Raw genomic sequence first — 72,089 nt, 5'->3', positions numbered from 1 at the left:
CCCAATTTATTCTCTTCCACAGGCAACAAAATCCTGTGACACTGCAATGAATTAAACTTTTCCTATAGCTCCTGGCACTAAAGCAGTATGTGGTACTTAATTACACTCTCAGAAATGCCAGTGTGCTGTGGTTCTCGTCACATGTGGCACTTTTGTGTATGTGTGTGTGTGTGTATAAAGAACCACCGGCTCAGGCGGCCATGCAGCCTGAGGCCCGCAGCAGGCCCCAGTACAGATCTGCAGGTACTTCAACTGATCTTCCTCTTATTTGTGCACATTACAAACATTCCAGAGGAGCAGAGGGAGGATCATCTCCATGGACACGCACACGCACGCAGCAATTTCCCCGACAGGAAAATGAAACAGGAACCAGCTGTGTACACAGACTTTCTTTAATGTTGAAGGTTTGAACCCTGATCATTTTTCATCTCACGTTTTATTACTCCCGCCAAAATGTGATGATTGATTTTGATAACAGTTTTTTTTAACATTAATAATTACCAGCCTAACAGTATCTCAGGCATAAAAAAAATTAAACAAAAAGGACAGGTGAAAGAACGTGTTGGTGTTTTGCTATTAAATAAGTGACTAACTCAGGGTCCCCCCCCCCCAAAGTGGGCTCGCCATGTGTGAGTGGATAGACATAACTGGCATTCTTTCGAGGCTACATCGTGCAGGGGACTTCCTGCGCATGGCTGAATGATTTCATTATAAAACACAGCACATAGGAGGAGAGTCACTTAGTCACAGCTGAGTGGATACCGTCCATAAAGGGTCAATCGTGGGGGGTTGGGGCAACGACTGGAGGGGCTTTCACATTGTGGGCCGGACATTCAGGGGCTGGTGTGCCGAGAGAGCTGGCACAAAGCCTGACTGTGTTCAAACCAGGGGTACAAACATAAGGTCAGGGCCTTTGGGTTTGTTCCTCAAGAAAGAACAAAGTTGTAGTCAGTCAGGGAACAGAACAACACATTCCTTATCCGAACCCACCCACCCCTCAAAAAAAACAACCTTATATCTGAATTACAAATACGTGCCTGTCGTCTGTTGTCGTTTTATATCTGGAAACATTTCGGGTCCACATTTCATTACATCTAGAAAGTTTAAGACTGAGGTTGGAGAAGGACACACACAGATGTATTCATCAAATGCAAGAGCAGATTTATCGTTTTGTATTTTCTGCAGGTCACCAAGCAAAAGGAAAATGATTAAAGAATGCTGTGTAGGTGCAAAAACGGCTGTTGTCCAATATTTCAGTCATGCCAAGATTGCAGATTAAGGAAAAAGATTACTCCCTACTTATCATTCTTTCTTATATGAATGTTTTTTTTGTTATATCACATTTAAATAGGACTCCAAATTTCGTTTTTTTTTGTTTTTTTTTTAATTTGACAAGCAGCAAAGATGATGACTGATATTTCAACTCAATATAATCTTGCAGTATGTACAACTTGAATAAGTCAGCAATGTCACAAAAAGACTTGTTATTACCTCATTTGAGATTCTCTCTTTTATCCTCCATAATACGATCTACTTAATGGTAGTCTTTGCACAAAAATAAATCCTGATTAATTTCCACTTATAATTCCATCCTATTTGTTATGCTTCACGCTCTAAAGGCTGTCACCAAAATGTCTTTCAGATAGTATTTCTTTTTATTTATTTGGACGTAAACATTAAAACTCCTTCACACAGAGGAAATAATATCACAATATAAAATCAATTTTTACGCACAGTAAACGCCCTATAATTCTATAATGAATTAACTGGATTTATTCCCACGAGCACAAACACTGGGGATGCAAAAACCCTTTCAATGAGCACTTCATGAAAATTGTGAGTTTTGCTATTGTCACCTTATAAAACAGTTTCCACATATCCTTATCGGCAATCTCTGACATTCATGGTTCTAAATGAACAAATGGTAAATAGCTGTAGCATACTTGACATCCACTCTTTTTGAAATTGGGTGCAGTTCGATTCGATGAGGGCTACTGTGGACCAGAGTCGGGAGTGATAAGTGAGCCCCGGTAAATATTTCACTCATCGACATTTTTTTTTTCATTTAGCAATTATTTTCTTGTAAGCGGCAGCATGGTGGACGACTGGTTAACGCATCTGCAGGTTCAGGGTCCGAATACGAGCACTGGCCTTCCTGTGTGGAGTTTGCATGTTCTCATGTGCCTGTGCGGGTTTTTTTTTCCGGGTACTCTGGTTTCCTCCCCGATTCAAAAAACGTGCATGGTAGGTTAATTGAACACTCCAAATTGTCCCAAGGTGTGTTTGAGAGTGTGAATGTTTTTTAGGCTATGTGTGCCCTGCGATTGGCTGGCAACCAGGGTGTACCCCGCCTACTGCCCGAAGACCGTTGGGATAGGCTCCAGCGACCCTCGTGCAGATAAGCGGCTTGGATAATGGATGGATGGATGGACTTTCTTGTAATTTCACACTTGGTGGGTGAAGCAATTATTTCAATAAAATTCTAAAAATTCCCCCAAAACGCACACGCAACCACTGTCAATACAAAAAAAGGGAGTATGTTGTCACAAAATACTTTTGCTTTTTATTGTTGTTTATTTTGTTTAGTGCTTGTTTGTGTCATCCATAAAGTGCGAAATTTGTTTATTCATAAGAATATTTGTGTATGGTTAGAGCAAGTTTTTCACTTCATGAGATTTGATTGACATGCTTTGGTGTTGATATTTCCATGTTATGCTGCATAGCTGCAGCAAGGGTGTCACTTTCTAGAGCATGCTCATTTGCATGAGGTTCATCTCTATGTAAATGAGAATTAGTGTGCTTATGGAAATGACTCTTGAGTTTTCTTTTTCACTCTAGTTTTTCAAAAACATTCCACTGTGGATTTTGTGTAAAGACCGGCACCTGCCCATTTCTGAATGAGCATGATGCTGTTATCTCCGAGCAAATATGAATACTGTAGAGCACAAATGTCAAACTCAACACCCGGGGGGCAAATCCGGCGCACCACGAGCATTGACTTCACGCATCTTGCTAAAATACCTAAATTACAAATTGTCTTCACTTTTAGAAACATTGAGATACTGCAAGTATGTTTTGTTACCAATCCTCTTTTTAAAATCTATTTGAACAAGCAGTTTTTATTTGCCTCTGTTTTATAAACTAGTCATTCAGAAAATAATGAAAATTATTTTTGATTTTGAATTGGTTACTCACGTAAAATAAAATATTATGATGTAATGAAATAACATTCAGGGATTTAAAATAGGCTCTGTGTTACTTTGAAAGCTTGAAAGGGTAAGTTATGACAAACACCAAATGCAAAAAAAAAAAAAATGGTATCAAAGTGGCACAGTAAATAATGAACACGCCCCAAACTTGAATGTATACATACAATAATACTATGACAAAACATGTCCCAGCTAAGGCATGATTTGCACCAATATCTTGTTTCTCTATCGCTGTTTCAAGAAGGCATGGCAGCATCTATACTTGGATACTTGGATCATGCCTCTTTCAAATAAGATACTGATTAGAATAGAATAGAATAGAATAGAAATCCCTTTATTGTCATTGTACTCAAGTGTGCAACGAGATTAGAGGGCTCCCCTCTCCAGTGCAATACAACAATAATACAGACAAATATATAAATTAGATAAATTAGAGACGAAATGTACAATATCTACCAAAAGAATTCACATCATAAACAGATTGATTAGCCATAAATGAAAGTGAATTTTACTGGACCATCCCCAAAAAATCAGATTTAGGCACGAAATTCGAATTCGGCCCTGAGACTTGCAGAGCAAATTGGCCTTAAAGGGCTAGTTTAGTTTTCAGGTTTTGCGCTTTGCTCAGTTTGCTGTGACAAAGTCATACAGGCTTTGTGCCAGACATGCCTGAAGTGCAGCGAGAATCAATACGTAGAAGGGCAAGAGGACGTGTGATGACAAAATTCTTCGACCCTGCTGAAAAAGCACATTCCCCCGGGCTGACTTGATCCCTTGCTGCTTCTCTTGCTCTGCCGGCTTCAGAGTGTAACCTATCCAAGGTGGTGCTCTTGAATTATAGCGTCCATTGACAGTGCGGGAACTCTGTAATTTGGTCATTTGTATGTAAATTGTGTGTTTGTGACACCATCATAGTCTGTTGTACTGCAGCTTTCCGTGCTTTACTTCCACACGGGAATGACGGAAGCTGTGAGAAGATGTCAGAAGAGTCAATCAGTCAGTAGATGGTTGACAAAGAGTATACAGAGAGAGAGAAGCGGAGAGCACTCAAGCATCCAGGGATGAGGACAGGCATTAAAGGTAGCTGCTATTTTGGGTTGGATCCAGGTGCTAGCCTCTCTCCCGCAGTATCAGTGGGAAAATGCGACCGCTCACCCGAGGCAAACAATAAGGGGCTTATGGCTGACTCTGTAGTTTCATTGTCATTTGAATAAGATTTGACATGCCTTGCTGATGGTGAGATGAGACCACCGAGTGAAGAATACACAAGACTGGGGGCAATCTGTCATAATTGTGGCATGATAATACAAATATAGCTTCATGAAGGTGATGTGAGTTGATGGATATTCAGTTTTGGCCTGAGTGCAAAAAGAGACCATAAACCAGAGTGGCTGAAGCCTACCAGTCTGGAGGGGAAAACAACGGAGACACTTTGTTTGTAAAGGTCAACAAGTTGGCTAGAAAATCCGATTCGTTCTCAAGTGATTCATTACCGCAGTAAATATCACGGTTAAAATGTCCCTTTGAAAATGATTTTCCCATTTTGAGTCAGAGAAAATAAAACACTGGGTGTTGTCTCTGAACCTTGAACAACAACTTTTTGGAAACTGCATCGTGTCCTTGATACCTCGGGCAGCTCCAACTTTCACTCCTCACCACTTTTGGTACAACATAAAAAGAAAGTGGTGACAGCAAAATGCCAAAGTCAAGGCTTCAAAGCACGCCCGCAGAGCAATAAATAACGTCACAGAAGCTGAATCCTATTCTTTTATGCACTCTATGGCCATTTGGAAGCTTCCATTTTCATCATTTCTCTGACCCAACAAACATGATTATGGAATACTTTTAGTTTTCGCACAGGTTCACTGTGTCAATGCATGGTGATTCTTTGAAATTTTTTTTTTTAGATACAAGCATCGTATGATGACTGAACTCAACTACTTCACAACGAGCCGCAGTTATGCTCGTAGTGCACGATTCTTCTTCTTCAAAAAAAAAGATGCTTGAGGATGTTCAATGCCACTCCCATTTGATGTTCACTGTCAAACTAAACACAACACAAAGAGAATTACATGTTGTGTATCTAACTCATTGGATTTGTCTTGCCCTCTTAGCGGAATGCTAACAAATAATGCAAAACTTCAAAGAAGCACTAATAAATACCACTGCCATGCTTTAATGGTGCAGTTTAAATTTGTCAAGGTGCTAGCGAGATTCAAGTGTGGCCTCATTTAAGTCTGGAACATATTTTATAGGTATTTCCATTCATACTATGGGGAAAAATAACTTCAGATTCAAGATTATTTAAGTTACATGTGTGGTCGTGGAACAAATTAAATGTGTATGTTCATAAGTTTCGAATGTTCTATAAAGCGCTTTGTTATAGCTGCAGCTGTTTTGAACGTGCTATATAAATAAAGATGCATTGTATTGTCTTGTTGGGCTAACGTTTTAGTGACCAGTCATGTTGTGATAGTAAAACAATCAAGAGTAGACTGATGGTATTAATGGTATTTGTGGGCGGGTGCGGGGATCTGGGTGCAAAAGCCAATTTCCTCTCTATTTTTTTAAGGGTGCTTGGAAGAGCGAGATAAATGACAATTTCAGCTATGGGACTGAAGCATTAGTCCAGGCCGACTTCTTTTTATTGTTATTTACGGTGATGCTCATTGCTTTTGGATAGGAACTTTGACCTGGATTGTATACCAAGCCTAGGAAGCCTAAAAAAAAAAACAACAACAACAATAAAAAAATGATAGGACCGGTTAAGATGAGCCTCACCAAGAGAGATTCTTCTTGCCCCACAGCATTAGCAAAGCGACAAAGAACTGGTTCATTTTATTGGAGAGGTCATAGCAGTGGTCATGTGAATTGAGACACACTTGGTCCTTTGTGAAGTCTTTTTCCATCCACAATACTGTAGTCTTATGACTTCCCCCACTTGACGAGCGAAGCACATAGTTGTTGTCACACGCTTTACTGACTTGTCTCAAAAAGGAAGTCTTCCGGCCTCTCTCACAGACAGACCCAGCTATTATGTCACACCTGCAGGGCAAGTCTAGTGTTTTACCACAACCTAGCAGTACCTCAAACAAAAGAAAACCAGAGTAGGTATAGCGACGCATTTCCTGACCTAAATCCTTGCGGCGACTCTACAGCCTTTGAGTACACAAAGAGCAAATCTAAATCCTTTCAACTTGTGTGCCTTCAACAAGGCAACACTGTGTCGCGTCTTAATTTAAGTTTCCACTATTTTTAACAATTTTATTTGGTCACATCTGATTTTCCTGTGTAAATATTTACTATATAATGCGCAGGAGGTAGGGGCTCAACCTTTAGGCAAGCTCCAATGACATCGACAAAATCAGTTTTGTTCGGAGACAAATGTTTTTATTTTGTCATTTCTAAAAGTGTCTTTGTAATGCAGCAGTTTCTTCAACTAGGCAATCATTTTTATCTGCTGTCCTTTTTTGCAATTTGAAACTGCCTCATATATTATCATTTATCTTTAAAAGGGGCTAAGACAGAGTTTTATTGAACACCTGGGGTGTGAAATATATGTCACTCGAAATGGCAAAATTCATTGCCATCCAGTGGGAAATGAAAAACTGCATTTACTGACTGTGTGCGTGTGTGTGTGTATTGGAAGGCAATGCCGAAAAAGTACAGCATGTTGACAAATAACTCTGATGGGCACTTCGCTTTTCATTTAATAGCATAGACCTTGTCATCTGCATGGCTTCATTCCAGACATTTTCATCTAGAAATGCGGTTAGCATTGAATGCTTTTTGCTATGTAAATGGTTGGGATACAACTTATTTACATCAATTAATTAAACAAATCAGTTGCTGGTAAAGATCCAGTACTTCTTGAAATGTCTTTTGCCCAGCATGACTGTGATGTAGAAAGTTATGCTTCAATGAATTTGGTGTGGAAGCGACAGCGAGGCCTGCCACTCATTGTGAATTGGTTCAGCTGGGTTTCTTTCCTTTCTTTAAGCAAAGAATCTAAATAAGGAGGAAAAACATGTTTGCCTTGTGCTATGTTAGTATCTTGGAAGTATAAGGAGGAATACTAGGCAAAGAATATGGTAAGTTGAAAAAGTTGAAGGATTAGACAAGGCCAAATAACTACAAGGAGATGTACATAGTTACAACAACACACTATGTCCTTCCAAAATAAACAAGGGTGCGCTTTTCTTTTAAGTGTCATAATGTGTTGATTTGACCTTGATGAACGAAACCAAGGAAGGCGACAAAATACCAACTGGCCTCAAACTGAGTCATGATTCAGTATAAGAGGGTTGTTTTCTTTCTAAAGTGCTGTTGGGACTTCAAACATAAGAGTGCATGTGATCTAATATTGGCTCCATATGAAAGCACCTGAATAAATTCTATTGTGATTTGGCGTCGCATACAGTCATGACAAGTATTAGGCCACCATTAAATTTGTTGTTTTTGCAATGCAATAATGACTCTCGATGGCTGCGGACGAGCTACATGAGAATTGCAGTTGATTGGTGGAGAAATATTTTTCTGTTCCTTGAACACAGTTGATGTGCTCTTGAGCAAGTCAGAGGGACTGGTGAACCTTTTTAGCCTTAGCAATGTGGGCGGTGTGGCATCATTAATGTTCAGAATATGCAATACTTTAATTAATTGAACTCATTTGAACATTTTTTCAATTCAACAAAAATATATTAGCTTCTAGTTAACTGTGAGAATGTTATCAGGTTTGAAGATCAGTATGTTATTCCTAAATGATGTCAGAAACTCTTCGAAAGGATTACCTATGTGTTAAAGGGCGAAAAGGATACGTTTGAACTGATCTGGAGACCTTTTATTTCATCCATCCATCCATCACTCAGCAGAGTCAAGGGACACATTATCAACACGTGCATGACATAGTGAAAGAGAACCATGAATGTGTCCCTCAGTGACGGAAACAAACGCAATGTTGTCACAACATACAGTTACAGACAGGGGCGGCATCTTGGGTGACTTTGGGCATGCTGATCATGTTGTGTAAAACTGAAAAAGTCAGGTCAGACACTGACCCCAGCCATGTTGTGTTTTTATGACCCCCTAGCCTTTTAAAACAAACTCCCTCCCAAGCACCAGCCTTAAATTCTCTGCACTTTTTTATTTTCCATACCTTGCTGCTACGTGCAGCCAACCACGCATCTTGTAATCTGTGTTTCCAATTTTAATTAGAAGTTCTAGGATAGTTCATCTCTGACTAATCCGTCTGACGAGCTGGATGTCAGCACGTTGCTTTTCATAGGTTTAAAGATGCCCAGCAACACCTCCCTTTTCACTTGTGCTGCAGCCCTTTATGCTTTCCAGGTGTTCCCATAATTCACAGCGCCCCAAATACCATAAGGACATTCCTGAACTTCAGAGGCACACCAGCAGATGAGGGTGTAGATTTATGGCGTGCTGATGGACAGTGCAAGGGGGAGTGCAGCATGGGTGAGAAAGAGCAAAGGGACACTTCAAAGATCAGGAAGGGTTGCTGCTGTTCTCCCCAATGCTTCTTTCAAAGATATATTCACAATTCTCACGCGCTCGGTGCCTTTGACAGCTGCAGTGTTCAATGAATCACTACTTTGCACACTTTCAATATCGGTTTCATTTTTTATCCACCATGACAAGCGCAGCAGGCAGCTCAAACGGTGCCCCATTTAAGATGTTTCTATCTTCCTCAAACACACGTAATTATCAAAGACAAGGTTTAGCTTTTCATTTCTCATGATTTCAAAGGTGACCCGTTGTGGATTGCCTCCAATTGTCTTTTATTGCACCTGGTTACAATATTCTCCCCACTTTGAAATGCCACCTCCTTCTTGAGATAGCCGGTGACTTTGATGGTAAAATCCAAGGTCATGTAGAAATGTGCATCTGGTTCCGTATGTGAGTAGATTTGCATTTGCATGTGTGCTGAGCATAACCCTGTGCGCTCAACATGCTCGTTTTATACTGCAGCAGCTCTTGCTTTGTGACAGTGATCGCTGTGCAGGGCCTGTCTTTTTTTTTCTGAGGTCTGCTTCTGATTTGGGTTGTATTGGTGTGACAAAAAACGACATATTTCATGGAATTGTGCTTAACAATGCCAGATAACACAAAAGCAGCGTAGATAGCACAAATATTATGGACACGAACACCTTGGTTGTTTTCAGCTCTGTCAAGCATTTCTTTCTGCGAGTAAGATGTGTGATGAATACCAAAATAAACATGATAAGACTTCAGTTTTGCTTTATTTTCCCATTGGTTGTCATCATTAAAGGGGCCATCCTGTTCCAATTCTGGAAGTTATTTCCAGGAACTAGGGCGAGCCAAAAGGCACTGTTTGATCATTTTCACTGCTCTCACCGAGGTTTAGCCTCCCAACTTGGCCAGTCAGTCATGAAAGCAAAAAGTATGTATTTTGTGTCACCTGCAACAATGACTTTTATAATCAATAGATGTACAATTATGATTGACCATATACTAATAGGATATTATATAGCATATGCATTTGGGAATCTTTTGACAGTTCACGGTAAAGCCTTGTTAGAACTTTTTTTTTGTTGTTGTTGTTGATTCTTCCTCTTCTTCTTCTAGGCAGTCATTGTGAAGCGGCGCGAAAGTGCAAAAGCCCAATTCCGGACCTGTGTGCTTGCCCTGGCGTGACACACAGGGAGTATAAATAGAGGCGGCCCACATATCATTGTGCCAGACAGAATGTGACATCTGCTGTGCAAAGTGTCTGAGAACCTCCTAACTCTTCTCCATTTCTCTTCCCTCCCCCCTCGCACCTTTTATTCTTCCCAGTGATCCCATTCCTGCTCTCCCCTTTCGCCCATTTGTCTCTTTTTGTTTTTCTAGTATTTCCTGCTCTTTCTCTCCATCTCATTCCATTCGTCTGCCTCCTTCTAATTGCCCCTTTTGCCCTCCCCCTTCACACTTACTGCCACACATCTGTTGCCATGTGTTGAGCGCAGTGGAAGGGACTCAATTCTTTTTCGGGCAACGAGGTCTTATTTCAAAACATACAGTGGGAAATAAAGAGGCAAGGGAGATGGAGGAATATGAATTGAGGGGGGGAAAAGGGTTGAGGTTAGTTGGTTAGTTGAAAGGATGCTATTGGGCTCGCCTCCAATGATTGAAATCCTGATTTCATATTTACATTTGTTAACAAATTCTTCCTCAGGGAGCCACACATGCATGCAAATACAAGTTAATCCCTTGGGATTAAGCCGTGTATTTGCGAGGCAATTTTGAAAAGGATTGCAACTCTGCGAGAGATAAAAGCAGTCATTGTGATTCTCTGCAGGTTATTCCTCAACCAAAGCCCATGCTAATGATTCCGCGCTACAATTCTCTGCTCTCACTCATCCTGTGCAAAATCAGGTTAACCTTTCTTTTCCTATTTTGTCTTATATTACTTCACTCAGTTGCATGACCTATTGCTTTTACACGGTGCATCCATACATAGGAACGACACCGAATGGATCGGTTAGGGCATTCTTCCATTTGCTACATACATTCAACCACTGCACTAGCTTTTGTTTTTCCCAGAAGCACACCACTTAATCTCATAATCTGCTTTCACTGTGACTCGTTTTGAATTCATTCAGAAGCAAGGGACAAAGAGTGGCAGACTGCAAGGCATGTACACAAGCACACCACATGCTCATGCACACTGCCTGAGTCACGATGGCAGCCAAATTAATGAGCATCTTAACAGTTATTACATTTTTTTTAATGATTCATCCTTCCTTCGTTCTTCATCTCTCCTTTCCTTTTCATCCTATGCTTTTCATAGCCCCCCCCCCCACTTCCTTTGACAGGTAGTTTTCCATTAATGTTTGCTGACACAGCGCTGTGTTCGTCCTCTGGCAGGCCAATCATTACTTTAAGAGTTGACAGTGAAGATTCACAGTAGGATAGTGTGCGAGAGGGAGGGGCTGTAGGAAGATGGCAGCCTGTCCAACTGTCAATCGGAGAAACGCCGCAGGTTATCTTTTCATCCTTTTGTTTGCTTGCAGACTGCTTTGCCGTCTGTGAAGATGAAATTCTATCTTCATCCTTTCACTCAGTGCCTTCCTGACTCGTCCATCCAACCCTTTTGCAAAACCTGTTCTTTCCTTATTCCTCTTCAAAGCTGTTCTTACGTTTTTCTTCTCTTCCATTTTTTCCTTGTCTTCACTCCCCCATGTGGCGATATAACAGCACATAAGCCAAAGATTCTCCTTTTTTGTCGGGAAAGGTTGATCGAGTGATCATTGAGTAAATGTCACCCACCTTTAAATCTCTAATTACCTCAGCGATGGAGCCAAATGCATTTGCAGTCACTCATCTTCCTCCAGCTCCAAGCTTAGGAGAGAAATAAGGGATACATTGCCCACTTTTAACTGGCAGGTGCAGTGGTACCTTGAGTCCAGTGCTAGACTTTAGACCATGGGACATGTTATGTTATTGTCAATGCTAAAATAAAGGGTGATTGATTTCAAAATTTCTTTGGGGACTGCGTTTCACATTTCTTTTCTAAACACAGCATTATCATGTATTTTTACGTTTTACTGGGTAGGCACTCAATGTTTTAAACGCCAACAAGCGCCATATAGACAAAAATAGAGTTACAATTATAGCAGTTTACCCATGTGTGCTGTCACATCTCTTAACCCTGCCGAACCAAACAACTACATTGTACTCTAAGACTAAACAAAAATTTGTTTTGCAGAATCGAACAAGTATGATTCACATTTTACTGCAGTGACCATATTCTCAATTGAAGCCAATCACAAGCTCATTCCGATGTCATCACAAACTTGACACTTATGTCCTCAAACATGTCTCTGCCCGTTGTTTCTTGTTAACTTGCAGCTAATATAGCTTTTAGCGGGCTTAAATGTGAGAATAAATTATAATAATGTATGAAAGAGTCCAACAGAAATAATGACATGAATAGCATCGTGACATCAACATGCATGTGTCTTGTCCTGTCCTACAATAGTCCACCAACACACAAGAAATATTTCCCCTTTGTTATGGTTTATTTTTTTGTAGCATTGTGTATGTGAACTATTAAAGTAATTCAAATGATTTATGTTTGGTGTATTGTTTTTTTTTTTTTTTTTTAGATTACTAATTAATTTCATCCATACATAATTTGGGTAAGAAATTCATTAAAGCTACCAAAAATTTGTGGGACCACTGGGGAGCCCAAAAAAAGTATTTTTAAGAGCGGAAGATGAGAAGGAAAGAAGCTGCTCTTGAAAAAGAACCAAAACTGTTACCAAAATCGGTACATCGGTGGCATTGTTGTTTATTATCAGGTCTGCAGATTCTACAAGAACACCTTCGCTGATGTCGGTCAACCAGAACTGGAGGATAGCGGCGACGAAGAAGATAACTAACTCTGTACACTTGATATGATTTGTCTCTCCCTTTGAAAGGTTGGGGACATGTGTTAAATTAAATTGCGATCAAGGGGTTGTTTAAATGATTGTCTGAAATGATCACTCACAGCTAACCACCGTCCACTGTGTCGCCATATCAACGTAGACTATCCTAAATAGAAAACATTAGCTATAACTTGGAACAAGAAATGAAACTGGAAAAAACATCTCACTTATTTCACAAAAAATGGAGATAGCTGCTGTTGCATTTGAAGTCATTATTTCTTCCTGACAAAGAAAAGAATAATATACACACATGCCTCAACCAGTTCATTTATACCTCTAATTTAGTTGTCCTTTTCTGCAACTGTGAGTATGATGAGTCCCAGACAACGAAGATTATGCCCCACAGGGACATCAGGGATTCAAACCCAGCTGACTTGAGTTTCCATCCTGTGAATGTTTCAAATCCACACCAGTGCCAGGATGCCAGACATCAGGGAGCATAGAGGAATATTGACCACATTTAGCGCGCTGCTGGGAGGGATCACGGGGGAAACACTGAATGTCATTACTCTAAAACACAAATGTCCTGTCTTGTGTCCTCAGCCATCCATAATGACTGGGCAGGAGTTCAGTCGAGGCAGAGAGTGCATGACAGTTGAAAAAAAATGACTTTGTGCATTTTTTTTTGCATATAACCTATTTTATGTTAACATGATTATTCGAATACTTATTTATATGAGTTTGGTTTGAATCTTTGCTATATAACGATCCATCCATCCACGTTTCTTTGCAAGGGAGCTTGAGACTATGTCAGCTGACTGGCTGAGACACACAGATCTCTTCAAGCTGGGCAGCACAGCACAAGTCTATTCCACGGCAGCCCCATCAATTTGCTTACTGTCACGATGCCAAATACCACAGTACCCCATCTGGAGTCCATGCCTCAGTGGGCTCAAACTATTTTGGCACCAATGGGCTGACCTACGCAATATTAGACAGGTGGTTATGATGATCCAGACCAGTGAATTCTACTTAAATGTCATTTTATTTCATCTTAAAACCCGGAGGACCACAGATAAGAGTCCCACTACCATCTTTAATCACTTCCACTAATCATGTAGGGTGATCCCCAGACACTCAATTTCTGCCTCTCTAAGAGAAGAGTCAACCATGAAAGCAACAGAAAACTGCTCGTTGTGAATCACTGCCCTACAATTAGTGGTGTAAGAGAGTTACCCTGATCACAGAGTGAGTAGAAGAGGAAGTTGGGATCAAACAAAATAGCCAGGGATGGTGCAATAAACGCCAAGACACTAAAGCAGTACAGAACATGAAAAGGAAGTGCAACTACAACAAAAGAATATATTTTTTTTGGGGGCCAATTACTTAAGTACGAATGTATCAGAAGATCAGATTCCAAGAAAAAAAGTTACAAAAAACGATTTAGAATATTTGGAAAAAAAGAAAGAAAAAAAATGATCTCATATGCGAATTTGCTTTTGCCTAACTGTAAATAATCATCGACTGCAGTTTTAAGTTGTAATATCACAATTCCCCACTAAATAGCAGACAAGGCTTAGTTGTGCTGCGTTATCTTCTTCCACCTTATACTACAACATGAGCGACCGAAGCCTAATAATTTTGGCGAATGTGGACGATATGTAGGACGTAGTACATCAGTAACATTCAAATTTTGATTGAATTGATTTTTGTGAAAAAATGCACACAATTAGTTCCTGCACTATAGTTGGTTTCTTGTTCAGCAATTTGGTACCTTCCTTGAACTGTAATTCTTATGCAAGAGAGCCCTTTGCACTGGGAAAAAAACAAATCACATTGTGTGGTTATTCTCCCAGTTCAGGGTGTCGCCTGCCTACTGCCCGAAGACAGCTGGGATAGGCTCCAGCGCCCCTGTGACCCTAGTGAGGAGAAGCGGTACAGATAATGGATGGATGGATGGTTAATATCTTATTTGCTTCAAACCCTTAGCTGTCGTGTTAGCATATCTGATTTTTAATACATGCATTGAAAAATGTATTATGAAAAATGAATGAGATGGAACACGTATTTTGTAAATATGCATATATTTTATCCATATTTAAAATGTAATTTTTGTCATACATCTGGTGAAGGAAGTCCGTAGTCCTGTGTGGACCCCGAGTAGCGCTGATGGAGAATTGTGATTCCCTTCAGCGTTTAACTTGCCCATCCCTTATTTACAGTATCACTGGAGAGGTAGGTGAGCTCCAAGACAGTAATGAGTTGATTTGCATGGAGCATGTGAAAACATCTCAGATGTATTCACACAGTAGGATGGATTGCGAAATAGGGCATGTGGAATAAATTTGAAATCAGACATTAAAGTTGCTTATAAAACATTATATCTAAGAACTCTAAAGCAAAGTTTTTTTTAATCGGCAGACTTTTTTAAGAATACTCAAAAGGGAATGAATAGATATTTTCTTTGGCATTCCTGTAAACTTTGGCACTATAAAGTTTTTGTACATATATGGATCTTTTTGACAGTTGTTGAGTTCACCGTTTTATAACTAGCCTACTGCATAAAAAGTAAGCTCATGTGTGTTTGGTAAACCATTTATTTGTGAAATAAACATTTTACTCTTGGAAAGTCTTTTCATTTCTCTGCTAATGTCAAGGACTTTATTATGCTGTTGCTCTTGACTGTTGTTTGGTGTTTAGTGGGTTGTATAATTTATTTATTTATTTTCTTAGAAACAAAGCATGATGACAATTTAACAATGTATTCATTTAACAATCAAGAGTCTCCGTGGCATGTGGAGGCAGCATAAACAGCCACAAAAGCCTGGCACCTCCTCCTCATGCAGGTCAGCAGCTTGGTCACACACTGCCGTGGAATCACAGCCCATGATTCCACCATTTCTCGTAAGTCAGCCGACATGGTTGTGTTAGTCACTCCGACATAAACAGCAGCACAAGTGGTAATTGGGGTTGAGATCAGGTCAATCCAGACCGACCACTCCCAAATTGTGGAGGTAAAGAGTTACTGTAGGTCTCCAAACTGTGGAGCTGTGAGATTGCCAATGGTCTTAGAATCTCGTCTCGACATCATTCTGCATAAAAAAAAAAAATTGTCTCCCAAGATGACAAGCCAGCATTTTTCCAGTGAGGGTGGTGCTACCTCACACTCCCTTCATCAAAAGATGTTCTTGAAGGTCTAAAACTTCTCTCTTCAAATATCGCAAAAATATTGATATTGCGATGTGCAACACCCATATTGCATCTTGCATGTTTTTCCAATGCAGCCCTACTTTAAATAAATCAGAGTTATCATGTATGGCATCTTTGAGTATCAATCCAGAATCTGGAGGCCGAGCCGAATATCCTCTTTTTTTGTAAATCATAATATGGTGACCCTATGCTACCAAATCAAAATGATGCAAATTTATCGATCAGGACATAATGGAGGAGTTTTCGATTCATCAGCACTGAGGGATAAGAGATTGATGACTAAGATAATAGATCGGAGAAATTGCATTGCCACTCAAATTGTGGAACAAGGTAACACCTCAAAATCATTTGACGAATGCAATGCAAGTTTTGAGGTGGTGAGCATTTGACATCATATTGTCATTTTTCTAAGACGGGGGTTGTGAATAGTTTTTAGAGTTCGAGGGGATAATATGGATTAGAGAAGGCGGATTCCTACAAACCAGACATTATATTGAGGGGTTTAGGAAGAAGAGCACACAACAACAATGGATTATTTTGTTAATAATCTTTATTGATCCATATGCTTTGGGTCCTATCCAAAAAAAAAATCTGTCTGCCTGCAACAAACGAATGGAGTCTCACTCCATTTAAAAGTGAAATGGGAGAAAAAGGCTTATGGTTCTGAGTGTTGAAGATTGGCAACAGATATGTGAGTTACAATGAAAGACTTCTAATTCTGCTCCATGGAGAGTGTTCTGCTGGAAACTTCTTGTTAGATTTTTTTTGTCACGCCAGCTCAAAAAACAAAAACAATCTCAAAACAAATCCATCTGCATGTTGGAGACAGTGTGGATGCACAGAGGCTCATGCAACAAATCATTTTCACATATTTTGGTCTTGCTCAGTATTGTTACCTTTTTGGCAGGAGGTCTATCATATTTTGCAACACACATTCCCAACAGAGTTTCCATTTAACTTTGTTTCTTATACTTAGGGGCTTTGCCACCAACATTTTTTTTTCTCCGATGATAAATCTGTTTCAAAACCTCTGTGCTGCCTGTGGGAAGGCCATGACAAGGAGATAGTTTAAATTAGAAAGGGTGACGATAGATGAATGGATTAACATCGTTTATGACATTTTAAAATGGAAAGGCTTACTTTTGCAATAAAATTACAACAAACTGTTTTTTTAAGAAAAAGGGAAGATGGATCAGGTTTATTACGCAGGTATGACCCTCTGTTGGTTAATGTTAGATTGACACTCGTTTATGTATTCATGTGTTCTTGTTTGAGGGAGTTTGAATTACTAAAACGTATCATTTTTGTAAAATTGGGGAAGGAATATTCATAGCTGTAAAGCAAGCTGTATTTAGATATTGTGAGTAACAAATGTGTGGACATGACTGCACTGTGCGGAGAGGTAGGGATGGTCATGGTGTAATGCAAAATGGTGGACGCGATGCATGGAAATGTTTAAGAAAGAGAATTGAAAGGAAAAAAAAACAGACAAAGAAAATAAGCAGGTTGTCTGGAAAATTGTGGTTGACCGTCGTGCACTCTGAGGCAGCCATGGCAAATTTTCACACCCTTGAGGAAAATGCTTCCTCTTATTTTTCGGATTTAGACTGACCAGCGCAAAACTGGTTCTTAGTTTCATGTTAATTTTTTTAAATCTACCTGCATGACACTCTGCAAGCTTGCGGCAACCCAAAGAGCATGCTTAAAGCGCACTGACCCATGTTTGTGTGTGGCTCTAGGTATGACGTAAAACCTGGTAATGTGTTTTAGCATATGTTAGCGTTCAGACGTCATCCGCCACAAAATGCGTCTGAACACATAAAACAATTCTGGTTCCAAAATGCTTTGGCGTTAGTCCAGAAATAGAAGCAGTTTATTGCACAACTCTGAGGTTGACAGATATGCAAGTTTTAGCTTTGCACAAAACACTATCGCATTGACACCACTCAAACCTGATCAGTCGGTGTGTAGCAACCATGAAGTTGGAAGATACTTGAATAATGAGAGTCAAATCTATCTGAAAATGACTCCAAATTCAGTCTGTGTGTTTTGATGGCCTTTGCCTTTCAAGGCATTTGCATGCAAATAACAAACCACATGAATGTTATACTTAAATCACATCACGGACTCATTTTGATCTGTTATGCAAAAAAAATAAAATAAAAATAAATTTAAAAAAAAACGTGGGGGAAAAAATATTACAATGGCATGCGATCGAACACTCTTTAAAAAGACCTTATCTTTTAGATTCAGTCGTTCTTATAATTATAAATATACTATCACTACAATATTTATAAATCCGTAGTACCTGTTTCTTTCACCTGATTTAAAAACAAACAAAATAAAAAAAAACTGATTTGAGATGCCAACTTTAAATTGCCTTTTGTCCTTGTGGTGATGAAGTACAGAAATGTGAAGAAAAAAATAATATAATAATAAAAGCATTACAGTTGAAAACTGACAAGTTGTGAAAAAACCCACAGCATCCACAAAGTGCTGATGAGAAAAAGCAGGAGCCAGGAAACTAACGTAGGTAATTGCAATTGGGGACAAAATAAAGAAACTAAATCACCCCAAGATAAATCCCATTATAAGACAAACAACGGCGCAAGAAGCAGTAAAACAAGTAAAAAATTATCCAGGTTTTGCATCTACTCTCCTTGCCAAATCTCACACTTCCAACTTTCATGTTTGTATTATTACACTGTTTCATGCTTCCTTGTGTGGTTTATATGTAAATGCAAGCAAGCGTGTGCCTCCTTTTGCCAAATGTCAGTTGAACTCAGATCAATTAATAGAGGAGTGTAAATAGTGCATGGATGGGTGCATGGATGGATACATCCAACAATTGGCTACTGTTTATTCTCCCAGCCATAAAGTATTTTATATATTGGTATACAGTTTCAATTTATCTCAACCACAATGAAATGGTTCGCCAGTGAGTTATGTGATTTTGCTATATTAAGATTAAATTTTACCCAACTATGATTCTTTGATACAACAACTCAAAGATGCATGAACTTGGGTCGCCATAGTGATGAAAATATTTACAGGCAATCATTAAATCGCTGTGACAAAGTTTCAGTGTATAAATTCACATGGCTTAGCAGTGTCAAATGTTGAGAGATATTTGATTTTTGTGGTGAAATATATTTTCGTTCAACCGCCATAAAAACATGACTTGTAGCTACCTCTCTTTGGAAGCAATCCTCTTCTCTTTGACAAGAATAGCAGCATTCTCCTCTCGGAGACTCTAATCTTCTTGGAACATTATTTATTGTTTTTCATGGCATGTCATTTAAATCAGAGCGAGGACAACAATTATTGGCCAAATATTGCTTGTGTGCAGATAGCAGTCTCTTCGGTGCGCTGCACATAGGACAGCTATATTGCCCATTTTTTTTTTTTTTTTTTTATGTCAGTGTTGGCTTCTAATGCTTTTCCATTGTCTCTTAGTGCTGCTTTATGAAGAGAAAGGGACAGAAGGCAAAAGCAGATCATATTGGGAAACTTTACATCATACATATCTTTAAAATGCACATTTACCAATCCAACCAAAAATAATTCTAGCTTCGGTAACCCATATATTTCTAGGCTTTGTAATGAGTAACGCATGTTGTTTGAATGTAATACAATTGTTATATCACAACTTGCCAAATTACCATGGGACACACCCTCTCTTTTTTTTTACATGTCTTAGTCACTTCTGTTTTGATGGGACTGATGAAAGTCACATAAACATCTTGACTTGACCTCATGCAGCAGACTGCTGTGCAATACTCACAAAGTGACTGAATTAGAATGACTGGTGTAATTATAAAACAAATTAGAAAAAAAAAAAAAAAAGATTGACCAACAAGGGTGAATTCAATTCACGCTCTTAAGAGAGATGACAGAATGAAGACTCGTGAGCTAACCTCTCTCCAACCAGTCCCAATGCCCAAATTCAAGCAAACTGATAATAATAATAATAATAATAATAATAATAATAATAATAAAAACAATAATAAAAATAAATATATAGATATGGAATTTCTTTCATTTTACTTGGTATAGCGAATAATTAGCACCGTTAATTAAATATAAATAAAGTTGTATTGTTTTTTATTAATAGTATCACTACATGTTTTTGTATATTCCATAAATTGAATAAAGTACGTTTTTTTATGCCACGTGATTATAATAACATGCTCAACTTGAAACTGATTTCGTTAGAAATCGATTTAAATTCACGCTATTACGATATGTTTAAACATATTTTTAATAACGCACGCGTACGTGTGTGACGTCTTACCGGAAGTTGGAAAACAAGGAAGTAAACTCTGCTCCCTCTGTAACCATCTTGCAATGTAAACTAGAAGTTTATTAGGCAGGTCAGTAATAGAATCTGAAGCACGTCGCCTAATCTTACCGGGGTCGATCTATAGCAAATACCTCAGCTGACTTATCTTAAACAAGCCCTTGTCAGAAAAGCCGAGGTGCCAGGTGGGGGCACGAAAACACCGATCGGTGAGTAAACTTAAAACTCTCGAGGAACGTGCGTGTTCGTGTAAGGAAGCACCCTGTTTGCAAATGTCACACATAATATCGTAATGGTATAAACGCTGGTAAAACAGAGACGACTTTCCTCCCATTCCAAAACATGTGTGCATATGTTGCCAGTTGAACGGCACCCTGAGTCAAACCCCAGTTTGGAACTATCACCCTCCCTCGTACAGGGACTTACATTGGCAGACGGGGAAAAAAAAAAAAAAAAAAAAAATATATATATATATATATATATATATATATATATATATATATATATATTAAATCATGAAAATAGCAACAGCAAAGAATATTCGTATTTATGGAAACAGAGAATTAAAAGAACTCACATCTTGCAATGAACAAATGGGAGGGAAATTTGCCATATATGATTGCAAAAGATTCTGAGCGTTGTGCATCGAGGTCGATGACCAGTGGCAGAAGATTCTCTGGGGGTGGCATGGCTCATTGGTAGAGTAGATCATAGTAGAGTGGTCGTTTCCCAACTGAGAGGTTGCGGGATCGATCCCTGCCATTGTGACTATGTCAAAGTATCCTCTTGAGCGAAATACTGAACCCCCAGCTGCTCCTGATGATATGCCATCAGCAGGTAGATGTGACAGCAGTGTGCTTTGAGAGCCTTAAAAGGTGGAACGGCGCTATACAAGTGAAAGACCATTTGCCGTAATATATAGGAGCAGTGCTTCTGATGTTGCAAACCACTAAAATATTATTTTATATGAAACATGCATGATTGAGCATGTACATTATTTTGGTGCATGTTATTAATTTGAATGGTCATCTGGTTAGCACGGCTGTCTCAGAGTTCAGAGGTGCTGGGTTTGATTCTGGCTCTGGCCTTCCTGTGTGGAGTTTGCATCTTCTCCCCGTGCCTGCGTGGGTTTTCTCCAGGTACTCTGGTTTCCTCCCACATTCCCAAAACATTAATGTTATGTTAATTGAACGTTCTAAATTGTCTCCAGGTGTGGTTGTGAGTGTGAATATTTGCTCATCTTTGTGTGTCCTGCGATTGGCTGGCAACTAGTCCAGGGTGTACCCCGCTTACTGCCCAAAAACATCTGGGATGGGTTCCAGCACACCCGCGACTCTCATGAGGAGAAGCGGTTTAGATAATGGATGGATGGATGTTAATTTGAGCGTGAATTCAGATATAGCTGTAACACAGAGGGTCCATTCCATTGTACATAGAACACTTGTACTATTAAACATTCGGTACGTACACACTAACATATTGCTTCATATAATTAATTTGAACCAAAATATAATAAAAATATATCAAAATAAATATATAATATATATAAAAATATAATACTGATCATCTTAACATTTTTATTATTATTATTATTTTTTAATCTGTCGTTAGTTTATTTGAAGCCCAAAAAAAACAACCAATAGTTGCAAGGAGCAACTTTCAATCACTAGTGTCAGTGTCACATTGTTATTAGCCTCTAGCTATGATGCTAGCTCCCTTTTTTTTTTTAAATGCTTGTTTTTAAGCAACACTGCCAGATGTCATAAAGCACAATGCATATTAAGTAGGGTTGAACGATTAATCAGCCAATTTTGGCCAATCGGCCAATATTTGCCGATTTTATTTAATTTTATGTGCTCTAACTTTACCTTTATGTTCTCTAACCATTTACAGCAGGTGTACTCAAGTGGCACTGATCTCATTGTTTGTTACATATAAAGCTATATAACCTTGAATCCCAAGATATAAAATTACTGAAATTTCGGTCATTCTATGGACCTGTCATTCAAAACAAAGCAAATCCTTATTCTTATGAGCAATGCTTAGGTTAGCAATGCAATTTGTGGTAGCAATTGACCGGAATGTCACTATTTTACACACAACTTAAAGTGACGGATTATTGAAAAAACAAGAAACAAAAATAAAGTGCAACATAAATCAAACAACTATAATATAATAAGGCTTAGGACAGATGGGTTGCAGGAGAGAAAACCACGCAGCATTATAAGGCTTTCTGATCATTTTGCTTTCCTATGTAGCTACAAGCAGCTTTTTATTTGAAGTATTTGCTTTGCTTGTCTTGCTTGATGTTCTCTGCAAATCATAACCGCACTGATAAAAATATTGAGAAATAAATACCTTGTGTATTTCTAAACACAGCATTGCAATATTTGTCAAGACAGAATGCTTTATGCTTCTCTTATACTGCAAACAATGTGTTGACTCTATTAGTGTGGGTTCTGGGATCAGCCTACTCAGCCAGCACTTAGTGTGAGTCAGTAAACAAAGCGTGTGTGTTTGCGCTCAAATTTTGTGACCTCCGATTTCCCTTCCTGTTTGCTGCCTTTGTAATATCATGTTTTTTGGTCACGTTTGTTTCTATTTCTGTTGGCTAATTCCATCCAGGTGATTCTGTTTCAGGAACACTATATATAAGGGAATTAGTCCTCTGTGTCTTGATATTTCCACTGGTGCAAATAATAAATCCACTCTTGAAGGTCATGGTTATTATCCTGTCATTTACCCAGTGTATCATCTCTAAGATGTTGTGATCTGTCACACCAGGTATACTGGCAGCATTCAGGGACCACCAAGGAGTCATGAGTCTGGAGGAGCTCCCACAGATGGATGGAACATGTGATGCATGTGAGCCTGACGAGGCTCAACCGGCCACACAAATGTGCCACACCTGCAGCTTTGCCTTCTGCTCTTTGCACGCTGACAGACACAGCTCCAGTACACATCATCAGCTCACTCCCTTTAACCAGGAGGGGACACACGGAAGTGGACACAACTCAGATGCATATTCCGCATCTGGAAGTGGGACCAAGAAGGAGGCGATGATGGGGTTGCCAAATGAACAGGATTTGATGAGGCAATCGGCGCTTGTGGATGAGACTGGCAATGATAGGAATGGCCGTGAATCCAAGAATCCGCCGCTGCAGCAGGGAGCCGAGTTAGGAGCCGAGGCTTCACAAGATGGGCAGAAGGACACATCTGCAACTGAGGCAGGGAAGAGAGACAATGTGTCAGTAGTTAGGCTCCGTTGCAAGGAGCATGGGCAGGAAGGCTCCCTCTACTGTAAACCTCATGAAAAGATCATCTGTGTCGTGTGTGCTATGCAGGGTGAGCACCAGGGACACGAGATAATCACCCTGTATGACGCTTACATCTGGCAGAAGGTGAGCCATGCACATGAGACATTACTGCTTAGAATGCAAGCGATAGCTGTTTCGGGTGAAACATCTCAATCTAAGTCACTGTCAGGAGCATCTTTCACATGATAGCCGGATGCCAAAATAGCCACAACACAGCAGTAACAGAATACCTCGCATTTAGCCGCGGGATCTAATTTTTATGACATTCGGCTTGTCCTGTCAGGGGTCACTCACGTGATTTGTTTGACACATGACCCGGGATATTGCGGCATCTTAGTGTGCTTTCACACTGCAATATGGCATCTCTCAAGCAATTAAGATCCATGCGACGACTGTGCCAGCATCTGGTGTGATGTATGAAGTGCTTATTGGAAAGCGAAATTTGTTTTCAATAAAATAAGTGACAAACCCGAGTGCACTGTCAGTGTTTCTCAGCATTACCGTCTTCTATTGTTGAATTCTGACTTTTTCACTGTGTCTTTCTAAAGTACCTCTGTACCGATAAAGAAATGATACCATGACAAATCCCGAAAACATTAGAAAAAAAATAAAGTAGTAATTGATGCCAAAACAAAACTTCCAACTTATAATTTTCATTGATTCAAAAAATATTGTGCATTAACAGAATATTAAAAAAATATCTGCATCATTCATTATTTTAATGAACTGCTATACTGTCTTCACATTATATTTTCCTAAATAATTCAATCAGTATAATTCGACCATAGCGTATTGTGGATTTCACTTTTTTTTCCACAGCTGTTGCTGGTGTTGTCTTTCTAGCCTTGCGCTACTGTTGTTGTGCGGAGCCAGAGGCTGATTAAAGTACGCTGCAGTTTACTGCAGTGAGCTCGGATGACCTTAGTTTTTTCCACATTCAAATACTGTGCATATTTTACAGGTTGACTAATAAATATATCAATGAAAGTGCACTTAATCCCTTTTTGGAGAGCTGTCCGCTACCTCCCGAACTGTGCACAAGTTTCTAAAACTGAAAGCATGTGGTATCATTTTGTTTTGTTTTTTTTGTGTATAGAGTTTGGTAATTTTTTAGCACTGGTATGTAACCATACAGTCTTGCCATACACACAGCCCACTTCTGTGTTCTCACCGCCAAAGGTTGAATATTCTCAGGAGCACACTGTGTCCTACATTTCTTAGTGGCATTTACACAGAACAGAACATTTGGGGAGGGGGGGACCTGTCCACTACAACAGAACTCCTAAAGGGGAAACCAACCCCAAAAAGTCTTTGCTATAATATGTTCTATGTGTCAGCGCTAGCACAATCATGGCATTCTGATAAACATTGTGATTGTGGAATACAAGTTGAGCAGCAAAATCCACCCGTGTTCAGTCAACTGAGTGTGCGTTTTGTCACTTTCTGTCGACTGAAAATTACATCACAGTTGCTCAGGTGAAGACCAATCATGGCTCACCTGTTTTCTGAAGCTGAGCTATGATTGGTCATTACCTGATTTAATTTTGTCAACAGCAAGTGGCAAAATGGCTTCCAGTGAGATGGGCAAAAACAGGTGGATTTTACTGCTTAACTTATGTTCCACAAATGCAATATTAACCAGAATGCCGTGTTTTGACTAGTGGGACTTCATAAAACGTATTTTTGTAAAGATTTTTTGGGCTTGACTTCCCCTTTAAAGTCACACATATTCATTGTAAAACACTGGTCGAGATCATAGTTTTTACTTTTTTTATTCATATATATACAGTTGAAGTCAAGTGAACCAAAATTGGTAGATGAACCAATATTATCAGAAATGAAATGCCTTAAAAGTCAAACCAACTAGATCCATCCAGTAATCTCCATTAAACATTTCTTGTTAAAAATGGCCCAGTGAGAGCAACGACACCTTTTAACAGGAAACTATACAGTCTAACACAGGAGCAGTCGGTGACCATCATGAAGAGTTATCGTATTGCTGCAAAATCGGTGTTGTCCTCTGGCCTGCGGGTAAGCCTCTGAAAAACTAAGTAGCTCACATTAGCTGCAGCACTTTCTCTTCCATCAGGGCCACATATGGATTGGCGCGAGACAAAGCGGGTCACTCACAGCCCAAGGCTGTATTATTTATGCTAAAACCTTTCAATCTTTTTATTCTCTTTCTTTGTATTTCTGTGAGAGAACCGCGGGAGTGGTTGTATGGAGTCCCTTTGCTTTGAGTTTTTGAATCTTTGCCCCTCAAGCATCACCGTACTTGCCACATTATACTGCTAAAACTATGCTCAAAACCATTCCAGCCGTTTGAACCTGAGTGATTACTTAATTGAGCTTCACATCATCTTAGTCTATGCTGATTGATAATAACGGCCATTTTTTTTTCTGTATATGCTGTAGAATCGGCAGGGATTTGACCTGCTAGACTGTACACGACAGATGGAAGAAAAGATCTCAAACAAGCAGTTGAATTCAGAGGTGAGTCCAAAGATCTCAATTAACAAAGTGACGACAAAAAAAGTTCTCTCTGGAGGATTTGCAGGTTGTGAACCTACTGTATTATTTCCTTTCAACATGCTGTTGCAATATGATGGCTAAGCGACATCATGCACGATAATGCTTTGGTCTGTTTTAACAACAAGAAAAATTTAAAAAAATTTTTTAGAGAATCATACTTAACGCGGGACACTGCACACATTTTTCTAGCACTATTTTGTGCGTACGCAGCATTGATAAGTACCGCTGCTGCACACTCAATCATCATTGCACTTTTTCCCTTCAAGCATTTTTTTTTTAATAGGTCATATACTTTGCACTGGAAGTTGCGTATGCATCTTTCAGACCCCGTTTTGTACGCATACCGCATTGATAAGTGAGACCCCAGAACTTGCCCGGACTCAGTTCATGCAGATATAGTTGCATCAGAGGCTTATTATGTGACTACTAACTTCAGCCTTCACTCGATGTCACTCTTTGACATTCACGATAAGGATAATTCTGACATTGTCTTCCTTAAAATTGAGAAGGACACGTCTAACCAGATTTCCTTTAGCTGTGGCTTAAACCCTTGTGGACCAAAATCAGTTAATTGAATCAAGGATTTAGTGCGGCGCGTGTTATGTATTTCAAATAGTGTTAAATACTTGCAGAACATTTCAAATAAATAATACATGGGATGCATGGACTAAACTTTTTGATATATTGCAGTGCCATGCTACACAAATAACATTATGAGTAATTACCACTGGGACAATTTACATATTTATTAATTACAACACAGCTATAAGGTATTCCTTGTCTCTTATTGGTCCCCGTCTAATAGTGATAGTGCTTCAACTGTTAGTGTCCCATTCTTATCGATATTTAATCTCATCAGAAAATAGAGAGAGGGCTCCCTTAGAGCAATTTATTGTTGCTTGTCAAGGTGATCGGTTCAGATTTTCTGACTTATCATAGGTGCTCAACTGATCGTTGTAGTGACGAATGCAATCTAAATACGAGTGGGATAGATCAACTGTGAGCAGAAAACGCCCCTGTCATGGAGCAATATCCTTGTTTTAAATTTGGTTATGCAACGTGGTTGTGGTTGCAGCTTTCAAAACCTGGAGCGTTGATAATGCTGCACCTTTCCCCTTCTGCACTCAATGTCCTTAAATGAGAACTTTACGGGAGTGGTATGGTTATAAAGCAGCGTGCTGTGTTTCTCAAGCTTGTTCTCCACTGCGTACCATTTTTTATTTGGCCATCATAAATCTGATAACCCTGATCAAGTGTTGTACATTCAGCCTGTTAATGAGCTACCCAGGTTATTTTGTGTTGCATTGCTTTTTGGTACCTCACCACCATAGACGGTAACACTATGATTTTTATTGTGGTACACATTTCATTAGTCAGCCATAGGAGATAATGTTGTGGAAAGAGGTCATAGTTTTAAAAAAACAACCACAACTTTGCAAAACGTGTTGTCATTATGATCACGGGACATATTTTGCAAATAAAAATTGACTGCCCGGGTAGTGAAATGCACAATGTCAAAGTGAGTGTCAAGGACAGGTATGGCTACCGTAGTCTCGAGCTGTCATCCATCATTGAGAGCATCTGTATCCCCGCCTCCTGCGGTACGTAGCGCCACGTTAACTGGGTCTGACCTCAGTGGAAGGAATGACGACACAGGAGCATTGTTAAGTGCCTGCAGAGATATGACCCAAAACAGTAGCATATTGTCGAAGGTTAATGTGAGGAACTGGCAGCTGGCACCATATCTGAATTTGCATCTTATCATACTGAAATATCAATTCTGCCCCTGAGACTGCCTTTACGTTAATCAGTCATCTGCTGTTCCCGTATGGGGGTGCAGTGACCACTTTCCTGCTTCCTCACGGGGCAATGCTAGAGATTTGTCAGCGTGTCCTCTCTGCACTCCCAAATGTCAGCGCTTGCATTATTATGCATGGCAGGCAAGCATCAGAGTGACGGCTTCTGGTTAAGGAAAGGTCTCTGTGTGAGAGAGCTAGTAAAAGAGCGACATAAGTTCCACAAGTTGTATTGTATTTAATGGCTTTCAGAGTTTGAGGAGGAAAAGAGGTGTCCGGGTTGAGATTAAATGACCATTGACTCTTTCAGACTTAACCTTGCTTAATTATCCACATAAAAGGGAATTTCACTTCTCAAAACACTTTTCAGCACATGCAAAGATGTGATGAATCGGGTTAATTGGTACAAAGATCTGTGTAGCCCTCTGTTTGTGTGCATTGGCTAAATGTGTCTTCTCTGCCTTGTAAAACCTTCAAGATCAGCAGACTTATAAAAGCTTGTCTTCTGGAGAAAAGGCTAGGACACAACCAGGACAGACCTGGAAAAAAAAATGGACTGTTTCTTTTTACATCAGTTGTTTGTAGTTTTTCCTCTCGTCTACTTTGTCCTTTCCTTTCCCCTCCCACTTTTCCTCTCTGCCCCCTTTTCCCATTGCGTCGTAAGTCTGTAGCCATGCCTCTGCTCACAGAATTTTAATTGGCTGACTCAGTATCATTCCCAAAGAGGGTGGCTTAGCTTGCTACTTGGGCTTCTGTCAAAAACAGTTCGAAAGTGTCAGCAAAAACTTTTTTCCGGGTAATCTGTCAGTTATTTTATTTATTTAATCGATGAATTGGATAAAAGAAAACATGTTTTAATTTCTACCCATTTATTGAAAAATAGGACATTATTTCAAATTGACAGCGCAGAAGATTCTCAAGATGAATCAGTTATGATTCACCTACTCGTTTGGGCCGTAACGTGTCAGAAAATGGACAAAAATATTCTTTGTTTTCCAATGTAAACACAAAAGATAGTCATTCTGCTTTCATGGAGAATTAGAGAAATTGGATAATATTTAGTGTTAACAGGATGAATTTCTGAGGGTTTGGACAATTTGAAATTAAACTATGGAGAGCAAATATGCAAATGATTAATCTCTTATTACAAATTTGCAATTAAATGATTAATTGTTGCACCTCCGGTTAATTTTATGTCCTGCAAAATTTCTTTAAAAATGCTCTTGTGATTTTATATTTCAACTGTATGACATATCTGAAAAACGGTAAGATTTGTTTTAAGTTGAAGTCGCAAAGTGTATTCTTACAAAAATTAAAAAGAAAAAAAAGTCGCAAAGTGTATTCTAACAAAAATTAAAAAGAAAAAAAACTTTAAAATAGTTTGGTGCTTTTATTATAAAAATATTTGATTGCAAAAATAGAAAAATAATGATTGTGAAACCCCAGGTCCAATGATAAATTATGAAAGAATAAAGTGCGTCTTTTGTTTTTTCTGCCATGTTTGTGGAGTGCATCACTGATTTTTTTTTTTTCTTTCCTGATTTCCTAATATTATGTATTATTGAAACAAGTAGGACCCAAGAGCAGGCACGGAAGAAGGCAAATTTATGTGATGAACGTTTATTGAATGTGCCAGGGGAGTTTGGAGAGATTTTCTGCAATGAGGTTCACAAGTGCGGGGTACTTGCTGGCAAGGGGTGAGGCGAGGTGAGGCGAGCAAAGCAGGAGTACAGGAAAGGATGCTGCTGCAGGAGGAATATAAAATACAGGTTGAGATCAAGGCAAGAGTGCGTGGATATGAGCTGTATGCGAGTGACTTTGTGACAGAGTGACACACAAACAGAGAGGAAGGGGCGGGGCAGCACCTGACACCTCTTGGCCGCGAAAACACCTTAAGCCAATCCTGGTGTAAAGGTCAGATGACAATAGTTTCCGCTCTTAATTAGTTACAAGCTGCTGGGCTGTTGTTTGACTGAAAAATAACCTCTATCGTAGCACATCGTGAGTGATAACCTGTTGTTGTGAGAAAGTTAGATTCGATAGTTTGGTGCCAAGACTGCGTGATGCTCTACTTTTGCCTGTGTGTGTTCTCATCACTCATCCCTTACTTTTACCATCTCTTATAAGCAGACTCTCCCGAGGCCTCGTTTTGTGACCTCAACTTGCCTGCAATGCAAATCAAGTTTTGCAAGCATGAATGCATCTTCCTTGCAAGCGCGACACGTTCTCAGGGAAATGCTTTGCCTAGATGTAAGTTAGTAGCTCACGTTGCTGCTCCCACAAAACAAAGAGCGGGGATCTCGCTTCAAGGCGTTTGAGGCCACAGGGAACCACTGAAAGGGCAAATAGATCGATGGGCGTCAAGGAGGTTGTGGTAGTGAAAGAACGTGTCGGATCATGACTCATAAGAGAATAAGGCTGGTCAGATTTATGTTAGAATTGCTGTTGTGGCTTTGTTAATGGGCGCAGCAGTGTTCAGTGGATTTATGTTCACTGCTTTCTTTCCACTTACATTCATAGAAAGTGAGAGGCTGAGTGGTTGTAAAGTCTGACCCCATACTTTACAAACTGCTTTTTTTTTTAGTAGTTTAACATTTTGAACATTGTCCACATACACATTTATGGTTATAAATATGAATAATTTAACCTTTTTTTTTTCGTCTTGGCATAGGAATCATGCATCTGTTTCACACAATAAAAAAACGCTCGTATTGGATTCACCCCAAGAGGCAAAATGACTGCTTTTAAGGCAATCAAATTCCAAAATTAATTGACCATGATGTGAAAGAATATAATATAGAATAGAGAGTTTAAACTTTGGAATTGGGAACTTTGAATTTTACCTTGGTGTATGCATAAGAGTAGTGAATAATTCAGCTTCTCCTAAGGTCTACAGATTGAATGAAAAAGTGATTAGTTATGAGTGAAAGAATTCCCGAACTGTTTTCAAGCAGTTACATTTAATTTGGGGAATACAATATATGATTCCACGAAAGTAATGGATCACAGCACAGTTGTCTTTGGGGATGCTCCATTAGGCTGCTCTACCAGGCCGAGCCAAGCGCACTCCCATAACAGACACGATGCAGCATATTGAGTAAAGAAAAGGAAGTGGGCACGTCTAAAAAAAAGTGGCACCAGCGCTACCGCAGCTTTTATAACCGTACCATCAAAGAAGTATCCAGGACATCAATGCTATTGAAGCATAAAGACAAAATGCTTCTACTTTCTAGGTAACGTTAAATACATCTCTGGTCTCATTCAGAATGACATGATGATGAAAATGATTATTCCTCACAGGTGGAAGCAAGATCAAATAGATAAAAGAAAGTAAGGTACATTTTCAAAGGGAAAGAGCCGGCCAAGCGACCAATGCACATTACAAGCAGAACTCGTGTGGTGGGTCTTTTCAGGTGTTTCATATCATGACATTTGGTTGGAAGAACTCTTGTTTATTTAGTTTAACGTAATGAGTCATAACTAAAGAGATCTGTGGCGGGGAACCAGAGGTAGATTAAAAGAGTATGGCAGTGAGCATTTAAAATTGCTTTGAAAGCCAAACAGATGGCCTGCTGTCGCGGAAAAGAGCCTCTGCGGTCTCCATCTACAGATGGGATGCATCAAGTTTACCTCCAGGGAATCTGCTTCAAACTATCAATTAGCCACAGCAACATAAAGACATTTTGGGGTTGGGAAATAATATTCACTTGTTGACGTCGCTCTCATTTCTCATATAATTTTTTTTTTCTTAATAAATATGCCGTAAATGTTTTTTTGTGTTCAAAGCCCCTATGATATATGCTACTTAAAATTTTAGAAGAGGTCTTGGATGTGTTGAAATCGCCTACAACAGAGTGTGTTTATTCCATGATTACCATTACCGCTTTCTCTGACAAACAACAGATCATTATAGCTGGTGGTGTTCAATGTTCCATTTTGGCAGTTCTGGTAAAACATTACAAGTGGGAACATTGTGTTTGTATAGATTGTGATGCATGTAGATTAATTAGTAAGCTAAAAAGAAACAATTATCACCCTTTCCTCGCCCCGTGAAGTGATTACCTTGCCTCATTACACTTGTTTGACTTATGGCAAAATGTGATTATATCATCTTATCAAATGTGCTGACCCCTTACTTGCTGAAGTCTTTGAAGTCCTCTGCATGCTGGTGAGGAGATGCTCGCCGGAGATCTATTACAGTGTTTATATCGCCGCAAACTAATTGCACTGAGGGGAACTCGAGCCCCATTTAGAGTTGTTTAACCTAGACTGAAAAGTGCAGCTATTAACATCCTTCATGTGACTGGGAATTTTATTATTCATTAGTTGCGTGACCTCAACCAATTTTATAGCATAGGTTATGGTTTATCTTTGTGATTTGTATGCAACTCTCACTTGACCCCCAAATTCAGGCTTCTAGCATTGTTCCTGCATTTAGCTAAATACCAATAATCTGGAGAATTTTATTTTTAATGAATCATATTCCACTTGAGGTTTTACTGTATACAAACCACACGTTGTAAGACGCTAACAGAAAGCTCTCAAATGAGCAAAAAGACTATATATCACGTTAAAAATCACATTAATGGGACGTTTGTAACACAGAAAAGATGATGTATAATTGTGTCATTACTTTGCCTGTGTGTCGCCGTTTCAATACGGTTACCGTATTTTCCGGACTATAAGCCCCTACTTTTTTCCAAGACTTTGAATCATGGAGCTAATACAACGATGTGGCTTTTATGTGGATTTTTCTTTCACCGGTAGGGGCGCTCTATAGTTCAGAAAATAGGCAAAATAAATCTTTTTTTTTTTTGCTCTCGGGTCTGTTCTGTTTTAATTAGCAAAGTAGTTGCCGTGTTAAAAGGCACTGTTTTAAGAATCTGTTTATGTACCTTTATGTGCATTCACAGTCCAAAATCGTTCCGTACATCCAGTAAACAACTGATTTTTTTTCAACATAGAAAACTGCGGCTTCTACTCTGCGGCTTGTATATAGGTTTTTTTTTTTTTTTTTGCCAAAAGGGAGTTGCTGCAGCTTATAGTCTGGAAATTTTAAATGTGGAGGATGGTACCGTACGCTCGAGCCTTGTAAACAGGTTCTTCTGAATGACTTAACGTTGACCTTAACCCGAATATTGCCTGCATGTTTCTTGACAAGAATTCATTTGATGCCGGCCCACAAGTCAAAGCATGGCATTTTGATTAATAATGCGTTTTTAGAATATGGATTACGAATTAAAATCCACCTGTTTTTAGCTATCTCAAGGGGTGGCCATTTTGCCACTTACTCTCAACTGAATACGACATGCCAGTTGCTCAGGCCTTAGATAAGTCATGGCAAAGTTTCAGAAAACAGGTGAGCCCTGATTGGTCTGAGCTCTGAGCAACTGGGCTGTTATTTTCAGTCGACAGAAGTGACAAAATGGCTGTCCCCTGAGATGGCAAAAAAAAAGGGTGGCTTTTGCTGCTTAACTCATATTCCACAAATGCAATTTTAATCATAAGGCCGTGTTTAAACAGGCACATAGACCATATTTGTGCAAAGGTTTCTTTGGGGTTGACTTCCCCTTTAAAGTTCAACATTAGATCCAACCATTGACTCTATAAATAATCCGACCTGGGACTGTCAAATGAGAATTAAATGAATGTTCTATAAGTAGTTGTTGATTTATTAATTAACGCTACTTGTCCGTCCTTTCAATTCTCACTCAGATGTCTGTGGTGGAAATGGAGGCATATGTGAGCAGTCAGTTTGATGCGCTTCGCCGATTGGTATATCTGGAAGAAAAGAGGACCCTACACCTTTTAGATCTCAAAGAAGCATTCCTGACGGCATCTGCTGCAGAGAAGATTGCAGAGATCAATGTCCAAACTGAGCGTCTCCAGGAAGAAGTGGCCAACATTACACACCAGCTATCCTTGTTGGACAAAGCAACAATTAGTCCTGTACTGGCAGCAGAGGTCCTCAAGGAAGCATCAGTACCAGGCCATAGATTAACGGTAACCTTTCCTCCGTCCTTCTTGCACTTCCCAGCCAATTAATGCTGTATCCCACTCCGAAAAGGATCTCAATCGGACAATTTGGAAAAATTAAGCTTGTGGTTTGCTATGAGATTTTTTTCCTTTTCTTTTATTTTTACTGCCAAATTAGAAGTAAATATCTGAAAATGTTCAGCTGGTCAAAAAACAAAGTTCATAATCATTTGAGAGCCACGTATGTCCCTTTGTTGAAAACATTTTAACACATCATGTTGTTGGTGCGCTACAAATTACTTGTTTAAAATTTACAATTGTCCACAACTGAATTAATTAGGTTTTACAATGTGGCAATCAATTATACAACCAATATCTCCCATGGCAGAAATGATAAGTGTGTGCGCCCTTGAGAACACAGACGTGCATGTGCAAATTTAAGCATGAGATGCAGCAGCACACATTAAATTAAATCCCTCACGCATTGGTTGTATTAATAAAGGACGGAAAGTATGGGACATCATGAAAAAAAAAATTTAATTGATTGTAATGCAAAAAACGGTAGACGGTCTAATGATCAAAAAGTCATGAATCAGTCTAAATTGATGCAATATTGCTGATTATTTGTTGTTTCTTGTTGTTTTGTTAATTTGAATAGTTTGGGCTTGAGAGAGCTTAAACATGGCAGAAGCAACAAATACACTTCTCTATCTTTATGACATGAAGGCAGACAGAATATGGAAATGCATTTTTTTTCAAATTTTGATTCATTGATGAATTCACAAAATAATCAATAAATTAATTGTTCATTAAAATAAGCGTGAGTTGCAGAAATTTATTGACCATTAATCCTGTTGCACTCCATTTTTTTAGATGCATCTCGGTTTTTTTTTTTCTTTAATTGAAAGTAAAGTTTCTGGACTTACACCCGTGAGCCAATCCATGATATTGGTACCTCCTTTAAGGGAATGTCCGAGTGATTATATCTATTTTTGATTTTTTTTTTTGTACGTCATGTGCTTGTAGGTGAAAAAGATAATGAAAAATGTTATTTTCAGTTTTGTTCGTTTCATGAGCAAAGTCAAAAACAGCAGTACCACAAATGTTAGCGCTACAGATTGAGCACTTGAATACAACTTATGGGAGGAGGGATCCCAGTCATCATGGGTCGACTGTTGTCAGCATGACAGCACAGCACAGCTCCTCAAACTGGTGCTTGCGGCGGCACACTAATCGTAAGTTGATGTAAATTAAATTAATCAGCTAAGTCAGGGATGGGAAAGTTACATGTTGAAAGGGGTAACAGTTTTTTTTGTCGGTGTTCCCGGGGGGGCTACATCTGACCTCGCAATTCCTATGCATGACAGAATGCATGTGCATGTTTAAAAGATCCAACCTTTAACAACAAAGTCTTTGAACAATCGAGTAATAACCGCATGCAATTAATTAATTAATTAATTAATTTATTTATTTCCTTCAGTGCCAAGGGCTCTTACTCATTTTTTTTTTATATTATTCAGGTACTGTTCTGTGTCCTGCATGTCATTCTAAATCCCCAAATGATTAGGCATTTTGCACGTTTTAATTTAGATCAACATAAGATGTCTCTCATCTAGTGGTGAATAGTGATATTACAATTTAAAACTATCCAGTGCACCCCTGTTAATGCTATTTGCAGGGATAGATTCTGGAGCCAGCCCATGGATAGTGAAAATGTGCATATATTTCCATATTTTTTTTGTAAACACAAGAAATTCTTCCAAAAATGCTCATTCCCCTTGTTTACACAAAAAAACAGAGGTTGGCAATCCCAGAGCGAACCTACCCCCGTTTTTGTTTTTTTTAAATATTGAAAAAAAAATGCAAACTTAAAATGGTGCAGTTTTCTTCTTGTACTAGTATTCTATATTTTATTTAAAATTAAAATAGATTTTGTTCAATAAAAAAATGTTTTCCCCCGATTTACCCAAAAAGGACAGTTTAGAGCTGTAATTTGTCTCTCTGTCTACCTACAACTGAGAATTTGCATCGAGCAATTTGCTGCTATATCACACTTCAACACTTCGCGAAGTTGCTGTAATGCAGACTTTCCATACGTTATTACGGTTGTTGCAATTATTTTTTTAGACTGTTTATACTGTCCGTACCATATTATGTTATCCATATCTTTCTCTCTCTCTCGGGCTCTCTCTCAAAATAATTAAAGTATTGTAAATGCTATTAAAACATGCCGAGGCATAGAGCATGTTTATTCAGATAGCCCTTGGAAAATTTTAAACTCTAGGATGGGTTTCTGAAAATGTTTATGTATTGGTTTTTGAAAAGTACCGTAACTGCAATAAAAAAAGCACGTTTGCCCTAACATGATAACTAAACTGCACATTTAAAATATTGATTTAAAAAAAACAAACTTTTTGATTATCATTATGGCCCTAATCGTGCAGTCTTAGGTCAACTTCAATGTCACATTTTCATGGCTAACAACCAGTCACAAGGTAATTCAAGTTCAAGAAGTCATGTGTTCTAACTTGGGCCTCTGTTGCACACTGCAACATTTAAGTTAATCGTTTTATAGACCCATCTCTGATGCAGTCCAGATGTGATCTTTGTGCAAATGGTCCTCTGGGTCCAAAGAGATTTCTGCAAGGAGTATTTAAAGTAATCCTTTGACTTTTACTCTTTTCCCCTGACAAATTATCTGTATTCATTCTATTCCAAGGCTAACCTTGGCTAAAACTGGGCAATAATCCTGTCTGCAAAATTAAAAAGAACACATTTTTGCCCCTGAGGTTAAATTGACATCTCTTTGATAATACTTAGCATGAACCAAAGATTGCCAATGGCTTTGTTGTAATTAAATAACACGTGTCCAACCAGAGATTAGGTCTATAAAGAAAAGCCTGTCAATAAGCAATTACCACACATGCCATTGGCTGCTAAGAATAAGCACTCCACACAAACATTTAGTATGGATCTATTGAATCGAAATTAACCACATTAACACATGCTATTACCGATATTGTATCTGGTTTATTTATTTCCATGCAGGTCAGTAGTTTGTCAGGACAGACGACTTCTGTTTGAACTTGTGCACTGAGCTTCATTGTTCCAGTGGCCCGACGTATATCCGCTTTCTTCCATCCGTTTAAAACTCAGTAACAGTTAATACGCTCCCACAGCTCTACTTTAAAAACGGAATAGCAAGCATTTACTGCCCAGTGGCAACAAATTAAAACAGTATATTGCTGTATTTGTCATAGGTTACCGTCAGCCAGGGTATCTTTAATGTACCGTACTTTTGACGATGCGGTGGGTTATGTAGACATCAGTAGTGGTTGAATTTCTGCCTTCTTGGGCTGAGTTCATTAATTGATTGCTGGTGGTTATTAGAGCTCAAACTTGCAACCAAAAGCTGCATTTGCGTTGTTCCCATTTAAGACGTAAAGTTAACTCCAATGGGGTTACTAATTTTACATTTGCCAAAAAACATCATAGTTCAAAAAATGTAAAAATGTCAAATCTAATTTCATAAAGGTAAATGGAGTGCATGCAGCGTTTAATCTACACAATGGGTCACGAACCTTTTTGAAAGTGAGAGTTACTTTCCAGGCTTTTTAGTTTGATACACACTTGTAAAATAAGAAATTTTCAGGAATTACTTTAATAATATTCAAATATATTGTCATATAATGCATTATATTCATTTAGGCGACACGGTGATCAACTGGTTAGCACGATGGCCTCACAGTGCAGAGGTTGTGGGTTCGATTCCGGCTCCGGCCTTCCTGTGTGGCGTTTGCATGTTTTTCCAGTGCCTGCGTGGGTTTTCTCTGGGTATTCCGGTTTCCCCCCCAAAAAATCCCCAAAATATCCATGGCAGGTTGACTGGACACTCTAAATTACCCCTAGGTATGTTTTGTTGTTCGTCCTGTTGTGAAATGCGCTATAAAAATAAAATTGTATTGCATTTTATGTGTGCCCTGCAATTGGCTGGCAACTAGTGCAGGGTGTACCCTGCCTACTATCCAAAGATAGCTGGGATACGCTACAGTGCCCCCCGCGACCCTCGTGAGGAGAAGCAGCTCAGATAATGGCTGGGTAGTCAATTATGAGAATACACTGATCATGATAAAGATTTTCACATTAATTAAGAAAAAGATTCCTAATAGGCAGCAGTCTCTTTATACATGCATGTGTTCACATTTTCACAAGGTAATTTCTGCAATATTTTTAGAAAAACAAAAATCTCCCATCACTGGTGAGCTACTTCTATAACAGTCCCGTGGCTTACCTGGTGCCCATGGCACCACTTTGGTGAATCCCGATCTAAACCATATGTGGTCCAAAGTGACTTTACCAAGCCTTACGTCTCCATTAGAGTTATCAGTGATTCATGCACAGCATTCCTGATTATCCTGTCCTTGCTTGAGGTAGAATAAGACATGGATCCCGCAGATCCTTAAAATAATCTTAAAACACACGGAATACATGAATCTAAAAATAAGGCCTTAATTTAATTGTCTTAAATCAATCATCAAGTCTTAAAATGTAAACACATGAGTCCGAGTTTATGGATACAAGTAATCTCAAATCTTAATTGCCAATTAAAAAAAACCCAAACTATTTAAACAATAGAAACAGCAAAACTGATTTTTACTGACGGTCTTCATTTAGCCGTGACTAACTGCAATTTAGCAAAGATGAAGCATGAATAAAATAACGACAGCGGAGTGACGCACTGATGACTGACGGACTGGGCCTTGACATGATGAATGACAGGCAACCTTACCCACCACTACATTTTACATGAATCCACTGAAAAGTTCTGCGGTAGTACTTGGGGATGTCGTTTTGGAAACAAAAATGAGCATGTGAATTAGCATTTGGGGAAAATGTGGATTCATCAATACTTAATATTTCCTCCCACAATTCAATTTCAATTCAATAAATCCTCTGAATTGATTCACCTTGTGGCCAGTGGGGGATGCTTAGCTTTTGATTCGCATCACTGTTCTATGGAAGAAAGTTTTGTTTGACCCACAACAAAAGCATACGGCAGCCTGAAGATAGCAGAGCCCCTTTTATTTTTAAATCTGACAATTAGAATCATTTAGGATTCCACTGAAAATTTTGCCCTTAGCCCCAAACAAACAACTGTATGTTTATCTGTAGGAATTAAAGAGTAGAAATAGTGCTTTATTTTTCAGCACACATCCTATTAGCTGCTTGAGAAAATAAGTTGATCCCAATTAAGAACTAATGGCAACTATAAAATCAAGCTGAATAAATACTGTCCACAGTTACACCCACATTAAATTTCTCACTCTCTTACATCAAAAAAGTGTTGCGTATGTTATGCAACTCAAAATACAGCAATGTCAAATATGTTGTACAGCTCATAAATGAAATCTTTTTGGGATGTTTACATATGACTTGGGGACTTTTACACAAACCCCACCGCACTCCCCATCAAACCATTTGACAAGATTTAAAACACATTAAATTTTCATCTTGACAAGACAGACGGCAAGTTGCTGCACGACACTTATCAGTTCTTTTAAGCGTTGCGCTTCCAACTACTCTGTGGCTGCAAAAAAAACGTCACTAAAACCCTTCTGGCCGCAGTCAAGGTCCAGCTCGGCAGTCCAATCAGTGCTGTGCGAGATACGAGTGCCAATGAAAGAAGCAATCTTGTACTCTTTAAATCATTGTGCCATTATTTTTGGGCCTTGCTCAGGATATCACTTTTACTTCAGGGATTTAAAGTCCCAATTAAATTAAAATGAAATGTAGAAAGCTCTTTATAAACTTACTTAAAAAACATGTTGGCTCCCATACAAAAGCAAGAAAAGTACATCAACACAGTGTAATGTCAATGCAGAACTTCACCATTTAGTTACCTCATCTTATTTATAGATGAGCATCAGTTGTCTAAATATATTCCAGGGATGTCTAAATTTTGCATTTTTTAGCAACCCATGACATGGAAAAAAAATATTAAAAAAATAAAAAAGGTTTGGGGGTTGCGACAACCACATCCCCCCACTGGTACCTACTACTACAAATAACAATTGGATTAATACAACACTTTTCTTGATATGCAAAAAAGAATAAAATTAAAAAAAATTATGTATAATGCCTCAGTTAACAAACATAAATCCACCTTCCGAAGAAAATAGTTTACACATCTTTAGCTCAGATGCTGTTCTGAATGTGGAGATGTGATTGCGCTGCAGCTCAGTCCAGGTGTGCATCCTTCAAGTGAGATACAAGGCTGTGAACCACCCCAAATCCTAAACTGTCTAACACATTCTTCCAATTTCCATTGTTTTCCATGAGAGTATATATTTTTAAATCTACATTTATAGTTGATTACTACAGCCTAAACCAAAGCACTCCAAGAGATGAGTGATGCAAGGCAGCTGCTGTGAGCAAAATGAGTTGAAAAATAACTAGAGAGTATCAATTTTGTACACGTGTTTGAATTAATTGCATGTCTTGTGTCCATTATTTGCCTATTTCGGCGGCAAATTTAGTTGTAGTACAATCCTGTGCCATTCAGTCCCGCTGACACAAAAAAAAGAAAAATACTAAATTGACTTAAATTAGGTTATTGATTAATCATTTTTGGTGCTGCATTGCAAATATTTTCTACAGTCTATTGTTGTTTTTAAATTTACAGAAATAGGCTAAAATGGGAAAATTGCCAAAAAGGCTCCTAAAAATAAATATATATAAAAAAGAGTAGAGCAATCCCTCTGATCGCAAAATGAGAGTGAGAATTAATGGGTCCGATCCACCAGCTGTGGCCCTAGTTAATTTGAATTATGTTGTTTACCTTGTACTTTATTACCCACTGCACCTGCACAATGACTTTTAGTATTTTTTTTATTCTTACTCTATTTTTGTCTTTCTCTGTGTTTGCAGCATGACTTTGAGGCCAGACCAAGGTAAGGATTCCACTTTGATCCATGTTCACCTTCTTTACGGCATGATACTTAAGTGTAAAACTATAGGCACTTGAAAAACTCTTCAGTAGTAATATGACAAGGAGTGCCATCTTTCTCAAATTATTTATTTATTTATTTAAAAAAGAAGTACTTCAAATGCCTCTAATGTAAAAGTACACTGCTTTTCTTGTGAATAATTTGCACTATTTAAGTTGAGTTTTTTTATTTTTGTCTGAAAATTGTTGACTAATGGAAGAAGGGGTTCTCTCGATTGTAGCTGTGGAGCGTACAACATCAAATTTGGCCGAATTTTGCTTTTATGGTTGAGTACTGACACGTATTTCACACAAAATTTTTTTAACTAATTAGTCACAAAAAATTCCATGATTAATCGTGATTAATCACATTTTTCAACTACTATTTTTTGAGAAGCTTGTAACAGATATTTACTTGAATAATATCTTGGAATTGATGCAAAATCACCAAACATGAAGTATATTTAATTCAAAGGCTGTTCTAATAGCTTTCTTTGATTCTTGAATACGATCTAAATGGAGACATCTTTACAGGCATTTTTCTTCGAAACATTTCTCAAAACTGCCCACGAGCGCCACACTCCAGCAGTGTTGGTTTGCAAGGCCCAACCTGAACACATTGTTTTGTTCTGAGACTTGCTGGAGATGTGCAGCTAATATGGCGCCATATTTGCAAAGTATGCAAATTATATTTGAAGTAAATCAAACTGAGTTAATTGAGTTAAAATATTTAACCGAGTTAAAACATCTTGGATTAATCACCTGAGTTAATGCTTTAATATAGACAGAACTAGTTAATATCTATTTGTAGCTCGGAGTTGAACATAAAAACGTACACATAAAAAAATGACACAGTTGCTCAGGTAACGAGCGAGCACAGCTCACCTGTTTTCTGAGTTTGGTCATGTGATGTTCGCAAGTCATAGTTCAAAGTAGTTGCTGAGAAAGTGTTGTCAGTGAATTCATGGAAATCGGTTTCATAGTCCTTGTTGCCATGCCAACCAAGGCAGATTTTTCCAATTATGTAATGGGTTAATATGGTATGCCAACATTTGAATAGCTTAGCTTTGTTATTTTCCTTTTGGGAAAAAAATGGTCCATCTCTTTAAAAAATTAAACAATATTTGTCAATTTAGGCACAGTTTTTTTCTTTTTTCATAAATATGCTGTATTAAAAATAAGTTCGTCAACTAAATCTCTTCGTACAGAATGGGTGTCAAACTCGCATAGGGTCCCAAAACTCAAAGCACACTTTAGGCGACAGGCTGAAGAGGATAAACATTTCATAAACAAAGTCAAACTTTTTTGAACATGGATATGTAGAAATGTACTCAGTTTCCCACCGGATTTAAAAGGCACTGTTTTCAGCACGGGCTTTTCTCTAGGCTATTGTCAGCTAGCTGCTACTGAATGACCTAACGTGCGATTGATCACCCGAAAGTGCGATAAGGCGGCTGTTGCGTTGCAGCTCTATGAGATTATGGGATATTCGTGTCCGAGTGTGTTAGCCAAACACCACTTGAGGCCGACTTAGAGTCGAGTTTATAATACAAGCACTTGGACAGATGTTTGGCTTTTTCTCCTTTACTTGCGCTTTTTTTTCTTCACACTTCTATCTTTAGACACATTTGTACAATGTTGTGGTTGCATAAATGCATATACATGCGTGCGTGCGTGTGTGTGAGTGCTTTCGAAAAAGGACAAAAAGAAACCAATGAGCAAGACATTTCACGCTAAGAGGCAGATTTATCAAACACTGTTATGCCAGCAACATTTCCGCAGCTAATGTGACACTTGGCGCTCTAATTTGAAAACAATTCACACCACTTCTGTTGTATTACTTAGCAGACTGATGCTAACACCACATAAAATCCTTGGAACACTACATTTCGTTGAAAACAGACTATGGCTAATCCTAAAAATGTGTTTTCCTGCATGTGAATTAGAATGACAATACTTAACTAGGCATTGATGCAAACCAACTGAGACGTCCGACTGCCTCGCAAACTCCGCCCCTCGAGCCACACGTGCCACTGCGCATGCATACGTTACGTCATCTAAACTTCTCAGGCAAGAACATGATACAAATGCTTACAAATTAGTCACTGGTAAAGGCACTTGCATAATAAAGATGAACATATTTTGCTTGGAGAAGAAATCACATTGTGGCCTTTTCTACAAGTTTAGTTTTTTTGTCAGGGCTGGTAGGACTGGTCTCCTGGATGTTTTAAGTCTACCTGCCGTAACACATTTGATTCAAATGATCAGAATGGTTATCCAGCTTCTGCAGACATTGCTGATTATGTGATTATTTGAATTAGGTGTGCCCACTCCTGCTCTACGAGTTGGTTACCCGGCAAGGCAATTAGTGTCTTTCATCTCTTTGAGGGTGATTGAATCGCTAGAAATGACAGTTTTACTGTCTCGGTGTGGAAGACGTAATGGCACTCCTGGGCTATGCAGAGGTGTGAAAATAGAGAAACTACTCCTGCAACCCAACTCCAGTTCATGTATGTCTTGTTTTGCCTTCTGCACAATTGATCTGTGGCAACATTTTTAAGCTTATGTTGGGTTTATTTTTGTTCGTAAGGAAAGGACACTTTTTTTCTTTTTTTATCTTGGTCTATGTCAGACTCTCCCAAACCTTTTCCATTCCCAGACTTGCGCTTATTGATCCGGCGCTGCGTGTCAAATAAGAAAGGTCCTTTGCACCTTCTGGTTGTCTGCCTGTGCTCTCTCCTCAAAGTGCACCTTCCCCCCCATAGAACAAAAAACGAGACCATACAGGCAATCAGCAGATCTTTCCTTTTTGTAGCGGAGCATATTCTCCCTGATCAGGAATACGCGTCAGCACCCCTGTCCCCCAACAAGATTAGTTTCTGATCGTGAATATACATGTTCATTAGTCCTGGTTTGTACTGGAACTCACATAAATGTAAAAGATAGTGGATAAGGAGGAGGGATGGCTGTTTGTTAAACGCACCTGTGCACTACACATCTCGCACTTAAAGTGCAAATGTGACATAACTCGCTCGGACGAGATTCTTTTTTGGTGCATGTGCAACTGGCTTAGTTGCACGTGTGAGATACGAAAGGCTCAGGTGTGTCACTAACTTGCACTGACAAGATACGTTAAGATGGCACACGACTTGCATATCTTGTGAGCCCAAGTTATTAATGATGCATGCTTGTTCAGCCAGTAGGATGAGCTCACAGTTTGGAGCAGATGGCAGCAAAGTTGGACCGAAGGGCGAGATCCAGCTGCCCTTGATCAAGGTTAACTGCTACATCTTACACACTCGCTGATATAATTACTCTCAAGCACCCAATATTGCACCAAATTGCAATTGAGCTGAATCTTTGGTAACTAGTGGAAATGAACTTTGCAGAGAAATCTCACAAGGGGAATGCTATCTCTCTTGAGTTATTTGCATTTCATGGCTTGACTGGGAGTGAGCATTTGACTAAATGTCCTTGATCAAATTATTGCAAAATGAATGAATAAATTATATTTTAAGTTATCAGAGAAAATCTCTCTGAATATTCTGATCTCCTTTTTAGATGCTAGTGATGTAGTGAGCCGAGTATTACACGTTGGAAATGTTGCCATACTGTAGAGCTCTGTATGTATGAATGTAAATAATCAACAGCACCTCTGCTGGTTGAAGCCGAGTAATGCCCTCAATTTTTTCCTAAATGCTTCAAGACACAATTAATTAGTAATAAATTCAAAATCAGCTAATTTATTTTCATGGTCTCTAGGTTTTACAGTATCATTAAGAGTATCTAATCGGGTTAAGAGAATAACAGTGAAAAGAGACATAATTCCAACATGGATTTTGTAAACAAAAGAAATGAGTGAAAATTGATTAGACAGCAGAAACACAATTCTTCTCTCTGAGCCCGATATCACTCCTATAGACAAAGCATTCCCCTCAGACTATAATCCTTATACACCCACACATCTTTACACCAGTTCCACATCAATACATTGCCTGCCAAAGTCTTCTGAATTTAAATCTCGCTTTTCTGCTCTCAGCTCATCCACCAGATTGTTGCCTTAATGAGATGCACTTTAATTTAAATTTAAATTTCATCCCTCTGCTTTAACCCCCACATCTCCCTTGCACTTCCTGACCCTCCCTTGTTTTTTTTACATAGGCTCTATATTGATGCACATCAAATACGTTTGTATGAACATTAGGAAGCTCAGTGGTCCTGAAAATGATTTTATTGTATTTTATGCTACTTTAAAGTTTGCTACATAAAAGAGAATCAATACACACTATGTAGAGTATGACTTTATATCCAATACACACCAAAAGGAGTCGAACAATTTCCGGGCTACAGTGCGCAACAGTCTATATCTTCAGGACTATGAGGCAGTATATAAGCCGTAGCAACTCCTTTTTTGTGGGAAAAACAAACAACAAAAAAGATATACAAACCGCACCAGGCTATAAGCCGCAGGTTTCTATGTTGAAAGAAAATTAGTTGTTTACTGCATGGACAGAAATATTTTGTTCTGTGAATGCACATAAAGGTACATAAACAGATTCTTAAAACAGTGCCTTTTAACACGGCAGCAACTTTGCTAATTAAAACAGAACAGACCCATGAGAAAAAAAAAATTATATTTATTTAGCGTATTTTCTGAAATATAGATCACCCCTACCAGTGAAAGAAAAATCCACAGAAAAGCCAACGTTGTATTAGGCGGATGGTTCAAAATGTAGGAAAAAAGTAGCAGCTTATAGCCCGGAAAATACGGTAATTCACTTAGTTGCCGACTTTAAATGAAATTTTATCCACAATATTTTACAAACAAAGGTTTGCTGGTGGAGTTTTCCTAAATTTTGCAATTCCCTACTTAAATGTATTTACTTCTTTAAAAGTAGGACTGCCAGGATTTTGAAACTACGAGAGCCGTCACTTTGACGAATTGCGCTCTGGCAATGATGATTAACGTGATGCTCGAGTGTCTAATAGAGGTATTTTGTTTTTTAAAATTCTTTTGAGAGTATCTTCTTAAATATTGCAAATTAAGTATGTCACATAAATGAATGAGAAACGGTTGGAGTACCTTTTGTCCCGTGCGGCGCTCATGCTGCGTGCGGGTCACCTGTTATAAAATCTATTCGTTTGGTGCCGAATGAAAGGAGATGCATGTTACAAACGACATTACTGCCCTTCACTTAGAAAAAGAACATTAAATCTAAAGTATGGCCCACAAAACTACTGCGTCCTGGGCGTACCCCAGAACTCTTTTTTTTCCATGGGGGAATTCTGTCACATAAGCTCATTATTTTATATACTTCGACTGTCTGCCATGTTCTGGCCACAATGTCGTGACGTTCACATGGCTGAGGCAAGGGAACTCACCACTTCTCAGACGAGCAATTCATCCTCAGTCGTCAATATTTTGAAGCAGATACAATGCTGACTCTATCAGCTTTTTCTTTTTTATAGATCACGGTGTCCAGCAGCGTTTCTCAATGCAGTCGCTGGTTGCAACGGAAACCCGGCGGCAACGTCTCTGCACAATGTGCATAAGATGAAGTAGAGCTGTCCAATTGACAGACACAGCTTAGTTAAAGTAATAATTACTCTTAACTATTTTTTATACAGTTTAATACCATAACATTGAACCTGGGGAATGAAATATTTTAAAAATGAGGAAAAGTCAAGAGGCCAGGAGCATCTTATATTTATATAAGCACAGTAATAAAACATCAAAGTTTGAAAGCCGTCAAAATGACTGCTCTCGTGGTCGTTATTATTGGAACTATCTAATAAAACCTGATGATTGAAATCAGAAGGCCACATGAATTATTTCATCTATGTAGGATACCATTGACATTTGTATGTCTGTACTCAGCGAACTACAGTCATTTACCATATCACACAAAGAAGAGAAGCAAATCGTAATTGTCTGCATTGAATTACCAAACGTTCTTAGTTCTTGTTTGACGTCATATAAAAAGTCGCTTGGTTTTATTTTCATGAATTTTACGTATTTTTTAAGTAAAACTATTGGTGCTTCAATGAAGAACACCACTAAACTCAATATTCCATCAAAGCTGCCTAAGATCAGTTGATCAGTCAGATCATCAGGAAAAAAAAAACAGTCCCTAATCCTTCTAGGTCGACTGTACTGTGTTACCAAGTTTGAAACTAATAATTAATTGGAATTTCTTTACCGCTATATGTGAATATTTAACTAAATTCCTATTCATTCATTTGTTTTGTATCAGTTGTATTGTGATGGTTTTAAATTAATGTAAAATAATTTCAAATTGTCATTGAAAGCAGATTCCAAGGCTAAACCATCCACCTTGTTGAACCGTTTTTTTGGCTTCCCTTTTTCATAGCGTCAATGCACACGGTCACCAAGGGGACAGCCCTGAGAGGGCATGCTCGTGGAGTCACTGGAGGACATCTCATCAAGATGTCTTTCTGAGTAGTCTGCCCTTCACATGGTCAAACGGATGAGCTTAGCAAGGCAGGGGCTCATGTTTGGAGGACATAACATACATAGAACTTAAAATAAAGCGAAGGCAAGGACCTGCATTTCCTCTTGAAAAGTAAAAGCTGCAAATAATGACATTACGTGCTCAAATAAATTAGTTCAAACACAGAAATGTTTGAATTGTGAGACACAAGCTGTTTCCACGCACAAATGAAACAATTGAAGCACTGCTTTGTGTTAAATACAAAATATCTCTGTCTGGTGGGGGGGTTACTCACTGCCTCAAATATAGAATCACAACTGAACAAGTATGACGGTACACATACGGCTTATGTGAGTCTGTATTTTTTCTTTTGGAATTAAAACGGCAACTGTCATCAGTGCTTTCATCCGCCATAGAAAATCATTCAAGCATTGTCTAAATCATCCTTAAGGTGCTTGAAGAGTACCGTCCTGAGTGTCTTAAGACACTCTGCATGGGGAGGTATGATGCTGTATATGCAACACCGTTTTCAACAGAGTTGCCTTCAAAGAATGCAACCTTAGAGAATCTGAAAAAGTCCCTCAATTAGTAAAATACAATACAATACAATTTTATTATTTTTTTGCACATTCAGAAGATTATAGTAACAAATTTTAGAGCAAATGTCATACAGCTTGTTTAAACTTTTTTTTTTTTTCGCAACTTATACACAATAATCAGATTCACCACTGACACTCTCACTTGATCACCATTTGTTGCAGAAACCAACACAATATTTGTTATTTTCCATTCTTGGTTGGCAGCAATGGTGCTAAATGGCTAACTCTCGCTGCCATGCCGCCACTGGCATGTATTAACAATGCCAATGCCAACAATGGATTTACAAGCGATGTTGTTATTATGCTGTCTGTTACCAATTATATGCATCACTGGCCGCGTCGACAATTGTGGGATTAATTGATTCACATACGGACATTTCTGCTGATTGCTAGCTCCCTCGCTGGCATCACTGTCCGGGAGCCGGTGGGCTTGTGCGTGCGTGCAAGGATTTCTTCCTCAAACTTCTTCCCATGATTGACAGCTGAGATCATGCCGGGTTGGAGAAACTCCGGTTCTCACTTTACTGTACGCCTGATTTTCTGCTTCAAAGTCAGACCATTTGATGCAGGTTACCCGAGGCAATTTTGAGCCATGTCTCCCATCTGGCCTGGGAATGTCTCAGGATCCCCTAGAAAAGATGGACAAAGTGACTTGGAAGAGGGAAATCTGGGCTTCCCTGCCTAAGCTGCTGTCCTATGACCCTACCCCTGAAAAGCAGAAGAAAATGGATAGATGGATAATAATTTGGTAGAATATGGAGTAACTGTCCTTGTTGTTTGAGGCCCACAATCATTTGTACCACTACCTGTGATGTGCTGTGTTGCTGCTTCATATTTCTTTTCGAGTATCTAGTAGTACAGTATAGGTTTATGCTTGGTCCCAATTGGTTGACTGTGTATAGGTTTAAGAGTATTTCTCATATTGACCTGCTCCCTGGACGGATAGAGAGAGCAAAGATAAGGGCTTAAGTGTCTGCAATGCATTCAAGGCTACAGTGTGGCAGAATCGGGTTACGGCTGTGTTTGGGTTGATGCACTCAAGTCTGTGGCGCCAATGAATAATGGATTGTTAATCCATGTGTGCAAAATACATCTCCCCCTGCCTATCCTTCCTTGCCTTTCCTCCTTGCTGTTGTGATACACAAGTTTATTTGTGTTTGTCCTCATTCCTGTAGTCAAGGTCACGATTGTGCATTTTTGCATTGAGCCTTACATTTTCAGAAATATTTTGCGGCTATTACTTAAAGCCTTATAAGAATGAATAATTCAATGACAAAATCAAATTAAAATATTCAATTGAATTCATATGTCTAAATATAACACTATACCATGGTCCAGTTAAAATTTAGGACAATTATTTGCTTATAAATGGGCAGGTGTAAGTGTAGCGTGGAGTCCGGGATGTGATCGTTGAGTCATGTTATAGTGAAGCACAGTGCAGCAGAGCATGCAAAGATTTGTTTGGTCCTTGTGAGGAGAAGAAGTTCATCTGTCTTGTTTGGCAGAGAACGTAGGTTAGCAAGATGGATCAACGGGAGCGGTGTTCGAAATCCCCATTGTCTGAGTCTGACTCACACGCCGGCTCGCCTCCTCCCCCCTCTTCCATGCTTCATAGAGTGCTGTCGCTCCGCCAGCAATTATCTCAGAAAAAAACTTTGTTGGGTTTGTGTAGTTTGGTGAAAAAGATGGCGTAGAGTTGCCCGAAACGAATGAAAATGACAAAAACTAAGAACATACTTGAGAGCGCAACACCAAGGCGGCCACTCGTGTCAGTACCATCTAGAAGAAGTCATTGACTCGACTAGTAATTCATTCGTTTTCTTTTTTGTGAAATCCCTTAAATTGAAGCTGTCAATCTGGACTTATTCACAGCCAACGCCATGATTAAACCAACTGAGTTATTCGTTTTTCTCTTCAGCTCATCTCCTCCTCCTCCTCCTTAAAATGAGGAAAGTCAGGGATTTCTTTTGCAATAAAGAAAGATACATCTTGTTGAGGTGCAGGATAACCAGGGGCAAAATGTCAGTTTTTACGTCCTTGGGGCATGTTGGCAATCAGTCATTTGATACTGCCGAGCGATTCTTTCAGACTGAGTGACTGCAGTGTGAAAAGGGTTTAACTGCCCCATCCCATTGTGAAAATTAATCCTCTTGTGAGTATTTAAGAAATTATTCAAGAGAGTGTTTCCTGCATTTCGTCTATCAGCAATTTAAAATAAAAAAAAAAAAAGCAGGAGTGCTTATATACAGATTGTGCTCTTCACGTTCTTGTCTTTGGGACTGACTGTACCCAAAAAGTAATTCGGTAATTTATTTGGCACACAGTTTTTTTTCATTATCATATAAAATTAAAATACCGATTAAACAGCATCAAGACATTTTTTTTAAAAGTGCATAACAGCATTGCTATGTTACTTGTTATGGCTGATGTTTCACGCCACATATTTTTAAATTAATTTTTTTTTATTCATTTTTATAGTACACTAACTGACTGGAATCTGCCTCCTAATCTTCATACAGTGTAGAAGCTTTCCTGCATTGCTCTTGCCCTTGCTTGCATTTTTTTTTTTTTAAGAAGCCAGAAGAAATAACTCTTTCATCCTCTCAAGAATCCTCTTATCGGTGGAACTGTACTTTTTTGATAGTTGGCTGTTGTCATTTGTCGACATTTTTCATTACCTCCTCACGATAACATGAGCACGACCTGCTAATTAGCACAAGATGGCTATTAGCAGCAAGACTAAAAGAGAGACAGTTCCCTTTTCCAATCACACATTTTTCAGAAAGAGGGCAGCAATGGAGACGAAAGTAAACCTCCTTGAAGTGTATGTGGCTGGAAATGGGCACTCAAGCAATGAACCCACTTAACTAATGTCTCAAAACAGTGAACAGGACAAATTAGTTAGCGCCACAAGTCTAGCTTGTGGAAATGGCAGGAAATGATCCAGCAGACTTCCTTGGAATTTGCAGGGAGCAAAGCGGAACAATATGAGACAGCAAACAACAGCCAGTCCTGAGCGGCAAAGAAATTAATGAGGAATTTTATTGGCCTGCACTGAATGTCTTGTCAACACCAAGAAGACAACAGCGGTGCACTCTTGTTGCAAAAAAAAATCAAATAAATAAAAGCAGGGGCAAACACTAAACTACTCAGAACTACTCACAGACATCCCAAAAAAAATAAAATTAGCTCCACTTCTACAAGACCCTCTCCGTACGGTAGAAGCAAGCACTCGTGTAAGGGATGGAAGGAAAACATTCCAACAAAAAATGCAGCAAGCTGCTACCTGCACAAAACGCTGCCCTGTTTTACGGATTACTCTCTCCTGGATTTCACTAACAAGATGAAGAACCTTGTCAATATTGGGATCCATTTTTACACCATATCCTCCCATTTTCTCACGCTTTAACCCTCCCTATCCTTCAACCCCGCCCATCCCAAAATGCACCCCACAGCCATCTACCAATGGCTGCCAAGCCTCCTTTTCACCCATGAAGAATCTTAACGGCAGTTCTGTCTGAGATGTGATTACAAGTGTCAGAAAGCTGCTTAAAGTAATGAGAAGAATAAAAAAAATACCGTATAGCTAAATTATAGCTTGAAACATGGCTGACAGCTTATCTAAAGATGTTGACATTTCATCTGTTGACTCAAAGAACTTGGTTATCTAAGATCATTTCAGTGTGTTCTTTGAATTACAAATAACCCCAAAAGTTCAAACAACCACTGTATGTATTAAAAAAGGTGTCAAAATGAGAAAACCTGCGCTAAATTTATGGAACTCATGCTGAAGTGATGAGGTGTCCTGGATGCTGTTTAAGCTTCTTGCATATTTTTTTTTCATGAATTTACTCATGATCTATTTCTAAAGTATGCTTTCAATATGTTTAACAGCATGTTAAAAGCATGTGAAAGGGGTAAAACGATCAATTTGATATACCGCTGACGTCAGGCAAAATTCTCCCAAATCCTCACTTTTCTGGAGACCCAAAGAATGGCGTGTGTTTCTAGCCATTTTCGACTCCTAACATTGGTTAATAATTTGTAGAAATTACTCCCTCATGTGTGTACTGACCAATCGTATAGATTTGTGATTCAATTTACCAAATGGTGATATAGGAGGTTTCCGCCTGACATCAGACACATATTATCTCTTGAGCGCAGATTCTCACCCATTGCTGGTGGGTCTAATCAAGGATTCTCAGTTCACAACACAAATGAAATGAGTTTTGTTCTTAAAACAGAAGTAGTTATTCTGATTCGTTTAGTGTTTCTCCTGCGGGGAGATGAACAGTAAATTCATATTATTTCTCCACTGGCCCTGATCCAGGAGTAGTAATTGTCAATCAGCTACACTTTAATGCTGACATCTAGCAGACTCAACAGCAGCTCTCTTAATTTTGCAAATTAGTACGATGGCATTTGGTTATATGATGTTGGTTGTCAGCCATTAAAATCGGAATCACATCTTTAATCACAATTATTGTGTAACTTAAAGACAATATGGGATTTGTATTCAGAGACCCGGTGCCTTTCATCGCTGTGACTGGATGACATTGCTAACATATTGCCTTCATAGTTAGAGTGTTCGCGGGTGGATTCTCCAACAGCTAGATTGCAATAATCATATTTTGATGAAAATCACCATAACTTGCCTGCCAACATGATACAAAAGGAACTCTACCAAGCAAGAAAAAAAGTATGAAAAGATTGAAATTGATCAAAGCAAAAAGGGTAGAAAGAGAGAAAAAACGGGGGGGGAAAAATTTCACCGTATACACTATAGCATAATTTCCTTCCCAATAAAAGTTCTTTCTTCCCAAAACCAGACTGTCAACTGGATATCAGCTGTTTAGGATTTTGAAAAAAAAAAAAAAAATCTTGGCTATAAGTATTGAAGACAAAAATGAAACAAAACACATTTCTGCTTGATAATGAACAACCCACTGGTTAAATTTTTAGATATTCATCATTTTATACTTTACATTTACACTGTGCATAGAAGCATACTGTTTTCCTTTCTGGAAACATTAGTGAGATTTTCGACTAATCTCTCCCCATAGATTTGGCCCGCTAAAATGACAGTATAAGTGTCGTTTGTTAAAAACTCATCAGTTGGAATCACATCCGTGTCAGGCTGTCAACATCAAAGTCTGAGGAGTCATTTACGTCCACTGCCTTTGAAAAGTAATCCGACGGCTCTCGGCAGCCTATATAGAGCGCGTCTTACACTTGCTAGCACTAGCCAGCGCTACTAGCATTGGAGCCGCTGCTAAACGCTAACAACAAGTGCCGTACAAGACAGTGTCAGTGTAATTAAGTTGTTTTTTTGCACACTTTATTAGTGATTGAATGCTATTTCAGGACGTTATCATGTTGTTGAAGTTGGTAGCAACAGTTTGTGGTGCCAAACAGAGTCTGAGCATTGATGTCCATATATTATTTGGTGAGGTGAGGTTTATTTTAAAGGTTGCCTTCTCAACACGTTGGCGGCACGTTACCGTCATGCGTAGCATAAACAATTGTTGCCGTGGTTAGCTTGACTTCTTCCTGGCAGTGTACGCGTAAATAAGCAGGTACTCCAGCAAATTGTAATTGAGGTACCCAAATTATTCGAGGAGTAATTTCAGCCCAAATTTCTTTTCTTTTCCCAACTTTGTGACATACAGTATAACCTGTGCAATGCAAATTTGAAAGAGAGTGTCGGTAAAAATAAACAGCGTAACCAATTTTATTCAAACTCAGAATCACATCTACCACTATTTAAAGTGCTTCTGATTAACTACAGAGCGACTTCAGTTGTTCTAGGATTTTTTTCGATGAGGTACAATAGAAGCCTGAAGGTTTTTATTTTTTTATTTATTCATTTGTTTATTTTTACCAGCACGTACTGCTATTAGGAATTGGTTTTGATTCTTTCCACCGTGACTAAGTCCCAAATAGAAGTAAAAAAAAAACAGACCCAAATAATTATTCTGCCTCCACCATGCCTCATTTGAACAATTTATTTTTACTTTCCCCACTGGAAAAGTTAAAAAAAAAATTATTTGAGTTGTACTTCATCAGTCAAATTAATGGTGGAAAGGTTGGTGGAATTCATATATATGGCGCTCAATTGTTTAATGTCACAAAAACCTGACGTTTGAACAGGGGTGTGTAGACTTTTTTGGGGCAGCATGACTCAGTGGTAGAGTGGACTTCTCCCAACTCAGGGGTTATGGGTTTAATTGTCAAAGTGGGCTTGACAAAAATACTGAAGCCCTCAGTGGCTCCCGATGCTGCGTCAGGAAGCAGACTAGCATCTTTTGCCATTTTATTTATTCACAGTGGGAATGTTGGGTTGCAAAGTCCAAGTCTAGAAATATGATTAAAAAGAAAAGGTGTATTCGAAAGTTTCTTTGCAATGGGGAAAAAGGAGGGGACAACAAAAGAGGCTTAGACCAAGAAAAAAAGGAATGGTACATATAAGAGACAATACCAGGTGACCGACTTGAAATATGGATTCACTGTGACAGATGATTCCCACGCACCAAGTGGTGCATTTTAGAAGCATGCTGCTAATATAGTTACATAAAAATATGCCTTCACATTGTTATATCGACAAAATACCCAAGTTTTTGTGTATTGCATCTTCCTTTTATATTCGTTATGTGGTGTCTGTTGCTTGTTGAACCATTATAAAAGTGGTCATATGCTGCTCGTAAGCAGAAAAAAAGCATGATCACTTTTAGTGATCTGGGTACCAACCACTGCGATTTGCACCAACTACAGGATGTGTGCGACTTTTTGGTCTTAACAAGTCACTGTTGCCTGGCATCGTGGGAAATATTAGCCCCTATCAGTGGCCGACCATACACTTCACTTCACTCTCACATTATCTCATCTAATATTGTATAGCATCATTGTATGTGTCAAATGTTGCCCTAGTTGGCATCCATTGCCGCCTGGTCATCCTGGAAGGGGGATTCCCCCATCTGTGGTCCCTTCTCAAGGTTTCTCACTTTTCCCCTAATGGGGTTTTGAGTTTTTCCTTGCCCTCCTGGGGGTTAAGATTGGGGATGTCGATTGTGGTTATGTAAAGCCCTTTGAGACTGTCTCTGATTAAGGGCTATACAAATAAAATTGACTTGACCTGACTTGACTTCACACCTGAGCCTTCATTGAAGTCCTAGTTAGTCCTACCTTAGTCCTACATAAATCCCCCTCATAATACCGTCATTTATGACACCCCGGCTGGAGAAATAATATAGAGACAAACACTTACACACTACTGAGTGTTGCACGACCCAGCTTCTTCTTGAAAGGTCCGTCTTGAAAATGACCTTACAGGTGTGTCTGCAATTAAATCCACACTTTTCCCTCCTTCGGCCATTATGGTTTAAACCAAGAATATATTTTGGATTTTTGAACGGTCACCAGTTACAACTGACGGTGTGTTGATTCCGCATAGCGCTGCCCCCTCACAAGTGAGTATCCAATCACAAAACGCGTTCATCGCCTTCAGCGTAAGGCCTGTGAGAAGGCTCACTGTAACTAAGTCGTGATCTGATTGGCTATCGCAACTGTCTATCAAATCTGAAAGTCCATTGATTTTGACAGAAGAAATGCCTGCACAATTGCTACTGAATGCCTCGCAAATTATAGTTCGCGCAAAAGGTATTGTGAATCTTGCCTGGCAACACGAGCGAGCAGAATTCTGATTGGATCAAAACTCTCACCTAAAAATACAACGCTAGGATATAATATGACATAAATGTGAAGAATATGATCATTTTTTTCTTGATTATGAAACAGAGAAGGCCTTGATGGTCCGCCACTGGCCTATAGTGAATGTTGATCATACCTGATTCTTCGTTTTTTGTTTAGCAGTCAGAGCTTGCAGAGCAGACTCTGCTGCAAGTTACTGCATGCATTCGCAGACATTGCTCCAAAATTTTAAAAAATAGCGTTGCAAAACCTTAATTGAATGCCCTGCTGTTGACACGCAATTATTTTGCTGCTCTAATAACAACACAAATATACATAGCAAGAATGCAGCACGCAAGAATTGCATCTTTTCCTCCATTTCCGGATTGGTGCTCTTTTCGCAGCCCTTGTCATTTCATCGAAATATATAGTTTACTTGCAAAAATTACAGTGTGATTATGAACGACACTAAGACGAAAAAATGAAGTCCGCTTTTGGTCCAATTAAAACAAGCCGACTGTCGAGCTTTTCTTGTGTGTGTGTATATAAATAAACCCTTAATGAAAGCACAGTTTTCAATTGGCGACGTTTAATTTTGCTCTGGAAACGAAACCAGTTCCTACGTTGCTAATCCGCGTCGCAATGGAAACTTTCTACGGCTGCTAGCTCCCCAGCTACAAGCCTCTTCAGACACGTTGCACAAAATAGTGAAATAATAAGTATTATATTGATTGAAATTGAAATGTAGAAATAATTATTCATTGATTTCAAAGCTTTGTGTTTATGCAACCCCCAAAACTCAACCACTCAAAACCACCATCAAACAGTCATGCCCATTCAGCCTTGCATGTTAAACACTCAAGTACAACAACCTTGTACGTAGCATGTGAAATTCAAACTTGTTGCATTGAAATTCCGCAACACCCACACCATTGCTGCCCTGCATCCATGCACGCATTCAAACTGTGAATAAACATTTACCTGTCCTGAAATCTATCGTATGTCCATCCATCCATTATCCAAACTGTTTATCCTCACAAGGGTTGCAGGTGTGCGGGACAACATACAAGCTGTCTTCGGGCAGTAGGCGAAGTACACTCAGAACTGTTTGCCAGCCAATCGCAGGGGACACAGATGAAGAACCATTCACGCACACATGCACCCAAATTGCATGTGAACAATTACACAGGTCAATTCGGGGGCGGAACAAATGAACAACATTAAATAAGTGTAACGAGATTAAAAGTGATACTATATACGGATACTATACACTGTTTAGTTATTCTGGGCTGACTATCTGGCTGACTAAATGTAAGTAACTTCAAGCATTACTGCAGTGTCTGCTGTTGGCATTTGTTTTCCTTATTTATTATTCTGTGATCATGACCCATTTCTGGATTGGGCCACATGGTGCAAAAAATAGGAGTTGTGTTATTTGAACCGTGCAGTGTAAGCCAGCCTTTGAGGAGTGTTTGTGAAGATATGAATATCAATACAACACACCATCAGATCTTTTGGATTATTATAAAGTGACGAGAATAATTTTCACAAATATTGAATACCCTTGATTAAAGCTGCAACTACTGAATATTTTGGTATTCAGATATCCTACTGAAAAATCGAATAAATGGCTATTAAAAACTAAACGAACACATTTACACTTAATAATAAACGGCCAAATGTTTATTTTTATATTTTTATATAATGAGCATTATATGCTTAAATTTAAACTGTGCCTAGCAGTACACTATTTTCCTCTCAAGAGGGATGAGCGCAGCTAAACGCTGGCAACAGGCACCTAATAATAATGTCGGCGTATTCAGTATTTTTTTTTTAAGCGTCCTATTGAACATGATGGCAATGAATGAAGCCCTAAATACTGTCTGGAAGAGAGCCAAGTCAGGCGTTATGCCGCGACAAGCTACAGGTGTTCCAACTTCACAATAAAAGCATACGTAGGCATTGATGTCCATATATTATTTGGTAACTAAGTATTATGTCAAAGTTGTTCTCCTTCCAAAATTGTTCTTCACTGAGCAGGCATAAAAAATGCACAAAAGTGCAAAAATATATATATATACAAAATTTAACCTAAGTACCCAAATTATTCAAGGACCCATTTCAGCCCAGCCCTTGATTTTTGTGCCCTTTCTCTTTCCCAAAGTCATCATGGAATGGCAATTTGGAATTTATGGGCGGTTAGAACATGCGGCAACAACCGTAATGAAATTAACTACACAGATAGGGACCGTCTCCGCAGCTCTGTTCTCTTCTCTCACACACATGCACATTACATTGAGTTGGAATCGAATTACAGGTCTGATCTCAGTTTGTTGAAGATAATGGCAGACTGAATCAAGGTGCAATGAATCAGTGCCTTATCAAGCCCCTCGCCCTAGGTTGGACGGAAATAGAAGATACACTTATTTACACACACACACACACCCACCCCCGCACACACACACAGTTGGCAGACAGCTCCCTTTCCGTCGCTCGTACAGTTGGACACAGCAACATCACAGCAAATGTTTGTTGACTCCGTGGGATGGGCCATCTCCCTCGCTCAGTCGTCCACAGTGTCCCGCTGCTCAGTTGTCACCCAAGTGAGGCGGAGAAAGCGTTTGTGAAGGTTTTCATGTTTAATTCAAGCAGCCCTTACCACAAGCCCTAACACAGTGTCTATATATAGTATTAGCTGAAGGGAAAGTGGAGATGGTTTGGATTTAATTACCCAAGGATTTGAATGTTATAAAATGTGTCTATTGTACACTGAGCAAAAGCTGTGTTTCTGGTCAGTCCCAGAATTGGTGCTGCATGAGAGTTTTCACCAGTAACTGTTGTATCATTTACTTAAGGTTATGTTGTGCAAAAACAGGCCAGTTCATTTTGCACATTATGGGAGGTTGATATAGTCACCCTCTTAAAATAATAACCTCAGTCCTATTTTGACAAAAAATAAATAAATACCGTATTTTTACAGCCAAAAGACGCGCCGTATCAAAGGGCGCAGTATCAGTTGAGGGTGCTATTTCTGTATTTGATACATAGATAGAACGCACCGTATCATTGGGCGCAAACAGAACCGAGCCACCAAGCAGTCGCGCTGGCTGCTCAGTCGCGCTAGCGTGTTTTTAAAATGGCAGCGGGAGTTCGGTGGTACTTTATTTTAGCTTTTAACAACGTGCTGAAGTTGTCCTCATCCAAAAATGAACCAAGTCCTTGTCTTCTGTATCCAAGGAGATAAACAGCTGGACACGTTCTCCACCAAACACGAGAGTCATTATCAGTCTGCCTCGCCGTCTCGTTGCCGCGCAGCCCCTCAGATGGGATGCCGACACAATGCCGGTGTGAGCAAGTCACTAATCAACAAACGATGTGCGGTCACGGTGTTACATCAAAACTAAAACTATCACCCCAAATCAACTGAATAGCATAAGAGTGTAGGCCCAGCAAAATTCCGCCTCCCAGCCTACCATACAATACCTTAGTTAACATGTATGCACACTAAAACAGAAGATAGCATGGCTAGTGTGGCTAACTGTTTTTAAAAAGGCAACAGGAGCAAAACTGAGTTTGGTTGTATTTTTTTGAACTATTTAACAATGTACTCACATTATTATTAATCAGTCATCATCCACTAATCCATCAAAATCGTCTTCTGTATCAGAAATAAACAGCTGGGCAAGTTCTCCCACAAACATGCCAGGTTCCCTCTCGTCATTGTCAGATTCCCCGTGTCGCTGCTGCGTGCGGCTCCTCATGATGCCGGTTTTTGCGAAAGCCCTAACAACAGAGCTAGCAGACACGTTTGCCCATATAGCGTCATTGGGGGCTGCTTTGCACTGGGGGCGTGCCTTTGCGTTGTCATTCACGCCCATCTCCCCTCTCACGTCCGCCTGCTGTCTTAGCCACGCCCGCCTTCTCTCGAAATAAGCAGTGTGCAGGCAGTTAATGTTCGCAGTCAGTCCAGCGGTGCACTTGGTCCACTTGGTCCACATAATGGGCGCTCCGCCTCAAAAGGCGCCCTGGCTTTTTTGGACCAGTTTCAGGACTTTAAAGTACGCCTTATGGCTGCGAAAATACAATAAATAAAGAAATTTTGCTTTAAACTCGTTCACAGGTCGCCATTTTGGAGCATTTTGACATTTTCAAGAACTACAGGATTTTGTGTTCAATGATTATATATATACTCTGAATGTACTAAATAAAAGTATAAACTCTCCTTTCTCGAGAAAAAAGTTTGATTGTGCCTTTTTCCATTCATTCTTCTGATTTAAAATCAGCAGAAGAAAAGAGGCTCCCATATTTCCACTTAATAATAAACGGCCACCTCGTTTTCATTTTTCCATCAACATTTTATCCTAAATTTTAAGCTGTGCCTTGCAGTGCACGCGCTTCCTCTCTCTAAACATTAATACGAATTTCAGATAAGTCTCTCCCTGAGAGTTTGCTCTATGAGACGAAGTGACTTCAGAAGCACTGTTGCGATTTTGCCTGTTCAAACAACACACTTGAGTAAGCTTGCTTTATAAAAACGTGATCAGTAGGAATGGCAACTGTGTCAAGCTTTCAGCAACAAAGTGCGCAGAGTCATGTCATCATCCATGCCGCTTATCCAATACGGGAGGTGCTGGAGCCTGACTACGGCGCACTACACCCTGAACTGGTCGCCAGCTTGTCGCAGGGCACACACAGACACCGTCACTGAGTGTGAACCGATCCCACGCTGCCCGCACACAAGTCAGGCGAGTGTACCACTACACCATCAGTGACTGTGCAGTCATTTAGATCTATTAACTTGAGCGCCGGCAGCTTTGCTATCTCACCTCGCGATGCTAGCATCACACAATGCAGTGTCAGCGTGATTACGTCTATTTATTATTATTTTTCACTTACTGTTACCACATTAATAAAAAAGAAAATACCTATACTTGCTGTGATGTTTACATGCCTGCCTTTCTGTACAAATTCCCATTTATATTATAGCACTCCTTTTTACATTGATTTTACTGCAGAATAATTGTTATATCTTTCAATTGATTGTGGTAAAAAAATAAAATAAAATCACGCAGAGTCTTTTATTCCAAAGTGTTATTAACAATGACACAGAGGAGTAATGGGTGTGCCAATAATTCATTTATCAATAAGTTGTGAGTTGTTCAAATCTGGAGCCTGTGTTTTGTTTAGCTCGTCTCCCTCGAGTGTCGCGTTTGGACGCGAAGGGCTATTTTTTTGGTATGGCAGAAGGCTTTTCCTAAAAGGAAGTCTGTTTGTTATTGAGCTCTGTTTCACAGGAACTTTTTCTTCTTTTTGTCCTCCTTGCCATGTGTGCCTCTGAAGTCCCTCCGCGACTGAGGAGGGTTCAGAAAGGGAAGGAGTATGTCTCATTTCAGAAAATGGTGTAAACGGCGTTTTAATTTCAAAGCCCCTCCAGTGCAATCCTGTTTCTGTGGTAACATGTCGGGGAACCTGGTCGTTTTGCTGAATAAGATGGCGCCGGCAATTTACTGTTTGAGAAGGGGCTGTGAGAAAGAGGCAACAGGGGGTAGGGCTGCCAGCCTGCCAAGTGTGTATGCACTGCTGTGACCAGTCGGCCCTCATAATGGTCGCTTGGCCCTGTGACAAAGGTAGTTAGGTAGTCACGTCAGCCTAAAATTGGTCTCCCAAAGTAACTCTGAAACGATGGTACCTTTTGGTGGGATGGTAAAAAAGGGTTGGTGGGAATATTGGAGTCACAGGCGATTGGGCAGAGCCCATATACGTACATATACGGTACATAAAATACAATCTGCCCAGATGATATCACACAATGGGCGTTGGCAAAGTCTGCACAGAAGTAAAATGAAGAGTGGAGACAATGTCCTGTTGGTGCTCACTATTCATTAATTCTAAGCTAAAGCTGTGTGTTCTCAAAAGAACCGATAAAGCTTTATCTCCCCAATGTATTTTCTCTGACTCGCATTTGGACATGAAATTTCAACTTCAAGAAATATTGCAAACTGCACAACGGAATTTTCAATGTAAGTCCCTTTGCTTGCTTTAAATATATAATTTATTGTAAAGACAGATTTTGCTCGACTTGCAAAAATCATTGATTACCTGACCAGGGAGTTGTATAATGAAGTATGATAAATGGAACTTGTGCTTTAGTACTGCGATGAGTAGCTGCTCAGGGCATGGCAACCCTCTTGCTTACTCCTCTGGGCAGTAATTTTAGGATAACAAGAACCGACTCATATTCAAATTATTTTTTGCCAAAAACCACAACTTTATTATTAATGGTCTTGACTGCATAAAGTGTTATAATAGAATACTTAAAATTATGAATTTGTCGGTCACTGCTAATGATTTTGTATGTGTATGTAGACTGTTGTGCCTTGTTTACAGTCTTTAAAACTAGACTGGAACCTTTGGTTATGAATGTACAATGCCGGTGTTTGCAAATCGATGTATGTTTCTTATTGAAATGAATGGAAATGCTGCTATTCCATTTTATACCCTCAACAAAGTCATTGCTTTGTTTATATGGTTAAAATGAAAACTGTACAACAGGAATGGACGACTTAAATGATTAAAAGAGCACCGATTTTTCATTAGTGCTACTGAGGTGGCACATAGTTCAATGAAGATGTTTGACAAAAATACAGTTTACAATAAAGAATAAAATAAAAAGATGAGTATGGAAGACGTCACAGTGCTTTAAATGAACCGGTCAAAAACGTCCAATATGAATGTATTTGGGGTTGCTTGATGTGACTAACTATTCTTTGGTTATGCAACAGGGTTCTAAAAGAACTTTTGCACTGGTACGAAAAACTTTTTCAGTTGTTTGATTCGCACAGAATTTGGTAGAACCTTTTTGTGGGGCGGTACAGCATCACCATATTCGCTGATGCATAGTTGTCTTAATTGCCATACCATTGTTTCATAATAAGACGCAGCCACCCACATGCCAGCCAATGTTAAGACAAAAATACATAATACAGAGTACAGACATTTTATGTTTGACAACATTGAACCATATTTACAAATTAACATGTGCCATGATGCCGTAGTGATTTTTGCGCGCAGTATGCAAAGCACAGCACCAATGCTCATCCATAATGAAACGGAGAGCTCAGTCTCATTCATTTGGCTTTACTTTTTATTTTTTACCTGCCCACACTGGGCAATTTCCAACCCTGTGCGACACTAATATTCATTGCTGCCTTATAAATGGAAGTAGGAAATTATCATTTAGCTGCCAACTGAAAGGAACAAGATTGGATTCTGACCCCGGTGGCTCAATTATGTAAGGATGTTTGCATGTATTCTTCAGTTTGGAGACGTGATTCGAGAAAATACATTGATTTTTCAAAATTTTGCAGCCTCATTTAAAGGAAAACATATTAATCATTCAAAACTGACAGGGTTAGACGGTTATTTTTGGCTTTACATGGATTTTAAAGCGCCTTGTATAACTTCATGCCAAAACAGATTGGAGAAAAATAGTTTTAAAATCTAAAAAAAAAAAAAGAAAAAAGAAAAGTCAGCGAACGTTCTGACCCAAACAATATTTGCAAGTGACCGTGGTTAGTTTTAGACGTTCTACTGTCAATCATTAGTATGGTTTCAAAAGTATTGTATTGCATGCGTTAATAGATCACAGCCTATTTGACAACAACTGCACGGTGTTACATGGCTTAATAATTTTACAGCCGATCAAAGTGGACGTGTTGAGAAATATCTGTCACGTGAGGAGCAGAATTTGGACCAGCAAAAAGTCTATCTGCAAAAATACTAAATAACGACAGAGACGCATAACACAAAAATGCCAAGTAACTACTGGAGGCTGGATACAGAAGACATGCAAGAAAGCTTGACGGTCTGACAAGTGACAAGGTGTCACTGAGCCCACTCAAGCTTGAATACTCAGAGACATCAGGCCAAGCCCAATCCTTTATGACACACGAAAGATGACAACCGAAGTACCATAAGAACTGACAACAGATAGTTTAGACATGTTTCATGAAAGAACGGGTTTAGAAGGCTAAAATGCTAATGCCAGATGAGTTATTGGTGACTATCCAAATGTATAACACAGGCTACCACTTAAACACGGACTATATAACGACATTTAAAAGAAGAAAAAAAAAAGAACTGGTACCTAAGAAAAATTTTAAAATTTGCACCTTCATCTATACAAGAAGCAGATGTTCAATGTGGAATTTTCTCAGGACACATACTTTGCAAAAATATCAAGTGTTCAATATGCTTATTTTGACCCAGATTGGTTTGAGAGTTCCGCAGTTCTTGGATAAGCTCTCCATTGTCCTGTGTGGATACAAGAGTTGTTGACGCACCAAATGAGCCAATGTAAGATTGAGGTCAAATGGCATTATCATAATGTCTCTGCATTAATTTGTCTCTTCACTTTGATTAACAGGAGGTATCCGTGTTTAAATGGATTGGGAATTCATTCATTTAGTGCTAACATAATTATCCAACTCTTCACACCTGCTGCAGCACAGAAACCTGTGTGATCCTTGACCATCCGCTCAATCTTAAATCGGACATCGCTGACCTTTCTGCCCAGCTGCTCAGTCCGTATGCAGGTATCCTCAGGATACTGCATGCGTCACGAACAGAGTGGGCTGCACGCGAACCTTTTGAAGGAGTCGTTTGTGCTGCCCTCCCTCACCACGCAATGCCATGTATGAGCATTTGGCGGATGAGATTTATTTATTCTCAGTAGTTGTACTTTGCCGCAATGAGTAAGCTTCAGAACACACAAAGGGTCATATTAAACAGCCGCCAGTGCTTTGTCCCTGCCATGATGCATTGCCTTTTTGTTTCGCCTCATCTCTTCCCTGCCTCCATGAGCTGATTAAGTCTCAATAACAGCCTGGAAACACCACAGGGTGTTGTATTGTTTTTCAGGGGGAAGAATGTTCCCAGTGAGTAGTCAGGCTCGAGCAGCGAGTCTGAACGGAACAAGCTGTCATTGTTTATTACTCAGCCAGGTAAAAATATAGATCACGTGAACGTTGACTCCCTTTTTTGGTCATTTGCAGGCATTAAGAAATCACGTTATTTCAATGATATTTGTATTGTATACACAAATTAATTGTTGAAGAGCACCTGATCTTTTTTTTTTCAATAATATAATTCATACAGAGACATTTTCTTTACTTTTTCTGACATATCTATGTGATAATCATTAAAATTCAGGACAAATGTTAGAAATGAGGGCGTCCTTATCACAAGCGCCCAAGTTAGGGGGCAGTCTACTCAAAAAGAGTAAAAAAAAATATATAGTTGTAGAACCGCTGAAGAACTCCTGATTTGGAAATGAACAATACATATTTATATATATGTCATATATTCAAAAGTCACCTTGGCTGCCCTCGTTCTTCCTGCGCCTACTACATCACACTCCTTACTTGCTTGACATCTCTCCGCCCCATTCAATCCAACTTAGTCCATTTAAATATGTAGGACGCCAATTAAAACAGATTTCTATCAAATTTTAAGCACAGTACAAAATACACAATTTTGCTCTGTCTCTTGATACGGTCACCTGTCATCCTTTTCACGTGGTAATTTTGTCAAACACATCACCAATACAGTGACACACCATATTTTTACGACCGTAGGGCGCACCGTATTAAAGAGTATTAAAACATAACTTAGTGCACACTAAAACATGAGCGAGCATGTTTTTAAAAAGACAGCGGGAGCAAAACTGAGTTTGGTTGTACTTTATTGTTGTATTTGATGTACTCATGTTATTTTTTTGATCATTCCTCATGTACAAATCCTTAAAAAAATGGTTAGTATCACCTATCCAAATATTTTTTGTTTGAGTGATTTTCCGCCAATAAGCAGAAGACATCGATTTGATCTATCAGTGGATGATAAAATGAGCAGAGTTGGGCTCACAATTTTAAAAAGTACTTTGAGAGAACAGTTGTTTTGTGTCGGACGGCAATGTGATGGATGTTGGTGCAGAAACCTGCAAATTCTTGTACTGCACTTCTTCAACATTTAATCATTATGGCCTCTTTGTAGTAAAACTATGGAGGGGAAACTGTGATGGACATCCCACATGGGTGCTTCATCATTCTCTCACCTGAGTCTTATCATCAACACAGTTATTTCCTGACAGCATGGGAGCTCTACTCTTCTTTTCCCTCACATTTCTTGTCATTAGGATACATACAATATATAGCACAATTTCTGCTGAGGTGCTGGAAAGATAAGATGTGGAATCCGAGACTCGTGTTTTGAAATGCTCCTCAGTCACGCTTGTCTGAGATGGAAGGCAGACAAAATCAAATAAATATGTCCTTATAATTAGACACAATAGTGTTCGCATTATGGCCTACTGTTTTGGTTTTTTTTTTCACTTTTTTGGGGAGGAATTCTTTTCCACTAGCCAGTGAGTTACGGTATATATATATATTTATATATAAAACAAAATCTCCCATACAATTTATTGTTCATTCTCTGTTATCTCTTTTCCATGGTTGCTGCAAAGCTATTATGTTGAATCACCCAGGAGAAGTGATGGGTTTTACTTCATTAAATTGTGGCAGAGTGCGCCACTTCACTCAAGAAAAATGGTACGACTTGTCCTCGTGGGCTCTGTCAATAACCATTAAGGATCTTCTCTCATTCGACCAAACCTCATAGCCCATGGGGCTTGAGAACAGCCCTGCCACCTTATATGATGGAATACACATAGATGGAATCCCAACTGTGTGGAAATGCAAATGGCACTATTTATTCTTCCTTGCAAGTGATTGCCACAATTGCTGTATTATACACAGCCTCGTCCTCATTCAAGCTATATTGGGTTAATCAACCTCAAGTAACCTTGTCTCCAGTCTCCAGGGCCATATGGGAAAAAAAGTTTGCACAGCCCTGCCACCACTATGCTTCAATGTAGGTATGACTGGTGGTGAACAGTGTTGTGTTTGCGCTTTGTGGAAGTGCGGCCAAAAAGATCCGCCTTGGTTTCAAAACCAGACCATAGCAGAATCTCCCAAACTCATGTGGGAAAATGTGTTACAGTCCAATGAAACCAGGCTTTGAATATGTTTGGACATAATTCCAAATCATTAAGAAAAAACTGAATTGCAGCATAAGCCTTCTAAAACAACTGAACTTTATTTGGTGTTAATCAGCGATGGTGGCAGGTTTTGAAAACACAGTGAGCAGTTTGCCGTGACTTTGTTTGCCACTTCACTTTTGACAATGGACAGTACTAGAACTTTTTCATGGCAGTGATTCAGATCTCTTTACCTAATCTCACCCCATCCTCGGGCCACGGTCACACCAAGGGGAAGAGGCAATGATCGGTCCTGATCAATAATACATAGACTGCATTAATGCTTATGAATAAGTCATGGGAGTAGAGAACCCAGGTGACAGGAATGACACACCCATTTGCACAGACTCACACTCGCACGGCCAAATGATCTTTTATTACAGGGCTTGGAAGATGAATGAACGAGAGGAGAAGGAGAGCAAATACTTTACAATACTTTAACTTTGCACTCCAGAATGTATCAAGCACTTGCTGACATTTTGTTGCATGTCAAGGCTCCTCTCTGTCCTTTTTTCAGTCACCACCCTTTTTCTCTCAAGGCCTTTTTTCCCCTGTGGGTGGAATGAATAAGTTATTGTGTCCTCACTCTCACTAAAGACTGGCTTTATATAACAAGTCCATTTGGTTGATGCCATGCTTTTTCGACCATACCATGTATTTGTATGTTAACATGTATATCCGCCACCGGATTCCATCTCAGGCAGGAGCAGGCTCCATTGAACACTTTTATGTGCATCGAACAAAGGCCTGAGCAGCCTGTGTGATGCTGGAGCCAAATTTGAATACTCATTGAAATTAGTTGAAAGTACAGATGAGAGGACACGTGGTACTGTTGCCAAGAATTTAGAATGGGAACATCACTATTGAATAATTAATCTTGTGAATGTACACCGAAATGAGATGGGAGAAACTATAGCAACTGCTGTATGTGGGTGTATGTCATCAGTTGTGCTGCCTGGCTGGCTGGTTTGCTTGTTGCATTGCCAAGATGCATGTGTCTGTGGAGTTGCTGCGTGCTGCGCTGTTTTTAAAATACACAAGTATTATACAAGCGTTTTGGGGAAATATAGTTTGTTCTGGCTAGTGAGAAGCCCTGTGGTGAGTTTTGAGTGGTGTCTCCCCAGGAAATGCACGGACTGAGTGAAATCAGCGCTTTGTTTCTATGAGCACAAATATCCAGGGAGCAGTGTTCAAAATGATCATTGGCTTATATCAAAGATGTTTCTTTTCCCTTCTCCTCGACGCTCTCGCTGCTCCCCGCAAGGGTTGAAAAAAAAAGTGATGCGGTGAAAGTAAAAGAATGTTGCGCTGCTTCATGATGACAGCCGCTGTGAATGATGGAAATATGTCCTTGGAGGAGAGATACGAGGTGAGGTCAGACAACGCAATCATGCGGCCACACAACACAAAAACCATCAGGTTTTCCTTGATTCCATCAATTTGTTGCTTGAAAAGAAACCATTCCTCAAAAAAAAAGTATTAATTTCTCGCGTAATGGCTTACAAAATTAAAGACATGGTCTTGCCCAGATTTTTGGCAATCATAGCATTAATCTTTGCCAGTTCTGCGAGTCATAAACGTTTGCCTCCACATGCTTACAGTTAACAACATTGAAGGCTAGGCAATAAAAAAATTAAAAAAAATCACAAGTGCTGGGTCTCCTAAGTGTCTCCAATTATCAAGTATGAGACGTGTCACAGTTTATAGTCCGGAGATTCAACATATCTAATACTCATACAGCAATTCCAGAGTTGTCAGCCAAATTGTGTATTACGAGGTCACATATCATACTTAGAAAGTCTTGGTTTGCACAACGCCAGTATAGTGGGCGTTTAGTGAAGGTTTCTCTTTCACTCCATGGCTCCTCTGCTGACAAAGAGATCTTAAACTTGTTCCTCTGTTCTCAGTGGTTTTGTTCTGGATGTGCGTGTGCGTGCTTGTGATTGCGGGTATGATTTAGCTTTGGGCACAGTTATGGAGGAAAAGCTTTTTTTTTTCCTGATATTTGCCATTTGATCATCACACTCATACATTTTTCATCAGGTCAAAAATGACTGAATATTAGCACGCTAGGAGGAATGTGAATTTAGCTCAAAGCCAGAATGTAGGCAAAAGTAAGTCAAATATGCTGATAATAAATTTGCTTTAATCATATATATATATATATATATATATATATATATATTAAAATAATTCTTGTCCCAAAAATGAGCATCCTTTCCTTGAACAAAATTCCCATCTCTGCTTAATAAATGTGATAAACATTGTGTTTTAGAACAAAGATTTCAGTCACTGCATACGCCACATGATTATATTGATTGCCATGTCTCTCAAATAATTATGTCAATTTAAAATTGCTTTTGAGTGGAGGTTTTTCATTTTATCGGCTGTTGTGTTGATACTGTATGTGTTTGATTGTTGCTGTCGAGCAGGATCCTCGCATCAGCAAAACTGTCCCTTTTCAGGCAACCCTCCCAATGGATGATTTTCTGCTTCAAGTGTTGATTGATTGAAACTGATTACATCTCACAAAGGTTTATTATATTTCATAATATGTGCGAGCGATGGAAGGTCTGCGTTGTCATTAAAGGGAAAAAAAGTGTGATTTATTCTTTCTGTGTTGCTTTCAGGCTACCAGTGCCAAGAGCAGACCCGGTGGACCCGCCGGACTTTGAAGACAGTGGTTCTGGACCTTCCATGGAACACGCCCCATAATAGTCGCCTTACTGTTTATTAATTTGGGCTTCAATCCACTTTTAGCCTCATTCTGCTCTTAAGTCTCCCTTTCCTCAAATGGCAATGAAGTGACCTTGAAGCCACTCGTGACCGCTCTAGGAGGTTGTCACATCATTTCCCCGCTCAAAAATTTGACTTTTTCTCAACCATTAACTTCGCTTAATGGAAACACTGCAGTTCTCTGTAATCGATTACAATCTGGCCCAATTTCCACTGCCAGTTGGATCCAGGGCTCGCGTGTGTGCCGGAGGACTCCGAGGGGGAGATTGGGTATGTTAAGCTTAGCAGACGTCAGAAATTGGACATTTCTTCAATACTGGGATTTTTACTTTCAGTTTTTCCCATTTTAGAGACAGGAGTTGTGAAAGCTATTTTGTATTTGGTTGTGATTTAAAAAAAAAAAAAAAAAAAAGGGCATTCTGCTTCTTTTCATACTCTTGTCTTTTCCACTTCCCCGCCTCCTGGTCCTTTGAATGTTTAATTTCCTTGTACCAATTTACTGAACTAATCACTGACTCTCAGATTTATAGACAAACACTGTCAGGACCAACAGCTGGAGTATTTTGAGTCCCATTGATTTAGAGGTTTTTGAGTTTGTGTTGGGTGAAAATCAAACTGTAATTTAAATTCTTCGAAAAGAGCGCTTACTCAGTGTCCCCTCACTGTCTGTGTTAGTCATAAAATGAAACACACACAATCTGTGATAAATTGACATTGTGACAAATTTACGCACTTTCCACCTTGACCTGCTCAAGCACGGCTTTCATTCACCATGCACCGCAGCAGATTTTTTTATGTGATTGTTTCTCTTGTCATAAATTTTCTGTGAAAGATGGTGATAGGTGGGTCAGATATGCCAACATGGCAACACTCCCCGAACAGTGCGGTCAAGGTGCAACAACATTCTTTTTAACAAAATGGAGGATCTTAATTCTCAATCCAATGTTTGTTTTTTGTTTTTTTATATTTGTCTCATTTTGTGTTGAATCTATAAATAAACACTTTCAGATTTGATTTGAAGGATGACATCTGTATTTTCTTTGTAAGAATATTGTGAATTGTTTATTTATTTTTCTGAAAACTTTGCAAGCAGGTGAGGATGGTTGGGGACAAGAATGTAGATATAATCTTACAACAAGTTCTACTTTGACTTTATCACAGTTCAAAGATGCAAAATCAGCAAATTGGAGTTGGAATAGGAGGTACTGGACCAAAGGGTGGGGATGGAGTCGGTACTCTCCCTAGAGTGCAGACGCTTTATGTCTACAAACTCGTGCTGAGAAATTATTCAATATCAATATATTACCATTGACACCTGATCAATATCTTTAAATTGCCGTGAATAGGACATTGATTAAAACAAATTACATTTGGATACAAACTCCTAATCCGGCATTCTGCGTGCTGTAGTCAGAGGCGCCAGCATGACGTTAGATTTGTGCCGCCAATTACAAGCACTGAAGAGGAAATCTGCACAAAAGCGGGTTTACGACTAGAAATAATGAATGGTATTTTTCTCTTGAAATTTGTGTGTTGTTTAATTTTATCTTTAATCAATTTAATTGTTTTTTAATGGGTAATAAAATCATTAACAACTAACATAGACTAATATGAAATGCGTACATTGTCATTCGCCCAGCACTACTAAGGCTATTATTCCATTTGATAAAGTACGACCGTGAACTTCCTGAATATAAGCAGCACATTCATTCTTTGCCAAGAGAAGGCAACACACTGGACCACTGCGACGCCACACTGTAAAACTCGGTCTGATACCGGTTTGCTGGGCTTGTGTGACCATTGTTTAATCCACGTAATCCCAACACACAGGCACAGATGCAAATGTGCAAAGCCGGCTATAAAAACTGTTAAGACATGGACTGATATAGCAAAGCTGGCACGACAGCAATGTTTGGACCGCACTGACTGAGGAGTCTTTAAAACTTTAGCTGGCAGCCGGGACAAATACATGGACATGTGACATTTGTTTTTTTTTATAGTAATGGTTCACTTGCAAACTCACTCAACTTAGAAAAGCCAAAGAGGTCGTCTGTAGAAGCAGGGATATGGCACTGTAACAAATAAATTAAAAAAAAAAAAAAAGCTGAAACCAGTTGCCAAAGGAAATATTGAAAATAAGATGTGAAGAAAGGCTGAAAAAAAAAAAAACAGTTTACCGCTAACGACTCTCCATGTGGATTTGCCTGTCACAAACCACAGGAGACCATCCCATGAAGAAGAGAAAAATGTTTCCATTAAGATTAACACCAAAATGGCGTCAGCTGTCGGAAAGTCGGGACACGGCGTCTCTTTGGCGTAGTGCGCAACGTCAGAAAGTCTGAGCCATTGATGGGCCGTCTGGTGGGGGAGTGTTGTTCCGATTCAACCTGTACTATCGGGTCGGTCTGTCTGTGCCGATATGAATCCGTGCATTGGTCAAGAACGGGAAGTGATGAAAGCGGACAAACGGTGAAATTTTAAGCTATAACAACTGAATCAACTTTGCTCATTTAAATCAAATGAACAAAACGGCTGCCTGGACAGACGGGCACAAAGACGAATTAATCACTCCTCCAATAAAGGTCGCCGTTATTGAACATCACCGTCAAAGGCTACGCAGTGACTATCACCGCCGATGGCATGGAGGGGTACTTCTTCTCACGCATGCGCAGAAGGTCCGGAGTAGTCAGCGTCTCCGTCGGCTTTTGCGGTGTGTTCTTCTGTCATTTTCTGGTCCGACATGCCGACTTTTAGACCAACGTGACTCTTGGTCACAGCAGCCAATTAGATTGGTGTGTAGAGGCCTTTAG

At 39.2% G+C, this 72,089-nt stretch overlaps 1 protein-coding gene across 1 annotated transcript; it reads left to right on the top strand.

The window, feature by feature from the left end:
• Positions 1 to 20,108: 20,108 nt before the first annotated feature.
• Positions 20,109 to 70,299, top strand: trim44 (TRIM family member 44). The gene is made up of 6 exons (XM_088297479.1): positions 20,109 to 20,317; positions 22,893 to 23,509; positions 25,841 to 25,918; positions 33,469 to 33,756; positions 40,657 to 40,679; positions 69,174 to 70,299. The coding sequence occupies exons 2-6, from the start codon at positions 22,928 to 22,930 to the stop codon at positions 69,256 to 69,258; spliced, it is 1,056 nt and encodes a 351-aa protein (XP_088153605.1). The 5' UTR covers positions 20,109 to 20,317; positions 22,893 to 22,927; the 3' UTR covers positions 69,259 to 70,299.
• The last annotated feature ends 1,790 nt before the right edge of the window (positions 70,300 to 72,089 follow it).

Source organism: Idiotropiscis lumnitzeri, chromosome 6 (assembly GCF_059441095.1).
Source record: "Idiotropiscis lumnitzeri isolate Australia: NSW breed Sydney's pygmy pipehorse chromosome 6, RoL_Ilum_1.0, whole genome shotgun sequence".
In the NCBI taxonomy this organism is placed as follows: Eukaryota; Metazoa; Chordata; class Actinopteri; order Syngnathiformes; family Syngnathidae; genus Idiotropiscis; species Idiotropiscis lumnitzeri.
The sequence above is the reverse complement of the archived record's forward strand: the minus strand, read 5'-3'. Positions and strand labels throughout refer to the sequence as shown.

Excerpts from the sequence above, each read along its gene's own strand:
- trim44 (XM_088297479.1), top strand. The coding sequence starts at position 22,928 with ATGAGTCTGGAGGAGCTCCCACAGATGGATGGAACATGTGATGCATGT. Across the intron at positions 23,510-25,840 it reads ACGCTTACATCTGGCAGAAG|AATCGGCAGGGATTTGACCT; the intron begins GTGAGCCATGCA and ends TATATGCTGTAG. Across the intron at positions 40,680-69,173 it reads GACTTTGAGGCCAGACCAAG|GCTACCAGTGCCAAGAGCAG; the intron begins GTAAGGATTCCA and ends TGTTGCTTTCAG.